This window comes from Hibiscus syriacus, unplaced genomic scaffold (genome assembly GCF_006381635.1).
Source record: "Hibiscus syriacus cultivar Baekdansim isolate YM2019G1 unplaced genomic scaffold, ASM638163v2 tig00110377_pilon, whole genome shotgun sequence".
Classification (NCBI taxonomy): domain Eukaryota; kingdom Viridiplantae; phylum Streptophyta; class Magnoliopsida; order Malvales; family Malvaceae; genus Hibiscus; species Hibiscus syriacus.
Genome location: NW_024062711.1, coordinates 2,758,131 through 2,830,219, shown reverse-complemented (window position 1 = coordinate 2,830,219; position 72,089 = coordinate 2,758,131). Strand labels below are relative to the sequence as shown.

The 72,089-nt window shown below is 34.9% G+C and overlaps 1 protein-coding gene and 2 pseudogenes across 1 annotated transcript; 2 read left to right on the top strand and 1 right to left on the bottom strand.

The window, feature by feature from the left end:
* Positions 1-34,414: 34,414 nt before the first annotated feature.
* LOC120121578 (V-type proton ATPase subunit c2-like) lies at positions 34,415-35,862 on the top strand. The gene is made up of 3 exons (XM_039140898.1): positions 34,415-34,606; positions 34,687-34,972; positions 35,471-35,862. Exons 1-3 carry the CDS (start codon positions 34,528-34,530, stop codon positions 35,601-35,603), a joined length of 498 nt encoding a protein of 165 aa, XP_038996829.1. The 5' UTR covers positions 34,415-34,527; the 3' UTR covers positions 35,604-35,862.
* A 1,320-nt stretch (positions 35,863-37,182) lies between these two features.
* LOC120121658 lies at positions 37,183-41,871 on the bottom strand (annotated as a pseudogene).
* A 4,987-nt stretch (positions 41,872-46,858) lies between these two features.
* On the top strand, positions 46,859-52,812 carry LOC120121659 (annotated as a pseudogene).
* Positions 52,813-72,089: the final 19,277 nt, after the last annotated feature.

The window sequence follows — 72,089 nt, the reverse complement described above, 5'->3', positions numbered from 1 at the left end:
CCCTATCAAGAAAGGACATAATGTCTAGTTAGAAGGAAGAAATAGAAAATCTTCTAAAAGACAACTAGATTTCTTCAACGAGAATGAGCATTATCGTTTTCAGATTTGACATCTTTAAGCAAAAGAATAAATCATTTGTCAGAACATTGAGATTGTTTCCATTCAAACAAATTCCATCTCGCTTGAGACTGTTTTCCTTGAAACACAAACTTCAAGATCATTCCACTAAAAAAAATCTCATATCACTTGAGATTGTTTCTCTTGAAACAAATTTCATCTCTCCTGAGACAATTTCCCTTTAAACGCAAACTTTGAGATTGCTTCACTTGAACCAAAAAAATTATCTCACTTAAGATTGTTTCTCTTAAAACAAAATTCCATCTTACTCGAAAGAATTTCCTTTGAAACACAAACATCAAGATCATTTCACTCAAAAAGAAAATCTCATCTCACTTATGATTATTTCCCTTGAAACAAAATTTGTCTCGCTTGAGACCGTCTCCTTTTAAACACAAACTTTGAGATTGTTTCACTTGAAACAAAAAAAATTATTTCACTTGAGATTATTTCCCTTAAAACAAAATTTCATCTCGCTAGAGATAATTTCCCTCAAAGCATTAACTTGAAGACCATTTCACTCAAAAAGAAAAATCCCATCTCACTTAAGGTCATTTCTATTGAAAAAAAATCATCCCGCTCGAGATAGTTTCCCTCAAAAACAAACTTCAAGATCATTTCCTTCAAAATGAAAAATCTTTTCTCACTTGAGATTGTTTCTCTTGAAACAAATTTTGTCTCACTTGAGACATTTCCCCTTGAAACGTAAACTTGAATATTGTTTCTCTTGAAACAAATTTTTTCTTACTCTATATAATGTTTTGAAATTTTCTTGAAATCACTTCCTTTGAAAAATCAAATTCAATCTCCTTGAGATAAAATGATCATTTTCAATCTCACATGAGATAACATCGTTTCTAAAGGGAAAATAAAGAAGAATAAAACAAAAAGGAGTAATAAATAGAAATAAACCATCAACCTACTAATCAATGACAATTGTGTCTTTTGCAGGGCCAATATTTATGAGATGAGGGCAAATCAAATTAGAAGATTTTCAAATACAATGGGAGCAAGTCATTTGAAAAAAATGGAGGAACAAATCAATAGAAGATTGAAGAAGGATATTCGTGCCAACAATATGGAATTACAATCAGATTAGATAAAATTAGGCAATTATTTGTCTTTAACATGTTTTTATTTCCACAATAATGAACAAAGAGAGACATTTGTAATGCCATAATTTTATCTAAATTGTTAAAATTAAATTTGGGGCAATCAAAATCATTTTGGAGCTATTTGATTGAAAATGTTAGATTGATTCAAGTGGCGTTGAAGTTATGGGTTAATGGACTTTGAATAAAATCTAATTAAATACCCAAAATAAAAGTCCATTACATTTTTCTTAAAACCAAATTTATGAACCTAAGTAATATAAACCATCCATAAATACAATTCAAATCCAAAATAAAAAAAAAATAATCCAAACCTTTTGAAGCCCTTTACATAACTCAAATTCTCAAGCCCAGTTACAATGTTCAGCTAAGCTCGAGCAATACATATTTTTAGTTAACACAAAGAACCCTAAATGTTCTAGCCACCAATAATATGAACCATTGAATATAACAATGATCCAATGGTTTACATGAAAACCCTAACTGCTAAAGGTAATGAGACCAGCAACATCGCCTCTGCCAAGCCTCTTCACCTTTCATGTCATTCATCATTCGATCTCTACTCTACGTCGATGCCTCATCAGCTCCTTCTCACAAAACCAAGCAGCACCCACGTGGTCCCAAACCATAAAGCATAGCCATAATCAATCAACTATTATCCCTCGTCCATGAAAACATTCTGTAGCAAGCTCTGCATTCAACCAAATGGTCCATCCTCATCAAAATCACATGCAAACAACAAAAAGAAAAGAATGTAAAATTTTTAGGATTTTTCGATTGTAGCCCTTGAAGATGGGTGATATAAATTCTACAAAACTCGACGTAAAGGGGATTCCCCGAAAAAATAAAGCAAGCAATAAAAAAATATTTCAAAGAAGACTTTTTTCAGTAGGATATAAGAACAAAAAACACAATACCATAAAACATAATATATTTTCAATTCATTCTTTCCAATTGTAACACCCCAAAAAATTGGACTAGTGACTGAAATGAAAGTTTTTGAAATTTAGTGACTCATTTAAGAAAAATTTTAAAGTTCAAGGACTTGAGTATGAATATAATAGTATGGGATTAAAAAATAATTATGGAAAAAGTGAAGGGCATTGTGGTAATTTTAGTTTAAAAGATATTTTATCTCCTTTAATAAGAGAGATACACGTGAAAAAAGGGGGAATTATTCAAAACCTTTCTTCATTATTCATTCTTCCTCTCGTTGCTCTAGCTACAAAGGTAAGTTGATTTCAGCTGGTTAATTTCTTGAATTTATAGATTGTGTTGGAGTATTTGGGTGTTATATAAGCTTATATAAGCTTAAAACAATAATATGAGTGAATTACGAAGGGATTTGTAAAATGAGTTTTAAGATGAATTGTTGATATGGTTTGGTTTTTAGAGTTTTGATGAGATTTTTGACTTGTCATAAGAAGGATTAAGAAGTATAAAGCATTAGAATTGAATTTAGAATACATGGAAAGTTTGATGAAATTCTTTGATTTAAGAGTTATAGTGATATATTGAAGATAATAGAGTGTTAGAGTGTTTAAAGAGGGTTTATATGTGTATAAATAAGTTTAAGGGCATGAGTAGAGGTAAATAATTAGAGTTTGGGGTAAAGTATTGGAAATTTTAAGGCTAAGAAGCATTTTCTGGGTAAGGGGTATCGATACCTGTTGAGTAGGTACCGATACTACAAAGTAATTTATGAGGAATTGATGTATGGGGTATCGATACCTGTATGAACATTATCGATACCATATGGAAGAGGTATCGATACCTATGTAGAGGGTATCGATACCCGGGGAACTTCAAAGCTAATTTTGGTATCGGTACCTGGGTAGGGTCTCGGTACCCTAGCATAGAGGTATTGGTACTGTGAGGGTGGTATCGATACCAATTAAGTTAGAAAGTTAAAATTGGAGTTTTAATTAGTTTATATTGATATGAATCGTATTAATTAATTCGAATCTTGTCATTCATTAAAACACATATTTGTGTAGACATTGATCGAAAGTAAAGTTCGAATAGGCTGTCAGAGTAAGATTCACGAGAGAGAAAAAGAGTTTGGTATTGGCAAGTAACCAAGGTGAGTACATGATAGTAAGTATATGTTATGTTAGGGAATTAAGACTTACGATGAGTCTAATTCCGATATTAGATTACATGAGTACAAAGATACAAGCATGGTGTGATATGATGTTTATGAGTACATGAGTATATATATATATATATATAGAAGTTAAGTGCATCTTTATATATGATTCATGTGAATGCATGTTTGTGTGATAAATTAAGTAACTGTGAGCCATGTGATAATAAGTTGTATGATTCTATGATCATAAGAGATTAGACATATGATAAGAGATATGCGAATATATGTTTATATGAATACAAGAAGTGTTATATGAAATGTGACTATGTGATATGAATGTGAACATAAGTGACTAATTGGCATGAGCTATGTAACCATATGAAAGCAAGAGCGTGTGGCATGAAATACATGATAAGAGGATATGAGACTCTATAAGAGTATTACACGATATGTAATAAAGATCTATGAGTTATATGTATATGAGATATGAATATGAGAATGCGTGAATAATATAATTAATAATTCCCATGTTATGTATTATGAGAGCTAGGGGTATAATTGACATGCCAAGAGTCGAGAGTTCTACATGGTCCTTCGGGACATATGGTTCTATGTGGTCCTTCGGGACATAGTGGTCCTTCGGGACAAATTCTACGCTCCTCGAGTGGGAATTATATGAGCTGTGGTGACAGCATATGTGCACAACCTCTATGTACTCACATACCTTAAGTTCTTATAAGTATACATGGGCTTTAAAGATAATAAATAACTTGCTATGATATTATGTGTGTTCTTTTGTGAAATGGTATCTGTGTTATATAACGTGTATAAATGATAAGTTTAGGATCATATGATAATAAGAATGAGGATAATAAGAATGAGGATAATAATATAAGTACATAGTTGTATTTTTTATATGAGATGATATGTGTTGTATATGATATGATATCGGTAATGGTTCATGCATTGTTGTGATTTAGAGTTTATATTATATGTTTATGTCAATTATATGCTCATATGATAAAAAAGAGTTATTTATAATAAAAAAAGTAATGATAAGTATGTTAATGATGGGTTTAAGTATGTATACACGTATGATATTGTGTTACATGATATGTACATGCTTTTAATAATTAGTTATAGTTTACATTATATATTTACATGTCTCATTAAGTCAAAGACTTAGCGTGTGAGCGTTTCACATGTAGGTTTCGATGAGCTTATGTATCGATGAGAAGCAAGACATGTCAGTTCTCCTTACCGAATGTCAGATCAGAAGAGAAATGAATAATATGTATTTTATTATATCAAATCTAGTTGGCATGTATTTAAAAGAGTAAATTATTTAGTATGTTTTAAATTAAGTTTGAATATTTCTCTATTTGATATAAGAAAATGGATTGAAAAGTTGATGTGACATCTTGATCTCGTATTTGGGTCAAATACGGGTTGGGGTGCTATATTTAATGGTATCAGAGCTATGGTTTAGCCTATTTTAGGCTTAAACCGAAGGTAAAAGAGTTTTAAAATGTGTACATGCCAACACAAAGTCATTTTTTTTATCTGATAGTGTAAGGAGTATGTTGTATTGCTAATAGAATAAGATTAATATGAGATAGTTATGAGAATGGTTGAAATGAATCGAGAGGTGATAAACCTAATGGTGGTAGTAATTCACCTACCCTGGCCAGGCAGGATGAAGAGCGGACACATCAGGAAGTGTCTCATAAAATCACAGGTTGATTTTAAAAAGTTGAAATCATATAAGAATAGTGATAGAATGTCTTCATTATTTTGAATCGGAAAAGTGATATGGAGTAGTTTTGTTATTACGTGGATAATATAGAATATGATGAACAAGTGTCATCATAAGAACGTTAAAAGATTAAATAATGTGGTAAGAATTTGTAGAAGAGTTCAAGAATAAGTGAATCAGTGATAAGCGTATAAGATATATAAAGCCATAGCTTATGAGTTTGAAATAGGGGAATCATAATGTGTATGGATAAAAGTGCAGTTTGATAAGTTAAGTGAATAGTTGTTAAGCTAATTTAAAGGAAAATGATGTATGTAGGTTGGTTGTGGAAGAATTGTGCTCAAATTAAAAAGGATGTTATTGGTGTTGAAATTATTCCCTTTTCAAGAAGTAGTTAATTGTGCTAAAGTTCTAGAGAGAGCTTAGAATGATTAAGAGAATTGGTATTTTATAAAGATTAGCACTATCAAAGAGAGAGAAATTTTGAGTTTCAAATATAATCATGGTTGGAATTAGTAGTATTCCATGTTAAAAGATCAAATCTGATGAAAGTCAGAAACGCTTGAGTAGTAGGATTTGATACTAAAAGATAAAGTAAAGAGTTAAGAATGAATATGAAGTTAAGTGGTGGATTGGATTAAAAAGTTCTGTTAGAAATTATGTAGAGTGAAGTAGAATAAGTATTTTAAATAGATCAAGTGATATAGATATGGTTTCGTAAGAGTTTAAGAATGGATACCTCGGTGATCCATTTATAAGACAAAAGAAGTTGGAATGTTTGAGTTGGCAAAGTAGGAATGCGGTTTTAATAAGTTAAGTAAAATATTACTGAGTTAAGTCCAAATGGAAGAATGTATATGAATGGCTTAATGAAAGTTACACTCGAGATTGGAAGTATTGATGCTAGCTAGCAAAATTATATGATAGTAAGTGCGTTAGAGTTAAAGGATTAGAAGATGACGTCAGGTTAAGCTAACAAAATATGGTGTGGATTTGGATATGGTTGGTTATGTATCCTGATCATGTAAATGTGATGTAGTGAAGGAGATAAGGATTTGTATGTGTGATGAAAGTTAAGGATTGACAGAAAAGCTAAGATGATGAAAAAGGGAATTTAAAGGAACAAGTATGACAAAGGTTATATGGATCTATAAGTATGAATATAGATGAAGACGTAAGTGAGAAGAAGGTAAGCCTTCTAGCTGTTAACAGGAAAGATTAGGTAAAAGAAGCAACATGGGAACATTAGAAAACATGTTCTTATCGATGTGAAGGATAAAAATTCGAGGACAGATTTTCTTAAAATGAGGGGAGGTTTGTAACACCCCAAAAAAATTGGACTAGTGACTGAAATGAAAGTTTTTGAAATTTAGTGACTCATTTAAGAAATATTTTGAAGTTTAAGGACTTGAGTATGAATATAATAGTATGAGATTAAATAATAATTATGGAAAGAGTGAAGGGCATTATGGTAATTTCAATTTAAAAGATATTTTATCCCCTTTAATAAGAGAGATACACATGAAAAAGGGGAAATTATCCAGAACATTTCTTCATTATTCCTCTCGTTGCTCTAGCTACAAAGGTAAGTTGATTTCAAATGGTTAATTTCTTGAATTTATAGATTGGGTTGGAGTATTTGGGTGTTATATAAGCTTAAGAAAAGCTTATATAAGCTTAAAACAATAAGATGAGTGAATTAGGAAGGGACATGTAAATTGAGTTTTAAGATCAATTGTTGATATGGTTTGGTTTTTAGAGTTTTGATGAGATTTTTGACTTGTCATAAGAAGGATTAAGAAGTATAAAGCATTAGAATTGAATTTAGAACACATGGAAAGTTTGATGAAATTCTTTAATTCAAGAGTTATAGTGAGATATTGAAGATAATAGAGTGTTAGAGTGTTTAAAGAGGGTTTATATGTGTATGAATAAGTTTAAGGGCATGAGTAGAGGTAAATAATTAGAGTTTGGGGTAAAGTGTTAAAAATTTTAGGGCTAAGAAGCATTTTCTGGGTAAGGGGTATCGGTGTCTGTTGAGTAGGTACCGATACTACAAATCAATTTATGAGGAATTAATGTATGGGGTATTGATACCTATATGAACAGTATCGATACCATATGGAAGAGGTATCGATACCTATGTGGAAGGTATTTATACCCGGGAAACTTCGAAGCTAATTTTGATATCGGTACCTGGGTAAGGTATCGGTACCGTGAGGGTGGTATCGATACCGCTTAAGTTAGAAATTTGAAATTGGAGTTTTAATTAGTTTATATTGATATGAATCGTATTAATTAATTTGAATCTCGTCATTCATTAAATCGCGTATTTGTGTAGACATCAATCGAAAAAAAAGTTCAGATAGGCTGTCAGATTAAGATTCACGAGAGAGAACAAGAGTTTGGTATTGGCAAGTAACCAAGGTGAGTACATGATAGTAAGTATATGTTATGTTAGGGAATTAAGACTTGCGAGGAGTCTAATTCCGATATTAGATTACATGAGTACAAATATACAAGCATGGTGTGATATGATGTTTATGAGTACATGAGTGTATATATATATATCTAGAAGTTAAGTGCATCTTTATATATGATTCATGTGAATGCATGTTTGTGTGATAAATTAGGTAACTATGAGCCATGTGATAATAAGTTGTATGATTCTATGATCATAAGAGATAATATATATGATAAGAGATATGTGAATATATGTTTATATGAATACATGAAGTGTTATATGAAATGTGACCATGTGATATGAATGTGATATGTGAACATAAGTGACTAATTGACATGAGCTATGTAACTATATGAAAGTAAGAGCATGTGATATGAAATACATGATAAGAGGATATGGGACTCTATAAGAGTATTACATGATATGTAATAAAGAGCTATGAGTTATATGCATATGAGATATGAATATGAGAATGTATAAATAATAGAATTAATAATGCCCATGTTATGTATTATGAGAGCTAGGGGTATAGTTGACATCCTAAGAGTCGAGGGTTCTACGTGGTCCTTCGGGACATATGTGTTCTATGTGGTCCTTCGGGACATAGTAGTCCTTTGGGACAAATTCTACGCGCCCCTAGTGGGAATTATACGAACTGTGATGATAGCATATGTGCACAACCTCTATGTACTTACATACCTTAAGTTCTCAGAAGTATACATAGGCTTTAAAGATAATAAATATCTTGCTATGATATTATGTGTGTTCTTTTATGAAATAGTATTTGTGCTATATGACATGTATAAATGATAAGTTCAGGATCATATGATAATAAGAATGAGGATAACAATATAAGTACATAGGTATATTTGTTATATGAGATTATATGTGTTGTATATGATATGAGATTGGTAATGGTTCATGCATTGTTGTGATTTAGAGTTTACATTATATCTTTATGTCAAATATATGCTCATATGATAAAAAGGAGTTATTGATAATAAAATAAGTAATGATAAGCATATTAATGATGGGTTTAAGTATGTATATACGTATGATGTTATGTTACAGATATGTACATGCTTTTATTAATTAGTTATAGTTTACATTATATATTTACATGTCTCACTAAGTCAATGGCTTAGCATGTGAGTGTTTCACACGTAGGTTTCGATGAGCTTATGGATCGATAAGAAGCAAGACAGGCCAGTTCTCCTTACCGAAGGTCAGATTAGAAGATAAATGAATAATATGTATTTTATTATATCAAATCTAGTTGGCATGCATTTAAAAGAGTAAATTGTATAAGCTCTGAACAGTTTTATAAACTTTTTGAGTAGTTATATGTAAATTATTTAGTATGTTTTAAATTGAGTTTGAATATTTCTCTATTTGATATAAGAAAATGGTTTGAAAAATTGATGTGACATCTCAGACTCGTATTCGGGTTGGATACGGGTTGGGGGTATTACACCAATAGTTTTATTATATGCATTGTTTTTAAAAAAATAACGAATAAGAAAAGAGGGGAATGATTTGTTTTATTAGTCATTTGAGTCCCACTCTGAAGCCTCTTCCATGTTGAGTGAGGCTTTATCGTAGAAAACAAAGAGGGTAATCCGATTTAGGTGTCGTTGAGTTGAGGGTTTTAGAGGCATTTAAGGGTTTATTTTCTATTCAAGATTTATGTATAGTAGAGTTTGGTTCTTAGATTTCATTATAGAGGTTCGAACAAAGAAAGAGATAGTTTTGAGTTATTTGGTTTGTCTAGGCTCGCTCGACCATCGTTGGTGGTGATCGGAGCTTGTAACGAAGTCAACTCACGATAGAATTGGGTTCACGGGGGTCTCAGTCAAAGTAAATAGGATGATTAGAAGAGAAACCAAAGCATCTTGATTTCTTTAGGTTAACCTAAGGTCTTCATTAGTCGGATTCAAGGTTATTTTACCCAAAAATCACCCTAACAATGAAATATTAGATGTCAGACATAATTTCTTCAAATATTACCGATCTAGAACTCTTTTTGACAAAGCGTGAATCATGAGGCGTGCCTTTGTAGGATTCTATCCGAGCTGGTGCCACGGTGGTAAAGTGCAGATCATGAAGTGCGCCTTTGCTGAGAACAGACACGTGGCGCAAGGCGCGAATCATAATATGCGCCTTGCATTTATTTTACAACTGTAATGTCTTAAATATCGTCCAACCCCCCGTCCCCCTCCTCATATAAATACCCTCTTATCCAACACTCATACCACACAAAAAACATTATGTTTCTTCCTTCTATATATCGTTCTATCAAATTTTAAGCAAGTATAATTATCATCTTTAGAAGCTAATTTGTTTATAATCATTTAATAGTTTATTATTTTATTTTATTTTATTGTACTAATTTTGTTATTACTTTTTGCAGTTATAAAATGGAAGGCGAGTTGTTACGTTTAGATGATAATCATATATAGATTCATTTTGTCAATACGGTAATAATTTTAAATTTTGTTATTTTATTTATTATGAATTGTTTATTAATTTGTTTTTTAGTATTAATTTATATGTTAATTTGTATACTGTAACATCCCCCATACCGGGTTAGTGATTAAATTGTAAAATTTTAAAAGTTAATGATCAAAGTAGATAAATTAAAAATTGAAGGAATTGATTGAAATATTTGGTGTAGGATCAATTAGCAAATCAAGGGGAACTAAAGGGGCAAATGAGTCTTTTGACAAGGAAAAATAATTAAATGATAGTTGAGGATATTTAAATCCACGTGGAAAGCTAATGAGAGAAACAAGGTTCTGGATATTTCTTTCTTCTTCATTCTTCTTCTCTGCCGTGAAGCCAAGCTAAAGGTGAGTTTTCTTGTGATCAAATTCTTGATGAATTTAAGGTTGCTTATTGATCCTTAGTTGATAACTAAGCTTAAGGAAAGCTTAGATTATCTTAAAACCATAAGATGAGGAGAATATGAAGAATCAAAGAAAGGAGGTAGAAAAGTGAAATCTTGGATTAGAGCTCATAATAAGAATTAGAAGTGAGTTTTGACTTGTCATAAAGCTAACTAATAAGTAGGAGGTGTTAGAATTTAAATTAGAACATGTTGGAATTTGGGTTAGATTCTTAAATTCTATATGGAGAATTGGATTTCTAAGTTTTAGAAGTATGGAATGGATAATAATGAGTTTAAGTAAGAGTATGCAAGTTAGGTATATAAAAAGAAGGGAAATATAAAGTGTTAAGTAGACTAAGAAGAGAATTTCGTGCTAAAATGGCATTTCTAAGCAATGTGCATCGATGCACATTCATTGTGCACCGATGCATCAATGATAAATCCCAAAAATTTGTGCTAGGTGTATTGATGCACATGAAGTGCATCGATGCATTAATTTAAAAGAAAGCATCGAATGTTATCCGTGTATCGATGCACAGATAGTGCATCGATACACCCCCTTAAATACAAACATCGAATGACATTTGTGTACCGATGCACAGATAGTGCATCGATGCACACATTAAGGAGTGCATCGATACACTTAGAGTGTATCGATACAAACCCTTATTTAGAGATGAAAAATGGCTTTTCTTTTATCCTAAGAAATGATAGTTTAGAATATACTAATGAGTATACTGATAAGTATCAATGAATTACTATGTAGATATCGAGCCTAAACGAGTTCTGGAACAATCGACAAGTAAGGTCGATCGAGGAAAAAGCAAGGAAATATAGGTGAGTGCATATGCATAGCATGAATATAGTATTATATTTTGTTCTAGACTTGTGATAAGTCTAGATTCAATATTTGATACATGATCACATTTCATATTATGATACTTGACATGAATACATATTATATGAATTATGTGATAAAGGTATGGAAAATGAAATGTTTATGTGATAAAGGTATGGAAATGATATGTCTATGCGATATAAATTATGTGAATTGTAAAAGCCCATGTTCTATAGATGAGAACTGTAGGTATAGTTGGCATGCCAAGGGTAGAGGGTATACGTGATCATTCGGGATATATATATATATTCTTTGGAATATTTGTGAGGTCTTTTGAGACACATAATTGATCCTTGGTATATGTATATGATTCTTAAGGAGTTTATATGTGGTCCTTTAGGACAAATTCTAAGCGGTTCTTCGGGGTAAATTTCTACGCGACACTTCGGTGCAAAACTCTACGCGGCACTTCGGTGCAAAACTCTACGCGGCACTTCTGTGCAATTTATACGAGTTGTGGTGACAACATAGTGCACAACCTCACAATACTCATATACCTTAGGTTCTCCGTATGGTAGCATGTACCAATAACTTATTAATAAAAATTCATGAATGCTAATGTAATATGCTTACGGATAAGGATCATGGTGATATAACTACATTGATTAAGTACACGATTTCATTTCATTTCATATCATTATGACATTTTCATTACAGTTCCTTGCTATTATTATTATTATTATTAAATTGCCTCACTAAGTCGTTGACTTAGCATGTGAGTGTTTCACGTGTAGGATTTGAGAAGTAGAAGAGACAGGATAAGAAGCTGACAGCATTACTCCTGCACTATCAAATCAGAATCAACTTAATCAGTAGGGCATTTTGTTATGTAAATGGATGTTGGCATGTATCTAAATTATTAAGTTGTGTATGCTCTGAGTATTTTGGTAAATGTGTATTAATATATGTATATTATCGTATTTTTCTTAATATAAGTCCAAATGTCGTTATTTTGTAATAAAGGTGTTTTAAAAAGGTAATGTGACATCTCGGACTCGTATTCGGGTACGGGTTGGGGGTGTTACATTTAATGGTATCAAAGCTGTGGTTTAGCCGATTCTAGGCATAAACCATAGTCTATAAAGTCTTTAAATGGGATACATGCCAACAAATAGTGAGAACGTCTGATCTGGTATAGTATGAGTATGATGTTTTGCTAATAGAACAATGTGTTTATTTTATTAGATGTCCGGACATAGTAGCTCTCGAAGTGAAGCGGGAGAAGATAGGCCTGCTGAAACCAGTAATTCACCTGCCCTGGCCAGGCAAGGTGAAGGATAGACATCTCAGGGAGTGCCTGTACAAGACCAAGACACGTTCTTTAGAACGTTAGACGCTATTCTGACGCGTCTTCAACCTCATGCTCCACCAACTCAATGAATGAATGTAGCCAAAGAGTTGGGAGGTTTAGGAGCTCCCGAATTTAAGGGAGAAGCCGAGGAAAGTCTGGTTGCAGCGGATCTTTGGTTAAATGATTTGAAAATCATGTTGGATGGTCTCCACTGCTCTGAAGTGGAGAAGTTAGATGGAGCTGTCTCGTTATTAAGGGGTCAGGCGAGGATATGGTGGACAAACGTCACCATAAGGATGTCCAGTAACCAATTGACTTGGTCCTTGTTCTTGGAGGAATTTATAAACAAGTATATTGGAGATCAATTTATTCGGCAGATGAAGCAGGAGTTTATGAACTTAAAACATATGAACTGTTCTGTATATGAGTATGAATGCGAGTTCAACAAGCTGAGTTGGTTCGCAGCCGAGCTTGTGCCTACTGAAAAAGATGCTTGTGAATGGTTTGTGGAGGGATTACGCCCTAGATTGAAAGAGATGCTGATAGTATTGAATTTATCCTCGTTCCAGGAGGTGATCAATCGTGCAAAAGCTCTTGAGAGGACTCAGAATGAGAGATTTAGGATTTCGATCGCAAGCTAGATCTGAATCAGTTGCATCCTCAGCTAGAGGAGCAAGTCAAGTGAGGCTTAGACAGACGTAATCAGTGGGATCTGGTGCTGGGAGATCCACTCAGAGTCAAGCGAGACAATGTCAACATTGTGGGAAGAATCATTTTAGGTCATGTTGGATGGTTTTTAGAGCTTGTTTTAGTTGTGGAGATGCTGGACATTTTATTCGGTATTGCTCGTTATTGGTTGGTGAGCCTGCTTCATCTGAGAGAGTTGGCTCTGCCTCACAGAGAGGACAAGGAAGAGGTAGATGAAGGAACCAGTCTGAATCCTCTGCTCAACCTGAAGTTCGGTCAACTGCACGGGTGTACAATTTAAAGACAAGTGAAGACCGTGATGATCCAGATATTATAGCAGGTACTTTTCAGCTGTATGATAAATTAGTATTGGTATTGATTGATCCGGGTTCTAATTATTCTTACATTACGAGTAAGTTAGTAAAGGAATTGAGGATTCCTTTAGAAGCTACGAGTAATGAAATAATAGTAACTAATCCTTTAGGCCATAGTGCTCGTATGAACAAAGTCTGTAAGGGATGTCCCATAAGGATTCAGGGAATTGAATTCCCTGCTAATCTGATGGAACTACCTTTTGATGAATTCGAAGTAATTCTGGGAATGGATTGGTTGTTCCGTTACTATGGAGATGTTAATTGCAGATCGAAAAAGGAAACCCTGAAGAGTCTAGGAGGAACAGAGATAAGTGTGAGTAGTGAAAGGTTTAATCCTTTAACAAATATAATATTAGTTATGTCAGCTAAGAAGTTGTTGCTACAAGGATGTCAAGGATTTCTTACAAATGTGATAAATTCAAGAGCTAAAGAGAAAGGGCTAGAGGAGATTCCAATTGTTCAAGAATTCCCTGATGTTTTTCCTACTGAGTTGTCAGGATTACCTCCAGATAGAGAGGTAGAATTCCAAATTGAAGTAATGCAGGAATCGCTCCAATTGCAATGGCACCTTATCGGATGGCTCCGAAAGAATTGTAAGAGTTAAAGAATCAATTGCAAGAGCTATTAGAGAAGGAATTTATTCGACCAAGTTTGTCGCCTTGGGGAGCTCCGGCGTTATTTGTTAAGAAGAAAGATGGGTCAATGCATCTCTGCATTGATTATCGACAGCTTAATAAGGTGACAATTAAAAATAAGTATCCCCTCCCGCGCATTGATGATTTGTTTGATCAGTTAAAAGGAGCTTCGATATTTTCGAAGATAGATCTACATTCAGGTTATCACCAATTGAAGATTCAGGAGAAAGATATTCTGAAGATGGCTTTCAGAACGAGATATAGTCATTATGAATTTATCGTAATGCCATTCGAAGTAACGAATGCACCTGCTTCTTTCATGGATCTCATGAACAGGATTTTTCAGCCCTATTTTGACCAGTTTGTTGTTGTCTTTATTGATGACATACTGGTTTACTCGAAGTCCATTGAAGAGCATAGCGCACATTTGCAAACAGTTTTGCAAATTCTTCAAGATAAGAGCTTTATGCCAAACTGTCCAAATGTGAATTCTGGCTAAAGGAAGTAATGTTCTTGGGGCATGTGATCTCTATTGAGGGGATTCGGGTGGACCCTCAAAAGATAAAAGCTATAATGGACTGGGAAGTTCCAAAGAATGTATCTAAAGTTCGGAATTTCCTTGGACTTGCTGGTTATTATCAAAGATTTGTTAAGAATTTTTCAATGATAGTGATGCCCTTAACGAAGTTGATGAGAAAGAACGTACCGTTTACTTGGACTCCTGAATGTCAAGATAGCTTTGAAGCTTTAAAGAAAATTTTGACAGAAGCTACTGTATTGGTTCAACCAGAATTTGGCAAGAATTTTGTAGTATTCAGTGACGCATCTCATAATGGTTTGGGTTGTGTATTAATGCAAGAAGGGAAGGTGGTAGCATGTGCATCGAGACAGTTGAAACCACATGAAAAGAATTACCCTACCCATGATTTAGAAATGGCTGCCGTGGTGTTCGCTCTCAAGATTTGGCGTCATTATCTTTATGGAGAGCGTTGTTACTTATATACGGATCATAAGAGTTTGAAGTATCTGATGACCCAAAAAGAACTGAATTTGAGGCAATGTAGAAAGACGTTTGCAGCCTTACGAGCTATGGATGCAAGATTATCTTTAACTGGAGATGGTGGTCTATGTACAGAGTTAAAACTTAAACCAGCATGGTTGAAACAAATAGGAGAATTGCAAATTAAGGATGAAATGTGTTTGAAAAGAATTGAACAAGTAAAGAGCAAAGAGATTAAAGACTTTGAGGTTAAGTCAGATGGAAATTTGTATTATAAACGAAGAATTGTAATACCCGACAATGAAGTTTTGAAGAAATAAATATTAGCAGAGGCTTATTGCAGTCCATTAACGATGCACCCAGGTGGAACCAATATGTATATGGATTTGAAGGATCGATTTTGGTGGTCAGGGATGAAACGAAGCATCACTGAATTTGTGTCTAAGTGTTTGATATATCAACAAGTCAAAGCTGAGCATCAAGTTCCGTCAGGATTATTGCAACCTCTTTACATTCCTCAATGGAAATGGGAAAATGTGACGATGAATTTTATTTCGGGGCTACCCTTGACTCTGAACAAAAGAGAATCAATCTGGGTAATTGTTGATCGATTGACTAAGTCAGCGCATTTCCTTTTGGTTAGAACATATTTCTCTATGGAAAAGTACGCGGAATTGTATATTAGAGAAATTATTAGATTGCATGGAGTGCCTGTTTCCATAGTCTCTGATCGAGACCCTCGATTCACTTCGAGATTCTAAAAATCCTTGCATGGAGCGTTGGGAACTCGTTTACACTTTAGTACAGTTTTTCATCCTCAGACTGATGGGAAATCAGAGAGAACTATTCAGATCTTGGAAGATATGTTGAGAGCATACATAATGGAATTCAAAGGATCATGGGAAAAATATTTACCTTTGGCAGAGTTCGCTTATAACAATAGTTATCAGTCCAGTATAAAGATGGCCCCGTATGAGGCATTATATGGAAGGAAATGTCGTACTCCATTAAATTGGTATGAACTCAAAGATCGAAATGTTCTTGGTCCGGATTTAATTCAGGATGTAGAAAAGAAAGTTTGAGAAATTTAGCATAACCTTAAAGTGGCCTCTGATCGGCAAAAGTCCTATTCTGATCTTAAAAGAAAAGAGATTGAGTTCGAGGTTGGAGATAAAGGTTTCCTTAAAGTATCTCCCTGGAAAAAAGTATTACGTTTTGGCTGGAAAGGAAAGTTAAGTCCTAGATTCATTGGGCCATTTGAAGTTGCTAAGAGGATGGGACCCGTGGCATATCTGTTATCCTTGCCACTAGAAATGGAGAAAATCCATAACGTCTTCCATGTGTCCATGTTACGAAGATATAGGTCCGATCCCTCGCACATCGTTACACCAGAACAAGTAGAAGTCCAATCGGATCTGACATATGAAGAAGAACCAGTGAGAATATTGGCTTTTGAAGTCAAACAGTTAAGGAATAAGACAGTTCCGTTGGTCAAGGTTCTTTGGAGAAATCACAAGGTAGAAGAAGCCACGTGGGAACATGAAGAAGATATGCGACTTCAATATCCCCATCTATTCGTACAATGAAAATTCGAGGATGAATTTTCTTAAGGGAGGGAGATTTGTAACATCCCCCATACTGGGTTAGTGATTAAATTATGAAATTTTAAAAGTTAATGATCAAATTAGATAAATTGAAAGTTGAAGGAATTGATTGAAATATTTGGTGTAGAATCAATTAGCAAAGCAAGGGGAACTAAAGGGGCAAATGAGTCTTTTGACAAGGAAAAATAATTAAATGATAGTTGAGGATATTTAAATCCACATGGAAAGCTAATGAGAGAAACAAGGTTCTGGATATTTCTTTCTTCTTCCTTCTTCTTCTCTGCCGTGAAGCCAAGCTAAAGGTGAGTTTTCTTGTGATCAAATTCTTGATGAATTTAAGGTTGCTTATTGATCCTTAGTTGATAACTAAGCTTAAGGAAAGCTTAGATTATCTTAAAACCATAAGATGAGGAGGATATGAAGAATCAAAGAAAGGAGGTAGAAAAGTGAAATCTTGTATTAGAGCTCATAATAAGAATTAGAAGTGAGTTTTGACTTGTCATAAAGCTAACTAAGAAGTAGGAGGTGTTAGAATTCAAATTAGAACATGTTGGAATTTGGGTTAGATTCTTAAATTCTATATGGGGAATTGGATTTCTAAGTTTTAGAAGTATGGAATGGATAATAATGAGTTTAAGTAAGAGTATGCAAGTTAGGTATATAAAAAGAAGGGAAATATAAAGTGTTAAGTAGACTAAGAAGAGAATTTCGTGCTAAAATGGCATTTCTGAGTAATGTGCATCGGTGCTCATTCATTGTGCACCGATGCATCCATGATAAATCCCAAAAATTTGTGCTAGGTGTATCGATGCACATCAAGTGCATCGATGCATTAATTTAAAAGAAAACATCAAATGCTATCCGTGTATCGATGCACAGGTAGTGCATCGATGCACCCCCTTAAATACAAACAGCGAATGACATTTGTGTACCGATGCACAGGTAGTGCATCGATGCACACATTAAGGAGTGCATCGATACACTATAGAGTACATCGATGCATACCCTTATTTAGAGATAAAAATGGATTTTCTTTTAGCCTAAGAAAGGATAGTTTAGAATATACTAATTAGTATACTGATAAGTATCAATGAATTACTATGTAGATATCGAGCCTAAACAAGTTCTGGAACAATCGACAAGTAAGGTCAATCGAGGAAAAAGCAAGGAAATATAGGTGAGTGCATATGCATAGCATGAATATAGTATTATATTTTGTTCTAGACTTGTGATAAGTCTAGATTCAATATTTGATACATGATCACATTTCATATTATGATATTTGACATGAATACATATTTTATGAATTATGTGATAAAGGTATGGAAAATGAAATGTTTATGTGATAAGGTATGAAAATGATATGTCTATGCGATATAAATTATGTGAATTGTAAAAGCCCATGTTCTGTAGATGAGAATTATAGGTATAGTTGGCATGCCAAGGGTAGAGGGTCTACGTGGTCCTTCGGGATATATATATATATATATTCTTTGGAACATTTATGAGGTCTTTTGAGACACATAATTGATCCTTGGTATATGTATATGATTCTTAAGGAGTTTATATGTGGTCATTCGGGATAAATTCTATGCGGTCCTTCGGGACAAATTTCTACGCGACACTTCGGTGCAAAACTCTACGTGGCACTTCAGTGCAATTTATACGAGTTGTGATGATAGCATAGTGCACAACCTCACAATACTCACATACCTTAGGTTCTCCGTATGGTAGCATGGGCCAATAACTTATTAATACAAATTTTTGAATGCTAATGTAATATGCTTACGGATAAGGATCATGGTGATATACCTACATTGATTAAGTACACGATTTCATTTCATTATGACATTTTCATTACAGTTCCTTGCTATTATTATTATTATTATTATTATTATTATTATTAAATTGCCTCACTAAGTCGTTGACTTAGCATGTGAGTGTTTCACGTGTAGGATTCGAGAAGTAGAAGAGACAAGATAAGCAGCTGACAGCATTACTCCTGCACTATCAGATCAGAAGCAATTTAATCAGTAGGGCATTTTGTTATGTAAATGGATGTTGGCATGTATCTAAAGGGTTAAGTTGTGTATGCTCTGAGTATTTTGGTAAATGTGTATTAATATATGTATATTATCATATTTTTCTTAATATAAGTCCAAATATCGTTATTTTGTAATAAAGGTGTTTTAAAAAGGTAATGTGACATCTCGGACTCGTATTTGGGTACGGGTTGGGGGTGTTACATATACTATTTATTTAATTAGGTGAATGACCGTATATCATATCCATTTATTCTTAACGCTACATTAGAGATATCGAATCATGTTTGGTAGTATTTAGCTGAGACTAGATTCAGTTACATAGAAAAATATTAAGGGCACAATAACCTTGAATCCAACCTTATTTATACATTGATTGAGAGGTAGAGACCAGAGACACACACATTCCATCTTATGTGTGGGGAGTGCATTATTATGCTGGAGGATGTTTCCTTACATTTGAGGCTTCTGGTAAATGGGGATGTTATTTCTGGTGTGGTGGATGGTGATTGGCATTCATTGTACGAGGAGTATCTTTGAGGTATCCCGCCTAATTTCAATGGTGGTAGAATATCGTTATCATGATTAGCTAGAAATTTTTTATGGTTGAGCGATGATTGTTATGAGGAACATGCTCAAATATTTGCCCGGGCTTGCATATTGTAACTTGTTGGTAATATTGACTAAAAAATCACACTGTTAGCACTTACTGGAAAATAAAATAAATAAATAGAATAAACCAAAATTGTGTCGTGGTAAAAACCACTACCTTATAAACGAATTTTCCTTGATGTTTGTAACCGCTCCAATAGATGGATCTTCTCTCGAGGTTAGCACGGTCGCTCCAAACTACATACATCCAGAACTAGAGTGGACTACTTGTGGTACTGCTCCTCTGATCGTCGAAAAGAATCAGAAGCTTAGAAAGCTTTGACAGAGTTGAGAGATGTTTGAGTGAATTGTGGGATAAGTTGAGAAGCCAAATGAGCTCTCTATTTATAGGATGCGTCCATTGTAAAAACATCCAAGAAAAATAAAAATAAAAATTCTGATTTAATTCTAGAAATGTAAACCTTTGTAACTCCTGATATTAATAATATGAAAATGCTGAAATAACACAATGAACCTGGCCCTCAGTACATCCATATTCATTCTATAAAATCCATCCCATTTGTAACTCCAGAAATAAGCTTCTATAACTCTTGTAACCGGCCTATTAACAACTTGTTCCTTATCTTGAACAAGGTTGTGAAATAGTCCAGGTTCATCCAAACGTTTCTCTGATTAATATTAAAACCTATCCATTTGAATTATTATTTCAGAAATCAATACCGGGTGTTACACTCTAAAATTATAGAATTCAAAGAGCCTCGATCTTGATCTCAAGCTCAACCTCGACAATGAGCACGAGTCAAGATGAGATAGACGGACGGCGACAGCAGTTCGCGAGAAGCCCCCTTATTCTCTATCACTCAACAAGGGAGTGGAGAATGAAAGCCTTAAATACCCAATCACAATGTATTTACTCACTCAATGTGAGATTGACCATTACTAACATCCCCCCACTAATGCAAAAGAATTCTTTTGAAACTCAAAAACAATCATTCCAGAAGAGCAATAGCGAGATTAGTTGTTTAAGAACTAGTGAACGTATCATAAACAAGTACACAATGATGATGAGCAATCATTCTTTTAGATAAGTGAAACTAGTCTTGAACTTTCTATGATAGGGGTAAACTCATAACACACAACTAACTCATTTATCCACTTGAGTCATCGATTTGTAAGATATATATACTAAAGTATATATTTGGCCATCTTAGTTTAGGATTCTAGTAAGTGTGCTAGAAAAATGGCCCAATATTTTTAATAGAAGGTGGTTAACCCTTTTCACTTGTGTAGGTTGATTCATTAGGTTTATCTTGATATAAACCACCCAAACTCGAGGATAGAAGTCATTAAAAATAAATATTCAACCTCTTTAGTTGATGAATTCAATATTTCCTTCTCACTATGACCATCCAAACTTTGGATTTGAATTCATTAAGAGATTTCCATAAAACTCAACCTTTTTTTAACAGTAAGTTCATCTTGTCCTTCTCAATTAGGACTACCCACTCAACTTTGGGTTATAAACTTATTAAGAATAGATATTCAGCCAAAATCGCTAAATCCATCAAGTCTTTCTCATTAATATCACCCAAAACTTGGGCTATGAATTTATTAAGAGCAATTAAGCTCAACCTGGGCATGTACATTATTCGTTATATGGATAAATTGATAAATGTACACTATGATTCTCTGTTGTTTCGTTTGACCACATTGAACTTAGATAACTATGTTGGGTATCTACCACAAATTCCTCAACCAATGGGCTTTAGACTCATCCCCCTCGACGAATCTAGGACCAGCTTTCGACTTAACCCTTTCGTAAACCGATCTGTTTGGTTCCTTTCTGACTTCACATACTCTAAGGACAATACTCCATTCCTAATCAAGTGTCTAACAGATTCATTCCTAACGCGAATGTGTATTTTCTTACCATTGTAAGCTTGGTTATTTGCCACACATATCATAGCTTGTGAATCACATAGTAAGGAAATAGGAGGAGTCGGTCTTCCCCACAATGAAATTTCTGGTAACAAATTTCTAAGCTACTCGACTTCTTGCCCAGCTAGATCAAGATATATAAACTTTGACCCCAAGGTAAAACGAGCAATACATGTCTGCTTTGCAGATTTTCACGAGATTGTTGCTTCGTCCAAAGTGAAAATGTACCCGCTCGTATAGCTTACCTCATCATTGTCATAAACCCAATTAGCGTCAAAATATCCTTCCAATACCGCATGATATTCAAAAAACTCAAGTTTCTAATCCATTGTACCCTTAAGATAATTGAGTAAGCATTTGAGAGAAAACCAGTGCTCACCACTTGGATTATGGGTATATCTACTAAGTTTGCTTTCATCATAGGCAAAATTAGGTGAGTATAGTTCATTAAGAACATTAGACTTCCGATCACTTTAGCATATTTGGTTTTGGAAACACTAATTCCTTTATTCTTAAAGAGATGTATACTAGGGTCATAAGGGGTTCAAACAAGTACGACGTCAAAACTGTCAAATTTCTTCAACACTTTCTCAATATAATGTGCTTGATCAAAGAAAATCGATTTTTGATTTTGGTAACATTGACTCCTAAGATTACATCGACTTATCCCAAATTTATCATCTCAAACTTAATGGACAAGAAATATTGTGTTTTGTTAATAGAGTCAATGTTTTTTTTACTGAAAATCAACATGTTATCAACATATAAACTTATGATGATGCAATCAGCACCAAACATTCTTGAATACAAGCATGTATCCGAACCATTCACAACAAAACAAAAACTAAGAATAGTTCTGTGAAATTTCTTATACCACTTTTTAAGAACTTACTTGAGGCCATAAAGAGATTTTTTAAGGCTGCCTACTTTGTTTTCCATGCTAGGCACCTTAAAACCAAGATATTACTCCATATAGATCTCATCACCTAAGTATCCATTCAGAAATACAGTCTTCACATCCATTTGATGTACTTGCAACTTGTGAATTGAGGCTAAAGTAAATAATGTATGAATCATTGTTATTTTCGTTACGGGAGAATATGTATCGAAGAAGTCTATACCAAATTTTTGAGTGAACCCTTTGACAACTAGCCTTGCGTTGTATTTTTTTAATAGAACCACCTGGCTTCAGTTTCTTCTAGAAGACCCATTTGTTGCTGATATTTCTAAACCCCTTACGCAAGTCAACCAATTCCTAATATGATTAGACATTATCGATTCTAGTTCATCATTAGTAGCACTTTTCCAGAAACTAGAAATGATAGATCGTATAACTTCATCATATGTTTTAGGATCCTCATCTAATAGAAATATTTGAGCTATAGGATTAGAAAGAGCGTCTAAATCATTTATCTCAAAAATAAATAAAGTTATGAAATCTGTTCCAAAAGAGGTTTCAGTTATTTGTCTTTTACTTCTTTTAGTTTCAAACTAAATTTCTTGAGTAGACCTATAAGGTACACTAGAAGAAACGGATAAAATGTTTTCTATTTGTGTTTCTTCATTTAGTTTAGGTTTCTTTTAGGGGAAAAATCTTCGAAGAAAATGGCATCTCTCGACTCACAAATAGATTAGTATTGTAGAAGCATAAATATGTATGTGGTGATGTTTGTAGCATACCCTATGAACACTGCATCAACAGTTTTAGGTTCAATTATGGACTTCTTAAAGTCAAACAATTCTACTTTAACCAGACACACCTATACTATCAGGTATTTTAAATTTGAAGGGTATCATTTCCACAACTCGTATGGAGTATAATCTAATTCCTTATAAATAAGAAAGAAGTTTTCAACCTCGTCTTTAGTTCAAAGGAGATAAATCTTTAATCATCTACAAAAGGTTATATAGTAGTGTTTTTCTCCTTTACTTTCAGTGTTTCTAAAGTCGGTTAGATCAATATGAATGAGTTCTAACAATTCAGTTTTTCTCTTGGAAACAGTCTTAAAGTGAGGTTTAGCATGATTGGCGTCTATACAAATTTCACATTTATTAAAGCTAGTTATGTCTAGTTTAGGCAGAACATTCATTTTCATTTTAAAGCATGAATGTTAACGTGTCCTAATATAGCTTGCCACATATCAAAAGATTTAAATATATAAGCAGAAGTGATAGCTTTATTCTCATTAAGTTGAGTTTCTATGACAAATAAACCCTCGTTTAAAAAAACATTTCCTATATAATCACCGTTTCGGGAAAGTACAAGTTTATTTGCCTAAAAATTAACTTAATGTATGCATTATTCAGAAGACCACCACTTATTAAATTTATACGCAAGGCATGTACATGCAAAACATTATTTAAGTCCAAAGTTTTATTGAAAGTCAGCTTGAGTAAAGCCTTGTCTTTGCCTAACACTTCAGAACTGTTGGAGTTCCCCATGTACACTCATTCACCTTCGTTCTTATCCTCAAACTCGGTGAAAAAATCCTTCCTTCTGCAGAAGTGCTTGGAAGTGCCAGTATCAACCACCCACTTAGAACAATTCTCCACCAGGTTTACTTCAGAAATCACTACAACAATGATGTCATCATTGTTCTCCGTAACATACATCTGTGGCTTGTTGTCATTCTAGCAGTCTAAACGGTGTTAGTATTGATAGGCTTTGTGATGGGCTAGACCGCAAACATAACACTTGAGCAATTTTCCATCAGCTTTGGCCTTTCCTAGTTTCTTGAAATTTGTGCCCTTCGGAGGTTTCATCTTTTTGTTCGGATTCCCTCATTTGACAGTCTTTTTGAACTTAGACCCTGAGTCACCACCATGTTCAACCAAGTTAGATTTAAAATACATATGAATAAAGGAAATCGTAACCTTATCCTTTAAACGGTTGGCCTCCTTGATTTTCATGTGGCCCATAATTCCTCAAGTGAAATATCTCTCTTTTTATGCTTGAGAGAATTGCGATAGTTGGACCAGGACTTGGGCAACTTTTCGATGAGGACATTGGCTTGGAGTACTTCACACAATTGTATTCCTTTAGCAACGATGTCGGCCACCAGATTCTCTTAGTCATGGACGTGATCCATTATGGGCTTATCATCCGTCATTTAGAATTTGATCCATTCTTCGACAATGTATTTCTTTATGCCCGCATCGTTAGCACCTTACTTCTTCTCCAGAGTATCCCATATCGCCTTATCATTTCTTTCTCTAAGGAAAATGTCAAACAATTTGTTAGACATGTGGTTGAGAAGATGTCCTCGCACCGTCTTATTGACCTTCTCGTATTTCTCGATAGTAGCGGTAATCGCAACAACAACAACTAAGTCGGCATAAGATTGGATCACATCAGCATTATCTCTAGTAACTGATGTGGTCGGCTGAAATGTAGGTGTTGGCTTGAGTAACACATAATCTAGGTTAAACTGCTCGAAAAATATCAGTACTCGTTGGTATCATCTTCAGTAATTATTTCCATCGAGTGCATCGAGCTTGGAAAGATCGAGAATCAACTTACTCAAAGATGATGTCATATTCGTAGTATATGAATTCGTTTCTAAATTGTTGAAAATATTGGCTGCAAAATCACACTGTTAGCACTGACTGGAAAATAAAATAAAATAAATAATTCGAATAAACCGAAACAGTGTCGTGGTAAAAACCACTGCCTTAGAAATGAAATCACCTCGATGTGTGTAATCGCTCCAATAGGCGGATCGTCCCCTGAGGTTAGCACAGTCGCTCCAAACTTCGTACACCTAGAACCGGAGTGGATTGTTGGTGGTATTTCTCCTTTGATCATTGAAAAAACTCAAAAGATTAGAAAGCTTTGAGAGAGTTGAGAGATATTGTAGTGAATTGTGGGATGAGTTGAGAAGCCAAATGAGCTCTCTATTTATAGGATGCGTCTAGGGTAAAATTGTCCAATAAAAATCAGAATTAAAATTATGATTTAATTCTAGAAATTTAAACCTTTGTAACTTCTGATATTAACCATATGAAACTGCTGAAATAACACAATGAACCTGGCCCTCTGCACATCCAGATTCATTATGTAAAATCCAGTAAATTTGTAACTCCATAAATAAATTTTTGTAACTCTTGTAACCGGCCCATTAATAGCTTGTTCCTTATCTTGAACAAGGATGTGAAATAGTCCATGTTCATCCAAACATTTCTCTAATTAATATTAAAAACTTATCGTTTTAATTATTATTTTAGAAATTAATACCTGTTGTTACCATCTGTTTATAGAATTCACAGACCTTTTGGGCACCCTGTAAATATCAGAAAAAATGTTCATTCACAATCTTTTCTTTTGTTTCGTGAAAATTCCTTACTAATTTTCTCTAAAAAGATAGAATCCATGCGGGCTTGTTGAAGACACATATTTCCATGAGGCACGAGCCTCGACCTCGAGCACGAGTCTAGACAAGAATGACAGACGGTGACGGCGGTGCGCGAGAAGCCTATTTGTTCTCTTTCACTTATTAAGGCAGTGGAAAATGAAAGCCTTAAATACCCAATCCCAATGTATTTACTCTCTCAATGTGGGACTGAGCATTACTAATACAACTCATAGGAGGAATCTTGATGCCCGATAAATATCACAACCAAGTTCATTGTATGTGGTTGCGTTATCTCGTAGATTTTTGAGTTGCCATCTCATTCAATTGGGGCTCCGCGGTTTTGGAATCTCTGTAGAGAGAAATGTGTCGAGCAAATGACTATCGAAAAAATACTATTGTTGTTTGTCTCATTCTTCCCGTTATATCCGGTCGTGAAAAACCCGTTAGTCTTTCCCTTATTGTTGAGTTAATTTTAATCCTAAGTTTTTATATAAATAATTTTGTTGAGTATATAATGTTTTTTTTACACTAAATATGTTGTCATCTATATGGAAAGATCACCGTGATATACCAGATAAATTGGAAGAAATTTGGTTGCTCATTGATCAAAAGGCTGGTACAGAGGTATGTATTTAAATTTTATTATTTACTTTTAATTATCGTTATATAATTATAATATTATTTTGATAATAATTATATTTATTTATTTCAGTTTCTATGGGCTCTTTATTCTAATGAAGAAATGAGGCATTGCATCTCACCTCACTTGAGTTGCTCATTAGATGTAAGGATGGCGGTGGTCCATCTGATATGTTATGCTATTGTCGAGTGGCATCCTATTGACCATGTTCTTTGCCAATTTGGTTTCGTACAATCTATTCCTAAAACACCTAGGAATCTCAACAATATGCATAACATCGATAGATTGAGCAAAAAAATAAGTCAATTGACTGATGAAGCATAATGAGTATGTTATCTAGGAAGATCGACGTGGACGTATTCCCTGTGGGGAGCCAATTTATGTGAATCATTATTTGGTTAGGGATGACTATTATCAGTGGTTCAAGATGAATGGGAAGTTGTTCCTATTTTATGAGGAAGCACGACCCGTGAGCATTCATCAACGTTGAGAAAAATGCCCCCATCACAACATTATCGTCCCCTGACTCATGGACAAAGAGCAGACACTTCTGGCTCGTCCTCAGCTGCAGCACCAGAACCATCACAACAACCACCAGTTTATCTTCCGCAACCATTTCATATGCCACTACCGGTGGGATGGTTAGTCATACACTTTCAGAGTCCTTATTCTTTGGAGGAGCCACATCATCATTCGTCCTTCATCAACAAAATGTAGCTGCTACTACTACTGATGATGATGATTGTGAGGAGGACAAACATCTTATATGAAGAAATCCTCATCGAAATAGACAACCACCGCTCTATAGAACACATAAAGATAAAAACATCAATAGACTTGTTTTTATTTATTTTGTTTCTTAATGTTTGTATTTAATTATGGACTTTTTATTTATTTATTTATTTTTCTTAATGTTTTTATTATTTAATTATGGACTATTTATTTATTTTTTTCTTATTTTTTATTATTTAATTGTTTGAATTATAATGTTTGTATTTAATGTTTCTTTTTAATTGTTTTTATTATTTAGTTTGTAATGTTTTTATTTAATTTTCACTTGAGTAGCCAATCACTTGAGTAACACATTAATTAAAAGTAAACAAAAATGAAAAACACAAACTGAGGCTTCATAAACAACAATTACATCATCACAACATCAACGATTACGTGATGATTAAAGAGATAAACATTTTTTCCTATTATGGCCTAGGTTTCTACAATGTCCACATCTTTTGTTTTCTTTAGACGTATCTCAAATATCTATATCACAATGAATTCGAGTAGATTTTGGACGACCTGGCTCCCTTAATAAGGATGAATCTAGTACAATCAGAAGCCAATTTTGAACCTCATCTGGGTCTTTATCATTACCTATGAGGGAACTCAAATTCATATACCTAAAATACTTTTGAAAGTCGGTATACAATATCCATAAAATGATTATAGTCTTGATGGGTATAAGAGCAAGTTGCTATGATATCGGAGCATGTATACTTCAGAGCTTGAAAAGGCCCACAGTGACACCACTTGTCTTGTAGATTAACTCTGAACGAGTTAGCTTTAATCTCTTGAAGAGGTCGTGGCATTTCCGTGACACAAAATAATTCATGGGTTCGAGATAAGCTTGTTACAGACATTCCATTTGATGCAATAATTCTTTTTTTTTGTAGATCTAAACTAATCTTGGGTGATAAGTATGGTCGTTTTGTATCCAAGTTAGAGCTTGTCCCCTGAGCTTTGTAAAAAGCACTCACAAACAAATATAAGTCGTCATTATTGGTAAATGGTACCCCCTTTAAGGTTAAATTGATAACCTCATCCAAGTTGGTCGTCATGTGTCCATATCGATATCCACCATCGTATGCATTTATCTACATTTATTTGTTGATGAGACTGATGTAATTGTACCCTTACTCATTTTTTCCTCACAAATCTTGAAGCATTGACTCAAGCGTTTGAGGCAATAGTTCATGACTCGAGCGTCAAATATAGTACTTATTGTTAATTTCCCATAAAAAATGAAAAATGATTGAGAAATGAAATTAGATATTGTGGCATACCTATGAGCACAAGTAATTGGCGATCATCATTCTTTTTGAACTTTCCATGATAATTTGCATCAATATGTCGGATACAGTACCGATGTTGAACATAGGGTGGTTGCTACATTGGACCCAAAGACTCTATTATTACTTTGATCTCAGCTCCGCTATATAAAATGACATAAATTTTTTCCCTCGTGACAACATGTAAGTGTAAGTTTTTTAAGGAAAAAGCCCAAGAATATGTATCTTCTCCTTCAACATGGGAAAAAAACAACTGGAAGAATGTTATGATTATCATCTTGGACAACTTCCACTAATAAAAATTGCTTGTATTTTCCATACAAGAATGTCCCATCAATTTAAACCACAAACTTGGAGGATTTCACAACATTAATGCATTATGGGTAAGTCCAAAAAAGTCTATAGAATTGGCATTGATCGTGAAGCACTCGATCATTGTGGTATGCATAGCAAGCTTCGAAGTCCACTATTATCCCAGGATTCAGTTTGCGCACAACCCTAAACCAACTTGGTAATTCGTTGTAAGATGAATCCCACTCACCGTGAAGTTTTTTAATGACATTCTGCTTTGCCTTCCATGCTTTCCTGTAGGAGATGATGAACCCATGTTTAGATTGTATAGCTGAAATCAGCACCGCAATAGCTATATGGGAGCTTGCTTTGACCATGGGCATGATGGATTTGTAGATAATATCAGAGTCCAAGTTGGGATGGTTCTGGTTGATCCTTCTAACACAACATGTATAAGGATCTTTGTATATTGTTAGTTCCAATATATTGTTTTTCCTCTTCCTCTTCGATACACAAATCATCCAGTTGCATCCGTTATCATTTTGGACACAGTAGCAAACATACTTTCTGGTGGTAGATCGGTCGACTCTAGAGTAAACATAATTACGAATGTTGTAATTCTTAATTGCAATCATCGCTTCTTCTTTGGATAAAAACTTCATATTGATATATAACTCACTATCATTAATTGATAAATTAAATCCGTAGTCATCAACATTAGGCATATTCGTAAAATTTGGCCTGTACATTGCACCATAGTCAACTTTATACATGTGTGTTGGAGGTTCCGTGTGTACCGTATTTTTGGGAACTTTATTTACATCATCATTATTATCATCAGATTATATGTTGAACTGCGGTGATTCTAGCTCAACGAATAGTCTAGTCTCAGCACCATCATCACCTGGCTCACGAAGAGGTTCTTCTGGTAGAGATAAGGGTTCCTCTATGATGCCGATATTTAGGTCGAACAAGCTGGTTGTTGAATGCCTTCCCCTTGAACTTAAATACATCTTCATATTAAGGTCGAAGAAGCTCGTAGTTGAATGCTTCCCGTTGGAACTTATAGGCATTATGTCAAATGGGTACTAAATAGATTATTGTGCAAAGGGAATCTCCATATTCAAGTCAAAGAAATTGACAGATGAATGTTTTCCCCTTAAACTGGAAGCGATGTTGCCATACGGATTGTTCGTGGAGCCACCTCGGTGGAGATCGTAACAAGTTGTTGATGAATGTCTCCCCATTGAACTTGATGGAATGATACCAGGATGTGGATTTCCTGTTAATGAGTTAAAATCATTACACATTACTTAAGTAGGGATGTCAACTTGATCAGCTTGTTGAGTCAACCCATAATGGGAGCATAACGACATACCACGAACTACAGACACTTCAATAAAATTGGCATACATTTGTGTATCAGCGTCCGAATTTTGATTCTGAGCATCAACCATCATAGCAACATCGTCGTCGTTGGAGAGTTCGAACGTTATATAAGTTAACGAAAATAGCGCAGTTGGAAATTTGTACTGAAGTGAGGACAATCTTCTAGTACTTCCAACATGAGCATTCATTGAAATTTTAGTGACCAGCTCCTCAAGAGTGATGTTTCTCTTGAAGGATATTCTAACTGAATGATTTTATGTGAAGATAACGTCAGTTTCATCTTCCCGAATTTCTCCAACATAGTAAACAATAACTGAAATATGCCTCATTTTGAGAGTTTGAAAGATTGAGAGTCATATATCTGCAAAAATAATAGATGAAATACACCTAATTAAATAAATAGTATACGAATTAAAATATAAACTAATGCTAAAAAATAAAAAAAAATTCATAATTATTTAAATAACATGATTTAATATTGTTATTGTATCGGTAAAATGTCTCGAGATATGATCTCGCCTTCCATTTTACAACTGTAAAAAATAATACAAAATTATTAGTACAATAAAATTTGGTCAAATAATCAAATATAAAATAAATATAATATAGTAAAAATAATTTTACCTTCTAAAAACTATAACAAAATCTACTTAGCTTGATAGAAAGAAAAATGTGAAAGTAATTTTGGTGTGGATTGATGTTTGCATTCAAGGGTATTTATAGGGGGTGGGGATGAGTGAATAACCAAGAGAGTTAAGGCTCAAGTAATAATGGAGTGCGCAATAATTCAAAGTTAATGATGGAAGGCGCACCTCATGATCTACGCCTTCCCTGCACGTGTCAGATTTCCCAGTGAATGTGCGTTTCATGATTAGCGCCTTTGCTACATGGCACCAGCTCAGACAGAACCCCATGAAGGTTCACTTCATTATCCGCGCTTTTTCACCATGGAGCCAGCTCGGACAAAACCTTGCGAAGGCACGCCTTATGATCCGCGCTTTGTTAGAAAGGGTGTTAGATTAGTAAGATTTGGAGAAAGGGTGCCTGACAGGTAATATTTCATTTTTAGGGTGTTCTTTAGGTAAAATTGCCCAGATTCAATGGTGGTTAGAGCAAGTTGGAAATCAACATGCGATGGATGGTGAAATAGGGCTTGTTTGGTTCAATAATCGGTTGTTTGGTTGTATATTTTGATTTCAAAATAAGGCAATATTAATTTATTAGTGAGTTAATAGTGTATCTTTCGCGTATACCAGGGGTGACCACTAGTAATTCTTGAAGTAAATCGACATCTTTTTCAAAATATCGCATCATAATTTCTAAACTTTTAGGCAATGTTTATTTATTGGGATTAATAGCGAAGCTTCCACTTGTTCTCGGAGGTATTCATTATTGGTCTTGATAAATTGATATCCTTTGAAATTTACATAGATAAGGGATTTTAAATTAAATAAAACTTTTAACTCAAAATTTTCAATTTTAAAACATAGGACAATCGACTAGATACCAATTTTTTTGGCATTGTGGGACGCTAATCCTTCCCCACACGTAATTAACTACTGAACCTGATTTTTTATTTCGCATACCAAAACCTCGGTGTTTTGATAAAATAAAATATTTTATTAAAATTACTCGATTTTACGTGTTCCAATATCATCTTAAAAGTAATTGGTGACAAATCTCATCATTTCATAAAAACCCTTTTCAGAATCCCTTCATCGTAACTAGTCGGCTTTCCCACCCATGAAAGAGCCGTTTACGAGAGATTTGACATCGCCACAACTGTTCAAAATGACATTTATGTTACAAGTATAACAATCTGAGATGAAAGGGAAAAATATATTTTTATTGATAAATAAATAGTACAGTTTAGAATAAAAAAAAACCTAATGTTGACAAAATAATGATATGGAAACTAGTTGAGGCATATATCTACACAATTTCCTTAAGACATATTTTCAATCACTCCTTGGTGCTCGAGATCTTCGGTCGTCTGTCTCCCAGGATATAATAATGAGATGACCGACTTACGGTAACACAACTACAAATATCACGAACTATATCTTTCTTGAGGCTAATACCGAAAATGAGATAATAATAAAAGAGGGTTTTGAGTTGTGTTTAACCTAGTAGGTTTACATGATATTTATAGAGTTTCTCATGGGAGAAGAATTGAAAAAATGTATTCTGAAAAGTAAGGTCATTAATGAGTATCCGAATAAAATTAGAAGTAGTCAATTAATATCTTATTTAATCAAATATATTCGTGAATTGTAAGATATATCATATTAACATTCAATTAAAAAAAACCATATAATATCTTTTTTAATTCAAAATACTCAAAAAGATATCAAATTTAAGGTAAATATTTAATTCATAGTGGGTAAAATATTCGCAGGCCCCAACCAATTCAAACATTCACATCATTTGTATGCCCTTAACCTCGATGGGTTCGAAAAGACATATTTTTCAGTCACTCCTTTGTGCTTGAGATCTTCGGTTATCTTTCTCCATTGATACAACAATGAGATAACCAATGTACGATAACACAACTACAAATATCACGAACTATATCTTGCCTGAGGCTAACACTGAAAAACTAGAGAAGAACAAAAGAGGTTTTTGAGTTGTGTTTAACATAGTAGGTTTACATGATATTTATAGAGTTTCTCATAGGAGAAGAATTGAAAAAATATATTCTGAAAAGTAAGGTCATTAATGAATATATGAATAAATTTGAAAGTAGTCAATTAATATCGTATTTAATTGAATATATTTGTGAACTGTAAGATATATCATATTAACATTCAATTAAAGGAAATCATATAATATCTTTTTTAATCCATAATATTCAAAAAGATATCACATTTAAGAAAAATATTTAATTCATAGTGGGTAAAATATTCTCAGGCCTCAACCGCTTCAAACATTCACATTGTTTGTGTGCCCTCACCTCGATGGGCTCAAAAAGCTTGGATTTGCACCCTTGCACCTCTGTGTGAGTCACAATCTGAAGTCATTCAATAACTAATAAGTGGATTAGTCTATATAAACCATTCTCGTGCTTATTATCCAATATGGATTTTCCCATTTTCCTTACACAACATAATTCACATGGATTTTACTTTGAGCATCAATTTCTCATTGGTCACCCGACTGTTTGGAGCTGTGGAATATCGTTGTAAAGATCTCATGGAGTAGAATATGAATCAGTAAATTTATTAGTCGAATCTTCACCTTTACCCTTAGAAAATATACCTCAAATTTCCCATTTTATCACAACTTTTCCAACACTTTATTTGTTATTGTGAATGGTTTTCTCATGCCGTTTGACTTTTGCCGGTAGTCTTTCAATAGCTTGATTTTCTTTTTTGGTTTGTTTGTCTATGTAGTGAAATCTATTCATATTATTTTTTGTTCGAGTTTATTTGGTTAGGATTTTTAACCTTTCCTTATATGGTTTTTGTGTGATTTTAAGTGATTAATTTATTGTATATTTATATTAATAATTATAAGAAAATATCCTTATTATATGTTTAGTTAATTATTAAACTACCAAATTTACTAAAATTTACTCTAAATTTACCAAATTTACTTTAAACTACCAAATTTACTCTAAATTTACTAAAAGTATATTTCGTAAGCCGGACTAGCTACTGCTGTGCTGTTGTCTGTAGTCCCTTGTTTGACGTCCCTATGTTTTGTTTGTAGTAAATGGAAAGTGGATTCTACCATTTCCCCAACCCTTAGGAAAGAGAATTGTTGTTGAGCATTATCATTGAACGGTGTATAGAAAACTGCTAGAAACGTTTCGATAATCAAATAAATTATGGAATTTGTCCAAGAGTTACCTATCTTTATTTTGTCCGATAAGTCTGTCCCAAACAAATATCCGAATCTGGTCCAGTCCGATCCAGCTTATTTTTTTTATTTATCCGAGATAAATATCAAACATTATTTTTTCATAAATAACTATCCACCATTTAATATTAAAAATTCATGTCCATACTTGAAAAGAAAATATTATTGAGGCTGTCTCTATTAGATAATGGCATTTGAGCCCATAAAATGGTCTTATTTTGCCCAAAATACGCCCATAGAAATTTAGCCCAAATCAATATCGAGACTCATATAATGGTATTGGTTACGGCACTATTACGTTCACGAGGGTCCTCTGAGAAATTTCCTGGTTCTGTCTCTCCTCTGATCTGAAAGAAATCGACCCATAGTTTCCAAAGCTGTTCTAATCGTTGGCGAAATTGTTGTAGAACTGAAAGTCTAAGATGGCCTCCACATTCAGCGGCGATGAAACTGCTCCTTTCTTTGGTTTCCTCGGCGCTGCTGCTGCCCTTGTTTTCTCCTGTAAAAACCATAACCCTAACTTTTAAATTTTTGGTTCTTCATGGGTTCACGTTTCCCCCAAGCAAATGATTTTTTTTCAGGTATGGGAGCTGCGTATGGGACGGCCAAGAGCGGTGTAGGAGTGGCCTCGATGGGAGTGATGAGGCCGGAGCTGGTTATGAAATCAATCGTCCCTGTTGTTATGGCCGGTGTTTTGGGTATTTATGGGTTGATTATTGCGGTTATTATTAGCACTGGGATTAACCCGAAGGCCAAATCTTACTACCTTTTCGATGGCTATGCTCATCTTTCCTCTGGTCTTTCTTGTGGCCTCGCTGGTCTTTCTGCCGGCATGGCTATTGGAATCGTGGGCGATGCTGGTGTTAGGTATGTCATCTAATTTGCTTGGAATCATTTGTTTTTTATGTTTTGCTTTTCAACTCTCTAGAATTGAAAGGTTGTTTGCACGAATCAATTTTCATTTGCTGCATAGATTTTTTTTCGAAGCTGGTTATAGTAGTGAAAATGTGAATGTGTAATAACTGCGATTATGTGCTTCACTTCTCACTCACATTCACAAATTCTGATAAAACTATAGTGCTAAACTTCTTGTTGAGTGGATTTAACCTTGGATCTGCTGGAATTTTACTCGGTTCACAAAATGTAAGGTATGTAGAAGTTACAAAGATTAAAAGCTTCGAAAGAGAACATTTTTATTTTCTTTTAAAATCTTGCTGATGCTTGCAGAGAAGCTGAGAATTGTTGCTATAGAATATAGACCTGTCATAATTTTTTACAAAGCCGAGAATTCCTTGGTTTCGACATTCATTGCAATTGTGAGAGTATGCTTGTTTAATATAGTTTTTTCTGTGCATTTATTTGTAGAGCCAATGCTCAGCAGCCAAAGCTCTTTGTTGGGATGATTCTTATCCTAATTTTTGCCGAGGCTTTGGCTCTGTATGGACTTATTGTCGGTATCATCCTCTCTTCTCGTGCCGGTCAATCCCGAGCAGAGTAGAGGGCAAGATTCTGAAACTTGGGGTGTTGCTAGTTGGCATTAGTTGGTTGTTTTGCATCCGATTCTTGTCACTATCCTGCAGTATGAAGCATTGGTGAAGTTGTTATTCTGAACTCGTTCATGGATCTTATTTAAGCGTTCTATGTGTGTATGATTAGAAGATAGATTCAGTTCAAAATAAATCGTGTTTACATTGCTTTTCTTATCTATTTATGGTGTCTAAAGTAAGTTCAATGTATTGAAAAGACCATTTCTATCATACTTGATCTCAGTTCTGTCTCTGTTCATCTTTCTTTTGGTATTACAATGATGAAGTTTTACTATCAGCCTCCCCACGTCATTTTTCTTTCTTAATTCGGAGACCGTTGTATGGTCGTTGTTAAGGTTATTAGGGCTGTAAATGGATTCAATTTTAGGTTAAATTATGAGCTTCATCATTTTACTTGATGAAAAACAAAAAGCTAGTATTGTGTTAATTATGAGTTTCAATTCTCTCTAAAGTAGTTCTCCTCGTCTTCTTTCAAAGTGCTGCTTTAGGCTGCTGCATTTTCTTTATTTTTTTAAGGATAAATTATACCGTTTTCACTGAATTTTGTTCTCTCTTATTTTACTTTCTGTATTTTAAATTTTTCTAATTTGCTCATTGAACTCTACAATTGAATCATTTTGCTCACTCTACCGTTAACTTTTTAACGGTATTATGACATGTCACAAGTAACAAAATGACGTTGTTTTGAAAAACTTAAATATACACTAAAACGATTAACGATGTCGTTTCGAATTCTCTACTTTCCTCATTTTCTCTCTATTTTGCAAATAGGGTGATTGATTGTCGTTGTCGGTCACCACATTATTTTTCATTTTGGCGATCGTCTATTGTTGTTGATGGTGGTGTTTTAGTCCTAAAACTTGTGGGTCGGTTCGTCTTGAAGTCTGAATTTGGTGGTTGTTTCACCGGAAAATGTCTTGAAATCGTGATTCTCGACTGAAAAGTTTCAGTTTCCTCACTTTCAATATTCAATTCTTGGACTTCGGAGCAAGTTCCGATGAAATGGAGGTCGGATTTGGACTCAAGGTATAGAGGCGAAGCGACCTATGAAATTTGGGATCGAACGACAATCATCTATGGCGGTCGACGGTGACATCCGATCACCTGTTTTTATTTTATAATTAGATGAACAAAATATGAGAGAAAATAAAGTTCAGCGATGAAAGGTATAATTTACCCTTTATGTTTTTAATTATTTTATAATAAATAATAGTAAAGAAATAACACATAATCTCAATGTTAGAGAGATAACAGATGAGTGAGTAAAATGATTCAATCTGTAAAGTTCAGTGAGCAAATTAGAAAATTGAAAGCAGGACAAGTAAAATAGGAGAGTAAAGGACAAGTAAAATAGGAGAGTAAAGTTTAGTGAGGAACAATGCAATTTATCCTTTTTAATTTAAATATAAATAAACATTCTCCTTGTATTTCTTTTTCATGTTCAAAATTATTGGGTACTGTTATCTGATAAATTTAATTTTTTAACAGGTTTACGATTTAAGTATTTAAACTGATCCTTGATGTTCGTTTTAACCGGTTTACAAACACTTCCATTGCACTAAAATTTGGAAACAGAGTTTCAAAATCGGAATCTGAAAGCAACAAAGGAGATAAATGTGGATGAAATCAAACAACTATGATGTATATATATAATTAACACCTATAGCATCGACAATACACTGCGTTTCAAAGTATTGTCTCATGGGTGTGTGTTGTCCCTCCCAGTGTAAAGTTAGGACCAAACATTTCCTTGAACGTCTTCTCCAGTTTTCAAAGCCAGCCAGCTTTGCAACAATGGCAGCACTCTCAGCAATGTGTTCCATGTCATTGCAGTCAGTCCACAAGAGGTTAACCAACTTCAACCTCCTTTGTTTCGCGTTCAACCTGATTCCCCATTTACGGAACAAATTCTCTATTTCGACCTTGGAGAGCTTCTTGCTTACCCTCTGGCACAGCATTTGCCACTCCCGTCGTAGAGCCTTCTCACTGTCTGCAAAGTTCAAAACATCAGTGGTAGGTTGATGTAATAAGCATATTAACACACAAACACATATATATACCTTGAAGCGCAAGTAAGGACTCGACCATTATCGACCGCTTTATGGCCATTGGTCAACGCATTCTTCATGAAGGACAGCCTTCTATGTTCCACCTCCATGTATATATAATCGTTTGGATCTCCCTTGAATAGCAGGAAGAAGTAAGTCCTATGGACCAGTGACACATTGCAATCATGCCAAAGTTCAATTATCTCTCTTTGAAGCCTCTTAAATTCTGAAGGCCACGCCGAAGAGCTTCCATAAGTCTCTGGTGTTGCGTTCGTTGCCTGTACCGGTCATGCATGAACATGTTTTTACTCGAACTTTCATAGTAAAGTATATCCTTTATAATATAATCAGGATAAAGGAAATCAAATACTCACTGGAGACTCACTGTGTTGGTTCTCGTACTTGCTAGACATTTCTTCGGTTCCTCATCTTGAAGTACGGAAATCGGTACTAATCTGATTCTGTGGGGTTTGGACACTCCAACCAGCGACACTTGTAAAAGAAATTTGAGATTCAAGTGGTGATCTCACGGCATTAAGCTCATTAACAGTAGCACATATTGAAGAATTTCGAGATATATTTCTAATAAACTCCTCTGCCTCGCTCTGGTGATCAAACTTCAATGCAGAAGATTTCCTGTGGAAAGTGTATGGTCTTCCAGTGAAATCTTTCGCATTTTGTACGGGAGATACGCCATGATTCTCTTGTACCTTCTCAATCCACTGAGAAACAGTCATCAGACTCGCTTTACAACTTCTACTCCTAGTAAATCTCAAGCTTCTACAGCCATAGTGTTCATCTTTCAGCTGACATAAATATGCTTTTTCAAGAGATGCAAGAACTATATTTTCATTAAGTGGGATGACTTGGATTCTTGCTTTGATGTATCTTCATTGTCAACTTCTATCACTCCTGAAATAGCTGAGCTTTCCCCAGGAGACGAGACATCATATTAATGAATCTTTGGGCGAGACTCTGAAAAACTTGAGTCCAAATATGTATTCATACTTGAATTCGGGTCAATGCAACGAACTTCCTTGCAAGGTGCCTCTGAATTTTCATCGTTATTGTCCTCCTGGCAAAGAGTACTACCGAAAAAAGCAGGAAACCTCGGTGACAACTGTGGGGAGGAGGCACTTGGACATGGTATAGTCAATTTGAAGTCGGGAAGCTGAAGGAAGTTCTCTTCGGAGCCAGTGGCGGATCCAGAAAGTTATGAATGGGGGTCCAAAATTTTAATTTTCTTTTCTTGAAAGTAATGGGTATGCAAAAATTATAATTTTTTTCTTTGTTCCTTAACACATTAAGCTAAATTTAATCACTTTTCCAAAATAATGGGATGCACTTGGCCCCTATGGAGGCTAATTGCATCCGCCACTGTTCGGAGCTGAAACTAAGTATATCTGAAGGACAGCGGGATCTAACTCCAACAGACATAACTGGTCTCACAATGATTAAATTTGCAGAGTCCAGTGAATCTCTATCTCTCACTCGCAGTTTGGGGTACCGAGAGTCTGAACTCACATGGTGAAAGAGGACATGCAGGAATTAAACTTTGGATGGTGAAGTGAGCTTAAAAGATGCATCAAATGCTTTAGTAATATCCATATACATATACTTTCACTGGTTTTTCATCTCTAGGACTTCCATTGTTAGCCGCTTGTCGTATCCCCTCGACCACAGACCAAGCAAGGTCTCTTTGCTGAATCAGAATGGCTACATCTGTCTTTAGCTGCATGAAGCATGAAGGAGAATCAAAACAATAATTCATGGATTAAAGACAAAGATGTATTCACTAAACTTATATCATCACCTTTTCAATTTCAAGGTCTTTCTCTCGCAGCAACGCATCGGAAATCAAGGAAGTTGGCTTTGTTCTTGCAATTTTCAACTCATTCTCTAATCTAGCCATTTCTCTTAGCATTTGCTTCACTAATGCTTTATCAGACAACACCAAATTGACTTGAACATTGGTAGTCACTTCTTTAGCACAACTTGCAAACAATAGGGTGTTTCTTGATTGTTCAACATGGGTCCGTGCCGGACTCATGGTACAAATTATAGCAGTTCTAGAATTGCCTCCTAGGGACGACTGAAGTATCTGGGTCAGCTTCGAATCTCTGTAAGGAATGTGTCCACTTTTTCCCTTGATGCAACAAAGTACAAATTTATAACAAGATACAACAGAGGATTTCTTGAAGTGCTACAAACATTCAGAAGTTATCTGATAAAATAACTAGCCTCAGCTTGCGGATAACAGTTCCAAGCATTACTAAACTGTTATTTATATGGCAACCTTCTTTCAACCTAGCACCGGCTGAAGATGTCTGAGACGCACGTTCGCTTCCTGCAAGATCAACAAAGTTCTAGATGAAACAGAATGAAAATGTCAGTTGCTTTCAAACATTGGTTGATCAATCAAATATTGACCGAAAAAGATATATGTTGTTTCATACCACAGAGGCCACGAGGGTGCTTGATCTGTCATTGCCTAAAAACTCCGGTGCAGAACTTTCGACTGCCTGATGAATGGCAAATAGACAGATGATATGAAAATAAATTTCAGATCATTGTTAAGCGAATAATATCTGAAAGTTTTGCAATGGAACACAAAGCATACCACTCTCAAAATTTGATGGGATCTAGAGCTTGTCTCATTGAGAGCAGTATCCCCTATTTGTCTTTGAGCTGCCAATGTGCACCAAAGCATGCATAAATATGCAGTCAATATCAAGTGAAAGGAAGACTTGTTGACATAATCTTACCTTCACAAATAGATAAAAGCTCCTTAAAGTGATTTCAGTCCCGCAGAGTTTCTTCGGTGAGTTTATTGACAACCGTCCCCCTCTATCGAAATAGATATCTGTTAGTAAAATACGTCCATAAAACTCATTCCTTATAACATAGGACATAACTCACTTCGTGATCATCTCAAAGCCGAAGGGGAGAACCCTCTACACTAATGAAGTCCCTGACTAATTCATTGTAAATCTCCATAGCAGAGAACTTCAAGATAAACTCTCTTTCCTTTTGCTACAGAAAAGGTTTCTTTTTCTCTGTCAATGAGGGAAATACAGCAGAAAGGTGTAACCACAAGGTAGCAACAAAAATCATTGTATGTCTGCATTACCCTCTGTATGTAATCATATATATCTGCCATGGCATACTCCGTAATTCCAGTCATCGTATAAGTTTTTCCGCTGCTCGTTTGCCCTAAGCAAAAACGGTTGCTGAAATATAGTTAAAAAATTGACAGTTGAGATTAGGAAGTTTCTTATGGAACCACAAAAGAGCCTTGGGAGCATCCAACAAGATATGAAAGAGATGTAACTCACAGTTTATGCCCCTGACAACTCAAAGGGCAATTTCCTTAGCTCCTTCATACACTTTCCTATTGGGACAATCAGAGCTAAAAACCCTGTCTAAAAGTCACCAGGGAGACACATGATTCCAATAGAAACAATTAATGCCAAATCCATACATGACAACATGCTTTAATTATACTACTGCATTAGAGGCCTAAAATCTAAAAGTGGCTATAAGATCATCATGGTGCACCAGTAGTAAGTAACAAAATGTATATCGGTAAAGGAATTTCGCACTCCCGCTATATAAACGGGCTTGAAGGAAAAATATTTCTATCATCTTAGGGCCTACTCAAAGGTTTCTGCAGTAAAATTTTCTATCATACTGCAGCTGTCATTAAAATTTTCTATCATGGAGGCAATTTCAAAACATAGGTAAGGATATAAACTAAGGGAAATCAATCAAATTTAGATGAACTGGATATCTAAAAGGCTAAGCACTTACCAAATGTATAAGCAGAAGAGTACATGGATTTCTCAGAAACCAAAAGGTTGTTTCGGTATATGATATTGTTATAACTGATGCATTCCCAGTCAGAAACATCATGCCTATTGATCTCCTTGTCATTGAGAGGCCGCAATCGAAACTAAACAAAAATTCTCTCCTCACAACCTATTGGCTCATGCATTTCCTTCTCTCTACCATCCATTACCACCATCTCTCAGCTTCCCTCTTTAAAAAAATGCTAATGGAAACTATAACATGAATAGAAAATTCAATTCAATGAGGTTGTAGCCTATTCTCTTCAGCTTCCTATCACCTATACGCTTCTCTATTCAATCAAGGGGATCAGTTTTCAAATACTCAGACAATGAAGTCTCGTTGGCACCTATAAAAACACCCAACTTTTAGACATTTGCAATCATTGTCTGCAATCAACAAGTAATCATGTGTTAGTGCTAAATTCACTCAAAATTTTGTTCTTTACTCGTAAATTTCAAAGCCAGATTCTCATGTTACAATATTTCATCACAGGAAAAAGAAATTGAAGTTTTTGAGAATCAAGATGTTTTCTTTTTTACCTTGGGATTTAGGATTTGGAATACACCTTGCATTCCCTTTTGTCCAAGGAAATGCCTGGTTTTTCCCCAGATTTACATTTGGGACGACAACAATCACACTGTTGGGAAATAAATAGAGTATGAGTAATTTTCCTATAACCAGATTAGTGAGAATGCGAAATAAAAGCGGAAAAATAATACCCGAAATTGATAACGGAGTTCAACCAATTTTGCCTACGTCTCCGGACTGCTGTAGATCTTTTACTAAGAGAGAAAATTTACAGGCACTACTCACAAGAAAACTCTCTAGTATTGGGAGAAAGAAACGATTTGGGATTTTGGAATGATTTTGAAGCTAAATGAGCTAGGGTATTTATAGTTGAAGCTTAGGGACTAATCTTTGAAAATACCCTAAATTACAATGACTAAAGTACATTTTACCCATTACCTAAATTCAAAATCCTTGCCAAACTTTGACAAAAATGTTAGCAGTCGGCTGCTGCCACTTTTCTTGACTAACGTTTCAACAATCTCCCACTTGAAGACTGATTTTAATCTGTCTTCACACCTTGATCAATACAGCAGTATTTATACTCTTATTACTGTAGCATGCCAACTGAAGTTGAACACAACTTCAGTTTGTCCGTAGTCACCGCCCTGTAAACCCACTTGTTATTGGGCAGTTTCTCCGTGGTTATCTTGTCCCTTAATGTCTTGGCACCCTTCGACTCTTGTCCACTAGTCTTTGAAGGATTGTTCCTCACTTGAACATCCTCGGCAAGACCTTGCTTCGACTCTTCTCTTATGATGGTCTCTGAAGCCATGTTCTCTGCTCGAACATGCTCGACAACTTCCTTGGACGTGGCCAACTTCTCTTGCACTTGGCTTCTATTCGCCTTGGAAGAAATAAACCTTATTGAGTCAAGTCTCAACGCCTCCTCGATCCTAGGTTCGTCATCTTCTTTGGACAACTCGATCCTGGTCTCATCCATCACCTTGGATGACTCGGCTCCCCTCGGGTAATCTCGCAACACTTCTGGCATCTTAAGTTTGCGCCCCCTCGTTTGCTCGACTCTTACCCTCAACTTAGCATCTTTGACACTTGAACTTGTGCCAAGACTGCACACATCTTCACCAGATCAACCATCTGGTTCATCTTTGAGTGGACTTTCTCTACTATTCGAGGAACAACCTTCCTCATCCTCTGACTGGCCTTCATCGCGGAATCTCTTGTCGCTACCCTCGGCTATTGGCTTTGCTTTGGAAGTCTTGTTCTTCTTAACTCCAAATTCCTTGATAGACGTGGCAGTTGTCAAGGCTTCAAACAACCCCTTGACTTCTCTTCGCTCCAACACTTTCTTTGCCCACGGCTTTAATCCGAACATGAAAGTGAAGAATCAATATTCTTTAGTCAAACTTGGGACTTTGAGCATGAGTTTTCTGAATTGACTCACATACTCCTTAAGTGTCCCTTTATGCCTGAGACGCCTCAACTTGGACCACGCCTCTATTTTGGCATACTGTGAGCATACTTGCTCACTTTGTACCCTCGGCTTGACAGCTTTATCTCTTACTATCGTACTGGGTCCCTTCTTATGCTCGACTGCTTTGACACCCGCAGTCTCGTCACGTTTTCTTCCAGGTTTGGCTACTTCAACATCAACAGTCTTGCCTCGTCTCGATCCTTGCTTGGCCGCATTGATCCCATTAATCGGGCCAAGTCTTTTTCCTGGCTTAGTAGCTTTAACACTTGCGACAGCGCCAATTCCCATTACTTTTCCTTCTTCCATCCTCTTCAAGATGGCTATAAGGCGACGCTTCTCGGGACATCTTCTAATCAAATGAAGACCATCACAAAAGTAGCACTTCAATTTTTCCTTGCTCTCCTTCTTCTTTACACCGGACTTAGCTTTGTCATTCTTTCCCGATGGCTTTCCTTGGCTACGAACAGTCGATGGCTCACCTTGGCCATTCGAAGAGCTTTCTCTACCATATCCCTGTTGTACCTTTTTTCGGTCTCCACCACTGTCGCCACTATCTCTAGGCATGTGCTTGGAGGACACATCGCTACTTCGCTTGTCACCTGCAAGCTTAGTCAGCTTTCTGGCTACATTTATGGCCTCCGAAAGTCTCTGGGCATCACTTTGCTATCTTCCGAGCATCGCCCCTGGTCTAAGTCCTTCCAAGAAGGTCTTGAGCGCATCCCATTCACTCATTGTTCCCTTGCATATGAGCAGCTCCCTCTTGAGCTCATCAACTTCGTTTCTCAAAGCCATCGCTCCAACTCGAATCTGACTTCTTTTGGATCGTTTCTGATAATTCTTGCGAACCACCGTGTATTAGAACACCTCCGTCGACAAATTCGTATCGCCGACCAAATTTTACTATTCACGAAATTCACTATTCATGTGAATAGTAACCTCACAGAAAAATTGACAAAATTCACAATCAAAAGCTCTGAAACCAGTTGTTGGGAAATAAACAGAGTACGAGTAATTTCTCTATAGCCAGATTAGTGAGAATGCAAAATAAAAGCGAAAAAATAATACCCGAAATTGATAACGGAGTTCAGCCAATTTTGCTTACATCTCCGGACTAGTGTAAATCTTTTACTAAGAGAGAAAATTTACAGGTGTTTACAAAACACTCACTACTCACAAGAAAACTCTCTAGTATTGGGAGAAAGAAATGATTTGGGATTTTGGGATGATTTTGAAGCTAAATGAGCGAGGGTATTTATAGTTGAAGCTTAGGGACTAATCTTTGAAAATACCCTAAAGTGCAATGAGTAAAGTACATTTTACCCATTACCTAAATTCAAAATCCTTGCCAAACTTTGACAAAAATGTTAACAGCCGGCTGCTGCCACTTTCCTTGACTAACTTTTAAACACACACTGATTTTCCCCCTTTCTCTTATTAGTTTTATCTGTATTTAGACCTGTAAAAAACCAACAAAATCCAATAATAATTCATCAGAAATTCCAATTCCCAAATATAGACACTCACATGAAAGAAAATCGATATCCTCTCCGCAATTGTAGAATTACAATAAAAGAAATACTTCTTTTTTGTGCCATATTTTTACCACAATCATTACATCAACACCAAACTTCAAATTCTTCAGCTTTGATAGCCTCAAAGTTGACATCTTTTCATTTTCATGCTTATGAAAGTGAGATATTGAAGTGGTTATAGTGTCTATTTCTTTTGTTTAATTGTTAGTTCGTTTTTTAGAGGTTCTCTTTGAAAAACAAAACTAGCTTTTGAATTAAAACAAAAAAAGAATAAGGTTTTTTGATAACAGAGATTGAAAAGAGGCCCTTGCATGTGAATGAAAATTTTGTTTGTGATCATCTATGTTTTATTTGAATAAGAAAAAGATATATAATTTGAGATATTTCTTCATAAGAAAAAGATGGACATGTAATTATGCAAATACCTGATTTGAAGATTTGTCCAATACTTTGGAATATGCATTATGAGGACAAGGCATGTATTTTTAAAAAAAAAAAGTATGAGTAACTACGCATGTATATCCTACATACAGATGTAATTGTTCGAACCTAAGATTTCTAGGAAGATTAACACTTTCTTTTACTACTCACTCAAAGGTTCCGTGTAGGGCATATTCGTTTCCAAGATTGGTACAAATCACTGTGTTTTCCTTTCAAGAGTTTTTGTTTGTCCAGCAAAGCCCTTAAAATCAAGAAGGTGAACTGGGTTCCTAGGGGAATTCGCTGCATATCAAGTTAACCTTCAGGCCCTCGACTATTTGATTACAAGGTAGTGGACGAATAGTGGGATGACAATGGAGCCTCAACTTCATAGCATAAATAAAAAAAAGATGGGGGAAAAACTACTAAATATAATTGCTTATAGGTTGGGTTCATGTATAGTATATCAATATATTGGATAAACTACCTTGTAGGTCACTAAACCATTGAAGTTGTTCTATTTTAAAATAAAGGAAATATATTTAAAACAAACTCTCTAAATCAATCTTGTCGATTGCAAATGAATATCTCAACACTTGAATCTCAAAATAAACAATAAAGTAATCAACAAAATCTTACTCGAAACATATAAAATCCCACGAACAAAATACTCTAAAAAATCAACTTTCTTCCCACGACCTCAAGGTTTTATTTATAGGATAATGGACATTCGAAGTTAGACTAGTACACAGTCCATCCCATTACCTATATAGTAATAATATTATTAGTATTGCCAGAAAATTAATGCATTTATCAGCAACCGTGTCTAGCCATCACGACGAATGCATGGGCAATTATGTAGAGCTCGAAATGATTCAAACAAGGATCTGTCAACTGTCAAACTCGTGCATTCGTTTGAGTGAGACATCAGGGAAACATCAAAGAAATTTCCCAATTTTTTTGGAACTTTGGCACTTTCTATCTTTCGGATACCTCGAAGGGCTCTGTTTTTGCTTGATGTTTGTTTGATTATATAGCTTTCGAAATCACCATTTTTAGTAACCAATGAACCATATAGTTGTATTCAACATGAACATATTTTACTCAAACGGGTTTAGGCAACAAATTCAAGCTGTCAACTTTGTTTCTTCTTGTAACTTGTTTCATGGCTCTCATCTTTTGAGAAGAAAACGCGCTTTAAAGCAATATGCAGTATGCATCTGATTGTTAATAAAAGAATTTTGTAGGAAAGTTCCTCATAAATTCAGGAAATTAGGTGCTTGCTTCCCCAAATATTTTTCTTTATAAAAGGACCAAGGCAGTAACCTAGCCATGCAAAGTGTTTGATGAGAAAACAAAGTGTAAAAGAGTGAAAATTGCATGATGGAGATCGAGGAAGTACACAACTACGACGCATTGCCACTTCTCTCATTGAATCATGTCTCATTGTTGTATCGATCGATTTCCCAATCCGCGAGGTTCTACCAAGAAGTCTTGGGCTTTGTTCTCATCAAACGACCCTCTTCTTTCAAGTTCAATGGAGCTTGGTATGCCTGTTGTTTTAAACTGAAAAGCCAGTTTTTAATGAAACAAGATATTAATTGTCTGATCTCCTTTGTTTCTTGCAGGTTGTGTTGAAAGTCAAATAAAAAAAAGAGATTTGCAAGTGGGGCGGCTGAACTAAATCAACATGGGCGGCTAGATAATTCAACAAAAATTAGGTTGCCTAATTTTGTTGAATTTTGTAATAGGGTTAATTATTTTTAGTCATTAGACTTTAGTGTATTTTCAAAGATTAGTCCCTAAGCTTCAACTATAAATACCCTAGCTCATTTAGCTTCAAAATAATCCCAAAATACCAAATCATTTCTTTCTCCCAATACTAGAGAGTTTTCTTGTGAGTAGTGAGTGTTTTGTAAACACCTGTAAATTTTCTCTCTTAGTAAAAGATATGCAGCAGTCCGGAGACATAGGCACAATTGGCTGAACTCCGTTATCAATTTTTCGGGTATTATTTTTCCGTTTTTATTTCGCATTCTCACTAATCTGGTTATAGGGAAATTACTTGTTACTTGTTTATTTCCCAACAAATGGTAATCAGAGCTTTTGGTTGTGAATTTTGTCAATTTTTTGCGAGGTTACTATTTATTACTATTCATATGAATAGTTAATTTCGTAAATAGTAAAAATTTTGTCGTCGATACGAATTTGTCGATAGAGGTGTTCTAATACAAGGTGGTTCGCAAGAATTGTCAGAAACGATCCAAACGAAGCCAAATTCGAGTGGGAACAATGGCTGCAGACGAAGGGAATGTGAAAATTGAAAAGTTCGATGGTACGGACTTTAGCTTTTGGAAGATGCAAATTGAAGATTTTTTGTACCAAAAAAATTTATATTAACCTCTCTCAGGAAAGCAACCAGAGGGCATGAAGAATGAAGACTGGGCTCTTCTCGACAGACAAGCCCTCGGAGTCATCCGACTGACGCTGTCTTAAAATTTTGCTTTCAACATAGCAAAGGAAAATATCACGACAGGTCTTATGGCGGTTCTCTCCAGTATGTATGAGAAGCCATCGGCCTCAAACAAAGTTCACTTGATGAGGCGATTATTCAATTTGCGGATGGTGAAAGGGGCATCAGTGGCTCAACACCTAAATGAACTCAACACTATCACAACCCAGTTGAGTTCCGTGGAAATTGAATTCGATGATGAAGTTCGAGCTTTAATTCTCTTATCATCTCTACCAGACAGTTGGAATGTTAGTGTTACAACAGTTAGTAGCTTGTCGGGAAATAGTAAATTGAAATTCGATGATGTTCGGGATCTGGTATTGAGCGAAGAAATTCGATGAAGAGAATCGGGTGAAGCATCAACCTCCTCAGCCTTGCACACGGAGTCTAGAGGGAGAACTTCAGAAAGAAATTCAAATCGTGGCAGATCCAAATTCATAAGGGGAAAATCAAGAACGAGAAAGAAAGATTTTACCTGTTATAATTGTGGCAAGAAGGGTCACTTTAAAAGAGATTGTCAAGCACTGAAGAAAGATACCGGCGCACAGGATTCTGCCAATGTGATAGAGGAGACAGGTGATGCCATGATTCTAAGCGTCAACAATCTGATTGAATCATGGATCTTGGATTCAGGGGCATCTTTCCACTCCACCCCATGCCGAGAAATCATGGAGAACTATGTCAGTGGTGATTTTGGGAGGGTTCATCTAGCTGATGATGAAACCTTGAAGATCGTCGAAAAAGGAGACATCCGATTAAAGTTACCAAACTAGACCACCTGGACGCTAAAAGGAGTGAGACATATTCCTAGCCTCAAAAGAAATTTAATTTCTGTAGGACAGTTTGATGGAGAATGATATATCACAACCTTTTCAAGCTGTGAATAGAAGATTACCAAAGGAGCACTCATCATTGATCGTGGTAAGAAGACTGGAACTCTCTATATAACCTCAAATTTAGCGAATATCATTGCAGTAGCAGATGCTGATGGAAAATCAAACCTATGGCACCAAAGTCTTGGCCATATGAGCGAGAAAGGGATGAAGACACTTTTGTCAAAAGGGAAGCTGTCGGATCTAAAGAATGTAGATGTCAGACTATGTGAGGATTGCATCTTTGGCAAACAAAAGAAAGTCAGTTTTGCAAAGATTGGCAAGACACCCAAGGCAAAAAAGTTAGAGTTGGTTCATATTGATTTATGGGGACCATCTCCAGTTCCATCCCTTGCAGGCTCACTATATTATGTCACCTTCATCGATGATTCAACAAGGAAGATGTGGGTTTATTTTCTGAAGAAGAAATCAGAAGTCTTTGATACCTTCAGAAAATGGAAGGTCATGGTGGAAAACGAGACTGGTTTAAAAGTCAAGCGGTTGAGGTCTGACAATGGAGAAGAGTACATAAATCGTAGATTCAGAGATTTCTGCACAAATAATAGGATCAAGATGGAGACAACAGTTCCCATGACACCGCAGCAGAATGACGTAGCAGAGCGCATGAACAGAACTCTGAATAAATGTGCCAGAAGCATGAGGATACATGTCGGATTACCCAAATTTCTATAGGTTGAAGCTACCAACACTGCAGCTTACCTGATAAACCTTGGGCCCTCAGTTCCTTTGGATGGCAGAATACCAGAGGAAGTTTGGAGTAAGAAAGAAATAAACCTTTCACACTTAAGAGTATTTTGTTGTATTTCTTATGTACACATAGATTATGCTGAAAGAAGTAAACTTGATGCCAAGTCCAACAAATGTGTCTTTGTTGGTTATGGTGGTGATGAGTTCGACTACCGTTTTTGGGACTATGAAAATTGGAAGATCATCAGAAGCAGAGATGTCATTTTCAATGAAAATGTGATGTACAAAGACAGGGCAACCGTAGAATCAAGTAGCTCCAATACCAAAGCTGAAATAAAGGAATTTGCTGAGTTCGAGAAAATTTCTAGAAATGATGTTCAGATCAATCCTGAAGTAGTTCAAGAAGAACCACGCAAATCGGAACTGAGACGCTCCTCTAGAATTCCTAAACCAACCCAGTGTTATTTGCCTTCTTTGCACTACTTATTGCTAACTGACAATGGTGAACCAGAGTGCTATGATGAAACAATGCAAATGGAGGATTCAGTCAAGTGGAAGTCTTCCATGAAAGATGATATGGACTCACTTATGTCAAATCAGACGTGGGAATTAGCTGAATTACCACCAGATAAGAAAGCGCTCCATAACAAGTGGATTTACAGGATCAAAGAAGAGCACGATGGGAGCAAACGCTACAAAGCAAGATTGGTTGTCAAAGGCTTTCAACAAAAAGAAGGTATTGACTACAATGAAATTTTCTCTATATTCGTAAAAATGTCTACAATCAGACTGGTGTTGAAAATTATAGCTGCAAAGAATTTACATCTTAAGCAGTTAGATGTAAAGGCAGATTTCCTTTATTGTGATTTGGAGGAATAAATCTATATGAGGCAGCCATAAGGCTTCATAGAAGAAGACAAGAAAAACCTGGTATGCAGGTTGAAGAAGAGCATGTATGGTTTAAAACAAGCTCCTAGACAGTGGTACAAGAAGTTTGATAGTTTCATGAGTAGCAGTGGTTTTACCAGATGCCAAGCAGATCATTGTTGCTACATCAAGAGGTTCGACAATAGCTTCATTATTTTATTGTTGTATGTTGATGACATGCTCGTTGCAGGCTCAGACATGCAAGAGATTATAAACTTGAAGCAAAAATTGTTGAAGCAGTTTGCTATGAAGGATATGGGCACTGCAAAGCAGATTCTTGGGATGAGGATTAAGAGTGACACAAAGTCGGTGACTTTGATGTAATCATAGGCTGATTACATCAACAAAGTACTCTCTAGGTTCAACATGCAAGATGCTAAACCAGTAAGTACACCTTTAGGTGTTCATTTTAGACTCTCCAAAGAACAATCACCAAAGACGGAGGAAGAGCGTGCATACATGGTGAAGGTGCTATATGCCTCAACAATTGGAAGTCTGATGTATGTCATGGTTTGTATTAGACCAGATATTGCTCAAGAAGGTACATGAATAAGCCGGGCAAGGTACACTGGGAAACAGTCAAATGGATCCTCAGATATCTGCGAGGTATTACAAATAAATCACTTTGTTTCAAAGGTGGATATATGATACTGACAGGCTATGTAGATGCTGACTTAGCCGGGAATGTTGACATCAGAATGAGCACTATAGGGTATGCCTATACTCTAGGAGGAACCGCAGTGAGTTGGGTTTCTCAACTATAGAAGATAGTTGCTCTCTCCACAACTGAAGCAGAATATGTCGTTGTTACGGAAGCCAGCAAGGAGATGGTTTGGCTCCAAAGTTTCTTGGAAGAGTTAGGCAAGAAACAAGAAAACAATGTCTTGTATTGCGATAGTCAAAGTGCTATCCATCTAGCGAAGAATCCATCTTTTCATTCCAAGATGAAGCACATACAATTGCGATATCATTTTATCCGGTCTCTTCTGGAAGATGGGATTTTGAAACTTGAAAAGATTAGATGGGATTTTGAAACTTGAAAAGATTAGTGGAGCTCAAAATCCGACAGACATGTTGACAAAGACGGTGACTACGGACAAACTGAAGTTGTGTTCAGCTTCAGTTGGCATGCTAGAATAACAAGACGAGAAATGCTGCTGCACTGATCGAGGTGTGAAGATAGATTAAAATCAGTCTTCAAGTGGGAGATTGTTGAAAGTCAAATAAAAAAAAGATTTGCAAGTGGGGCGGCTGAACTAAATCAACATGGGCGGCTAGATAATTCAACAAAAATTAGGCTGCCTAATTTTGTTGAATTTTGTAATAGGGTTAATTATTTTTAGTCATTAAACTTTAGGGTATTTTCAAAGATTAGTCCCTAAGCTTCAACTATAAATACCCTAGCTCATTTAGCTTCAAAATCATCCCAAAATCCCAAATCATTTCTTTCTCCCAATACTAGAGAGTTTTCTTGTGAGTAGTGAGTGTTTTGTAAACACCTGTAAATTTTCTCTCTTAGTAAAAGATCTGCAGCAGTTCGGAGACATAGACACAATTGGTTGAACTCCGTTATCAATTTTTCGAGTATTATTTTTCCATTTTTATTTCGCATTCTCATTAATCTGGTTATAGGGAATTTACTTGTTACTTGTTTATTTCCCAACAGGTTGTATAATTATGGCATTGGGATACACTTAATTTAGAATTCATCAATGGATGACTTCGATAAAATTGTTGAGCACCGGCCGATTAATCCCAAGGACAGCCACATATCCTTTCAGGTATAATATATGACTTCGAATCAAATCTATCAGAAACTAAGCCGCTGCAGCTTTGGTTATAACAAGTTCTTTGTTCTGTGAATGTGATGATAGTGTATCGATGCTGGCCTTGTCAAGGGGAGACTCGAAGGCATGGGAATGAAGTATGTCACGGTGGTGGTCGAAGACGAAGGGAATAGTGTCGACCAGGTGTTCTTCCATGACCTGGATGGGTACATGATTGAGCTCTGCAACTGTGAGAACATCCCAATCACTCATCTTCCTTCTTTTTCGTTCAAGCTGAGGCTAAGCAATGTCATCAAGGCTGAACCGGCTAAATGCGAATTCATGGAAAACGTGATGCTGGAGAGCTTAAGCATGGAGATACTGAACATTGCATTTTGAAGTGCACCCGAAGTTCAAAACAAGAAAATGGTGAACAACTTCACTTTCTTTTTTCTAGCTATTGTATGCTGCAATTGTTTTTTTACAGGTCTTATAATGGTGTCTATTTATTTTCATGAAGAAATTGTATTATTTATAGTATATTGTAATAAGTGTCACAGCCAGATTTTTTTAAAAATAATTTTAAAATAATTATAACTTTATTATAGAAAATTTAAATTTTTGATAAAATTCATTTAATTATAAATTTAGAGTCGTCATCGACATTTAAGTTAGGTAGGTCGAATATATAAAAATGTATTTTAAAACAATTTTAAGAAAATTATTTTTAAGACAAAAATTGGTCAGCGTTTGTCAATGATTCAATTTAAATTGTTTGGAGTCGATTATGTGTGGAAAATTATAAATACCCCGATAGCATCCAAAATTGATACATAATTGCTTATACGTTGTTGTAATGGAATTTGTAAATCAAAGTCAAAAATTAAAATATGATCCTTTTTATCGAGCATTGATTAATTATTTTAAATCACAAAATTGCAAAAATGGACTCGATCTATTTCAAGTTCATTTTTCATTTGAATATCATATCGAATAATGATACTTTTATCAAATTCTACTTTTCAAGCACATTCTACGAAAATATTCGAGTAAGTGACATTTAATGTACATTCGTGTACAGATAAAAAATCATGATATATACATTCAAGTTTTCAATAACAAATATGTAATAAATACAATGACTAAATCTTATAAGAAATAAAACCATAAGGACTAAATATATAAATAATCCATAAATAACATTAATATTAAAATAGTGATCGAAATGTAACGTGCGTGAAGTTTATAGGTCAAATTAAAATAAATAAAAGTAACAATTGAGGATTAAATTGAGATAAATTAAAGCTGTACAGATCCCTTACACAATTAACCCCTATAGCCCAAACTTGGTTGCCTTAACTCAAACTACATCGTTTTGATGTTGCTATAAAAGTGTCATTATATGATTATGAAACCTAATCTTTTATTTTCTTTTCATTTCTGCCGCCTAAAAAATTATGAGAATGAACTCTTTGTAATTTTCCCTCATGGTGAGAATGGTCACTTTTCATTGTCATGCTCCGTCGCCGCTCACGGCGGTCGAAGCTCAAAATATCTATCCTAAAATAACCCATTTCTTTCATAAATCCTCAAAAATGGCCACAAATTGAAAATCACTCCCTATGTCTTAGATCTAAGGATTTTTTTGGGTTATCTTCGTCTCTTTTAGACAAGGCTTCTCCTTCGGTGGCGATCACACTTCACAGGAGAAAAGACAGGTATTTTCTTTGTTTTATTTGATTATCTTATATTATCTTTTTGTTTTTTTAATCCTCTTTTTTTTATTTTTATTCTTTCTCTTTTTTCGTTCGAACTCCTCCTTTTTCATTACAGTTGTTGCCTGTTATAAAATGATGGTGGTTTCTCGTTTGGTGAGGCTATGGTGATGGGGAAAAGAAGTAATGGTTTAATGATGGTTATGTCTATGGTAAATCCAGATTGGTGGGGATACCAAATTTTCCAAGATCGATTTAGTTTTTTAGGTTTTATTTATTTTTTGTTTGATTTGATTATTTTTTATTTGGGTTGATTTGGTTGTAGGGACGACGATGACACAGTGATCAGTGGCGGGAATTGGTTTGTAAAAGCCTCAAATCCCAGGTTAGAAGTATTGTGCTAACCCGAGATGGCACTTGGTTTAATCCCTTAGCTTGTAGGAATCTTTAACTCAAATTAAAGGGGATTTGGGCTTGAGGTAAGCCCAATAGAGATTAAAAAGTGTGTTTTTAGTTCGCAACCAAAATCAAGAGGACCAAAAGAGCAATTACACCATTGAGGATTTCAAAAGTTGAAAACCATTTATGAACAGTGATCTCACGTATGATTTCTTCGCCTCCCTATTTTCTTCATCTTTGTCTTCTGTCCCAAACTCCCTATCTCTTATTTATCTTATTCCTTAACTCTCTAAGTAAGGTGAGAGATTTAGTTCCCTTCAGGAATTTTCTAGGAACATCAAGGTAAGAAACTAATTCAGCACTCCCTGATCTTTCTTTCAAGCTCTCAAACCACTCATTTCACTATAGTTCTAAAAAATGAGTTTTAGAAGGTTTAAGAAATTAGATGGTTCCAATCCATTTTTTAGATATTTATAACCTTAGGAAGTGTTTTAAAACCCTTCTTAACCCCTAACAACAATTAGTAATCCTTGCAATTGGTTTTGTTTAGTGCAAGAGGTTGGAGAAGGCTCCAAAGCTAGAGGGAAGGAAAAGCTTACTTTGGGTTGAGTCTTTGACGTTTCCAATAGCTTAGCAACAAAGGTAACTCACTATTGAGTCAACTATACCATATGTAATTCATTTAGATGAAATGTAGTAGGTTGTATAAGCTTGAAGCATTCATATGGTAGATTTCATGTTTTAGAGTTATAAACATGTTTAAAGCCCTATTTATGCTCTTTTGTATCTTCATAAAACATTAATAATGTTTGGAGACCTCATTAAGGTCTTTGGGATAGTAAAATAAGAGTTTTTGCACCTATTATATGCTCTCTGTAGGTTGAGTTTCGATACTAGAGGGATAATATCGAAACTTGTTCTTCTTCTCAGGCAAACTCGTGAGTTTCTAGGCAAGAGTATCGATACTCTTTCAAGAGTATCGATACTTTGGGCCATAGTTTCGAAACTCCCAGAAAGTATCGAAACTAAGTGGTTCAAAATGTTTAAAAGTATTGATACTTGTAGAAAGTATCGAAACTTTTGTATGAGTATCAATACTCTATGGATAGTATCAATACTTTCGGTCTGTTTTAGACAAAAGGCCAGTTTTTAAGGGAATTAGACTCAAGGTACCCCAACACTTTAATATATCCTCAAATAAGACTTCAAGCAAAAACAATAATTAATATCAGAATAATAGAAACAGAAATAGCTAGGTTTACATAAAACTAGCCTTGGTTGACGCTTGGTAAACAATCAGAATACCCGATTTCCATTAACAAAAATATGATAGTCAGTGGATCTAAGTTAGTGTAGCGGCACTACAGTAGTCTAATGGGCTCCAGATGCTCTAAGACTCGACGAAGTAAGTCGGTGGGTATACGTTCCGATGCAAAATTTTGGATCTCAACCAAGAGTACTCGATGGTGCTTCGGCAGTGCTAGAGGGGTGTGCGAGCTCTGAGATACAGAATCCCTCAAATGTACCATGATGCTAGCCACATATTAGCAGTCCAGTAGTTGTATACTCAGACCTATCTATTGAATTATGTTTCGATATAACAAATTTAAGGCAAAATGTTTTTGGACTTGAATTGAATTTATTCAAAGTTTTAAAAAGGTTTTAAAAATAATTCAAAGTCCATTAAATCTGAATTTGAGCAAAAATGCAAATGTGTATCGATGCCCCTATGAGTGTATCCATACACTGGTGTACTGATACACCCTGTAGATGTATCCATGCACCTATGACTGCTCAAACATCGAATGCAAAAAGGGTATTGATATCCCTTTGAGTGTATCCATACACTATTGTATCGATACACCATGCAGTGTATCGATACCCCCTGGCTGCAACGGCTAGTTTAATTTGAATTTAATGAAGGTGTACTGATACTCTATGAAGGGGTACCGATACCCCCTGTTATGGGTAGCCTATTTTTGTAGAAAAATTATTCCCAAACGGCTCCAAAACATCCCCAACGGCTAGATATGACTTCAAATACATTCCAAGCTATAAATACAAGCTGAGGACACTTGAAGAAGGAAGAGAACAACTATCCAAGAAATCAAACACAAGAGAAGGGTTTTTCATTCTTATTTCATCCTTCCCTTGTAAATATTTATGTTCTTGTGATGTTAATTCTTGTAAACACCTACCTTAGATAGGTTTTCTTGTTTATATTTCCTTTCATTGTAAAGGGGTTTTGGTTTTAGTTTAGCCTACTAAAAGCTAGGGAAAGGTTCTAGTTTATCCCGTGAAAAACTAGGGAAGTAAAGGTTATCTCTTTGTCATTGAAAAAGAAAGAACAAAATAGTGAATTTGTTAGAAAATCCTTGGTGAGGAGCTAAGGTAGTGGATGTAGACTTGGTTGAGAAGTCAAACCACTATAAATTGATGTGCAATTCTTTATCTTTCAATCTCCTTACTCCCTAAACACAAAAACCATTTCGACCCCTCTTTGCAAACTCTTTCAGTTATTGATTCGAGCTTTCGTAAATCCCAACAATTGGTATCAAAGCTTGACTCTTTAGAAGGCTTAACATCCTTGAGACGATCCTCGAAGAAGCTTTACCGATTCCTGACGCAATCAACAAAAAGATGGCTTCAACCTCCGGTGCTTATTACATTAAAGATTTACCTATTATGGATTCACAATCGGTCAACAAGCCACCTTTCTTCAATGGAGAAAATTATTCTCATTGGAAGAATAAGATGGTGTACTTTATTTGAGCCTACTATTTAAGAGCTTGTAAATCAATCATGAATAGTTACTTCACTCCACCCGGTGAATACGAAGATTAGAGTAATGAGGAGAAGAAAAAGTTTCAGCTCAATTCTAAGGCTATACATATTCTCTTTTATACTTTAGGCCTAGATGAATATGGAAGAATATCCTCTTGTTCTACTGCCAAGGTGATTTGGGATAAGCTCCAAGTCACTCATGAAAGAACCGACGAAGTGAGAGAATCAAAGATAAGTCTTCTCGACCATAGCTACGAGAACTTCAAGATGAAACCTGATGAAGACATCAAAGCTATTACAGATAGATTTTCCGTGATTGTCAATGATCTCAAGGGATTTGGAGAAGTAATCCCTAATGAGAAGCTTGTAAGGAAGATAATATACTCTCTTCCAAGTTCGTGGCAATCGAAGAAGACCGCCATTATCGATGCTAGAGACCTAAAGTCTCTCACTCTCGATGAATTGATTGGTTCTCTTCTCACTCATGAGATGATGGTGAAGGAAGAGGAAGAAAACGAAGAGAAGAAAAACAAAAAGAAGAAGAATGAGGTAGGCATTGCCTTCAAATCCACCAAAGGAAACTATCAAGATTCAAATGATGAGGTGGATGAAGAAGACGATAGACAAGAAGATGAGATGGTCAAGATCTTAAAAGAGTTAAAGAGATTCATGACTTCCAAGGAAGTAAAGAATGAATCAACCAGGAAGAAGAGTCCCCCAGTGTTCTTCAATTGTCAAAGAATAGGCCATGTCAAGTATGATTATCCCCTTCTAAGAAAGAATGGATCTTCCAAGAAGAAGGCATATGTGGCAGCTTAGAGTGATGAAGATGACTCCAATGATGATTAAGTAGTCAACCTATGCCTAATGGCCACTCATGAAGAATTCGAGGTATCTTCTAACTCAAATGAATTTAATTCATTTACTTTTGATGAGTTACAAGATGCTTATAATATGTTGTAATTGGGATTTGAGACCATGAATTCCATATATACGAAATTAATTTCAAAACTCAAAATTAAAAATAATTCGATTTTGAAAGCTATAATTGATTTTGAAAACCGAAATGAAATTTTGAAAAATGATTTAGAGCTTTCAAAAATCAAAATAAATGATTTAGAAAAAGTAAATTTTTATTTAAAAGTTAAGTTTGAAAGCTTAACAAAAGAAAAAGAATTAATTTCTAAAAACAACCTATTATGTTTAGAAATGACAAAATGCTCACATTGTCATTTTCATGGTCACAAGGAATATACTTGTCCTTTGAAGAAATGAAAACGTTTTAAAATTAGACAAGTATGAGTTCCGAAAGGAACGAGGGACATTGAAACTAATGTTCAAGGATCCAAAGCAATTTGGATACCAAAATCTACATAAATGTCTCTTGTAGGTGTGTGAGAGCAATGGTTATGAAAGTGATGATATTCAAGATGCTCTAGCCACACATGAAAAGGAATAGATAACCTCTAAGCTTAATGCTTTTAATTTTGGTTATTTGGTTGCTCATTTTATTTTAATCATGAATGAGTTTTTGTTTTAAATGATTATGCATTATTGTTTTAATCTCCTTTATGTTAAAAAGGTTTTATGATGAACATTTTAAAGTTTTAATGATTTTTCAGAATTTTTAGTTCATCATAATAAAATTTTGGTCAAAATTGTTTTTAATGCAAATGATATCTCTCTGAGAATTTATATCAATTTTTCTAATACTTTGATTTTACAAATTTTAAATTTTTGACCTAAATTTGAATGTTTATGTATGTGGTTTAAATGAAAATGATATCTCTCTAACAATTGATATCAAAATTTTCAAATGCATAAAATTTTTGGAAGACTTTATGCATATGCACTTAATTTCAATAATTGATTTTGCATAAAATATTTTAGACTTGGATACATTGAATTTCATGTATTATTAACATGTTTGTTATTCTTTGTTGAAATTCAATTTTAAGTGTCAAGATGTTAAAAACTTAATTTTGTTTGGAATGCATTTATTGAGGGGGAACTTCGATTTTTCAAATGATTTTTTAATGTCAAATTTACTACTTACTCTTCAAAGTTATTTTGAACTACACAGATTGAATTATTTTTTATATAACAAAAAGGGGGAGAAGTTTAGTTTGAAAAATTTAATTTCTTAATAAAAAAGGGGGAGCTTAACATTTTCATATATTTTCCAACAATTGGTTTTTTTTACTATTGATATCCTTTTGTTAACAATTGATATTTTTTTCATTAAACATTTTATTAAGAGGGAGTTTTTCCAAAAACAATTTTTTCAAATGTTTTGTTATATCAAAAAGGGGGAGATTGCTGAATTATGTTTCGATATAACAAATTTAAGAAAAAATGTTTTTGGACTTGAATTGAATTTATTCAAAGTTTTAAAAATGTTTCAAAAATAATTCAAAGTCCATTAAATTCGAATTTGAGCAAAAATGCAAATGTGTATCGATACCCCTATGAGTGTATCCATACACCTATGATTGCTCAAACACAAAAAGGGTACTGATATCCCTATGAGAGTATCCATACACTAGTGTATCGATACACCCTGTAGTGTATCCATACCCCTGGCAGCAACGGCTAGTTTAATTTGAATTTAATGAATGTGTACTGATACCCTATGAAGGGGCAACCTATTTTTGCAGAAAAATCATTCCCAAACGGCTCCAAAACATCCCCAACGGCTAGATATTATTTTAAACACATTCCAAGCTATAAATACAAGCTGAGAACACTTGAAGAAAGAAGAGAACAACTATCCAAGAAATCAAACACGAGTTTTTCATTCTTATTTCATCTTTCTCTTGTAAATATTTATGTTCTTATGAGCTTAATTCTTGTAAACACCTACCTTAGAGAGGTTTTCTTGTTTACATTTCCTTTCATTGTAAAGGGGTTTTGGTTTTAGCTTAGCCTACTAAAAGCTAAGGAAAGGTTCTAGTATATCCCGTGAAAAACTAGGGAGTTGTAAAGGTTTTCTCTTTGTCCTTGAAAATTAAAGAACAAATTAGTGAATTTGTTGGAAAATCCTTGGTGAGAAGCTAAGGTAGTGGATGTAGACTTGGTTGAGAAGTCGAACCACTATAAATCGTGGTGCAATTCTTTATCTTTCAATCCCAACACTATCCCACTTGTCATTTCATTTAGTGAATGCATATAGTATAATACAGTTTTTAGTGAGGCAATGAGCTCATAAGCTCAGCGTTCGGAATGTGTTTTCATGCGCAGGTTTTTAAGAAGCAGATCGTAGGGAGCTATCATCATCAAATATTCCAGTCAATTAATTCACATTTCCATTGACCTTTCAGTGTACGTCTTGAGTCATTTTTAGAGGGCATTTATTGTTATGGACTTGTATTATGTTTTTAGTTTTAACTCTTTTTGGAACTCAATATTTTGTATTACTTTTTTGGATGTATTTTGGGAGCTCCCCATTATTTGTAAAACCGGTTTATTATTATGTTTTTATATTACATTATAAATGTCTAAATTTTAGAGACTTACAAGCAGTTTTAAAAGACAATTTTGGGTCACTATTTTAGTAGTCCCGTGTAATATTGTAATCCATGGATCTTCGGGTCTAACTGGATTATGGTGTTATAGGCTTCATCGGCGATGGGAAACTGATGAAGGCTTAGGTTATCGGGTAGGTTTGTACTTGGGTCAATTGGGTTATAATTTGGGCCTACAAAAAAGAAAATTGAATATATTTAATATTTAATATATAATAAAAATAAAAAATGACTACAAACCATACAAAAATGAGTATCTACAGCTGACCTTTTTCGTCCATTCTTATGTTTACAAGAATATGACAAATATAAAAAGACAACGAGTTTTTGTCCGGTTCCACCTTTTGCACTGAAATTTGAAATTTTATCAAGGGAGACTAAAACGATCTTTATCTCAAGGTAGATGTTTTCAAAATTCAGTTCAAGAGAAAAATTCTCAAAATAATTGAATTTTAAAACGTTAAAAGTTGTACTTTCAAGCTAAAGAAATTTCAAATGTTAAAAGTTGCACTTTCAAGAGAAAGAAATTTTAAGCAAGACATAACTTGCTTCAAGAGAAACAATGTTAATGCTTTGGGTTTCAAAATAAAGTTTTCTCGAGCGAGACAAAATTAACTTTTCAAAGAAATTATCTCATGTGAGATAAGGTTTTTTCTTTTAAAAAATTATCTCAAATAAGAAAATTTGTTTGAGTTTGTGTTTCCAGAGGAATTATCTCGAGCGAGATAAAAATGCTTCAAGAAAGATAATGTTTGTTCTTGTTTTGAGGGAAAACTGTTTTGAACAAGATGAATATTTTGTTTCAAGGGAAACAATATCAAAGGATACAACCGTTGTTTTTTTACGGTGTTGTTTCTTTTGTGATGAGGACTACTAGCCGTATTTAAATGACTGGACATCTAAAGGCAACACTGCTTATTTACGATAAGAAAATATAATTGTATGAAGATAATTTAATTTTGGAAATGACACTTCTCTTGGCATTGAAGAGATTTGGTTGCCTTTTGGGTGATTTACTCGATGTAAATTTGATGATGACATTGTTCCTTCGCGTTGAGAATGTCTTATCAGTGGATGACATTGTTCCTACATGATGAGAACATCTAGTCATATTTGGGTAACTGCATTTGAAGACAACATTGTTCATTCACTTTGAGGAAGTCGGGTTGCCTGGAGAAAACTTGACTAAGAAAATGTCGTTGCTCATTCGTGCTGAAAAGATCTGGTCTCTTTTAGGTAACTTGCTCGACAAAGACGACATGCATTACTCCTTCTTGATGAAGAGACCCAGTTGTCATAATTTTTTCTGAAAGATTTAAAAAATATATGTATGTATGAATGCAACTATCTTGACTGTTTTATGGTTGTCAGGATGAAATTCATCTGATGTTTTAAGCTTTTTTGAAAATGAGCTTTCAAAATTTTCATCATGAGATGAGAAAATAGTCTTACATAAAACAAAATTTCAAGAGAAATTTTAAAGGCATCATCGTGAGAGGGAAATAAAAAATTATTATATTGTATACAATGATGAATGTTTAATGAAAAGATGAAAATTCATGTAACATTAGGTCTATGTGCAATTCATGTTTTCCTATTAAATGGTCAGGAAAGGTTGCACAAGCAGTCTTTATTTTCTTCTCAGTTTGGTTGCCTTTATTCTTTATCACAAAAGAGTGTACCTTTTCAATTCTTGACTTGTGTCAACTTTTCTTCTTGCCCCCAAAATTGCATCTTTTCTTACCCTAACTTTGGCTATAAGCTTCTATGTATGAGAGACATTTACCAATTTCTAAGATCTACTCTAAGAGATTATCTTGTTTGAATATGTTTTTCCTCCTCTTTAATTTTCAAAAGGTGAAAATTTTTGATGAAAATGTTTTGAAAAATGATGCCCATTACTTTGGATTCACAATTGAAACAAATTATAAAACAGGAGTTCATTGGATATCAAAGAATCAACTGCTCTTTTGATCTTTCAAAATTATATCTCTTTGACAAGTGTCAATTAAGCGAGTTAATTTTAGGTTATCTTCCTAAATTTTCTATGGTTTATGTAATCAAGTTGTCTCTCTCTTCTCTATCTATGTGAACATTTTGACATGCCCCTCTTTCTCAGTTTGGCATTTCAATGGGATGCATACAAAATGATACAACTAGCATACTCAACTACTAAACCATTTAGAACATTTATGTTTCTGTTCTTTGAAATCTTCCATTTGTTCAAGCTTCATAGACTCCTTTAGAAGAGGTAGTACAGAAATAGCAATCTAAAGATAGAATTCTTGAGTGTCTATGTGAAGTTGACTATAGTAGGTGTTTCTTAACTGCTTTAGTCCATGTTCAATGAAACTCCTTTTTCATTCAAACCTCAAACTTTGCCAAATTATATTTAATTAATGTTGGTCTCATTTGACCTTATTTGGCTTAACTGAATGATTAATGTCATCACAAAGTCTTTGACTTGACAACTACAGTGGAGAAAACACTGAATTATCAAGTGTTCGATCAATGTCATGGTTTGAATGTAATATATTCAAAAAAGCCAGGGCTTTTGAGTTACCTCTATAATCAATTGTTTTAGTGGAATAGCTCAACTTTATTACACATACCTTATAATAATATTTTATTAATTTTCTGGGTATAGGGATTCAATTTCTTAAGCCCATTAAGAAGAACTTGTTATATTCAGGGTGCCATTGAAGGTAAAAAAAATCTCATCTTTAGATTTTAATTCCCAAGAAACTAACATAAACTAAATTCATTTACTCCATTATTTCATCTGTGAAGATTATGATCATCATCGAATGTCCTTAATAGAAACATAATCTAATCAGCTTTGCAATATCATACACAAGAGATGCCTTATTTTGTCCGCTCTTTTACATACTTGAATGCCAAGTCCTTTGATCGTCTCTTTGTGGGAGGAGAAGTCTATCTTGATCTTTACAAAAGAATGGTGTGATATTTTAGTGTATCTTATGAAGTAGGATCAAGGGTTATTATTTTATAAGGGTTTGATCTTATCCCTTGCCAAAGAGGTTATAGCTTTGATTCTCAAGAGAATATTTAATTCAACTGATATTTAAAGAACTTTAAGGTTAAAACTTGTTTCAAATGGCTAGTAACTTACAAACTTGTAAATAGAGGAAAATGACAGAAAAAAAAACTCAGACAAGATGATATAATTTTTCATGCAAGTACAACAAAGCTTCATGGTAGATTCAATGACTCATTATCAATTCACATATGGATGCCCTACTAGTCATTAAATGTACATGCCCCTAAATTGATCAAATTTTGGACCTTACGCTTTAATGCCCCATAGTTCTCAGTGGTGTGCCCTAAGCTTCCTAAGTGGTAGCAGCATATGGCATCAATATCGTACCCTCAAGATATGACGACTATTTTGGCTCGGATTAGACTAGATTCACAACGTTCTTCTTAACAAGTTTCGAAAGCAATTCCTCATAGGTAATTTGAATTATCAATGGTAGTATTTTTTCGATCGCCTTATGAGGCCTAGTCCCCTGACTAACTAAATATTATCCCACCATATTGATCTCAATTTCTTTCTTAGTGTTAATACTACATGCTCTCCTTAGCTTAACATTTTTTATAGCTCTTTCAATCATCTTTCCACATATGACAATGTCAGAGAATTTCTTTGTGGCAACCATTAGCATATGGCTTATATAGGGAAATTTTAATGTATCGATGAACATAATGATAGACTCTCTTTCAGTCATTAGGGGATGGACTTGAGATGCAACATCTCTCCATAAATGTGCATAATGTTGGAAACTCTCGTTACGCTTCACCTCCATATTTTGCAATGTTGTTCGACCAGGGGTCATATATGTCATGTGTTTGTATTGACCTAAAAAAGCATGAGTCTTAGAATAAACATCATGAGATGAGTCTTAGAGCAACTAGTTTCACTGTATTTTTCAAAATCTTGAATTTTAAATTTGAGCGAGAATACCAGCCAAGAACCAAAACTAACTCTCTTTCATCCATTTCATCTTGGGAGCTTTGTCCTCTCATTCCTTTGAGATACTCTTTGCACCAGCTCTTCAAGTTCTCTAGGATCTCATTCTCACCTTTCTTTATTTGATCAGAATTAGGAATACTATAATCAGTGAGGCTACACTGAGTATTTGTCATGATTATTTGAGTCTTAGGAGTCGATAAGCTTGCTTAGTGGATTTGAAGCCTCTCGGGTTGATTAACTGTGGAGAAAAATGTGGCACTACACACTCAAGGGTCCCCTACATTTGAGGAAACATTTTCTTTGCCTTTTTTCTGGTTGAGCCTAGTTAATTTTTCCACAATTTGGTCAACCATGTTGGCTTGGGTTTACAAGATGGAATCCATAGTGGTATTTGATATTGTTCTAATTAGTCTTCATAGTATGCTTGCATTCTCTACAAATTCTCTTGCACTTCTTTCTTCAGTTGCTCAAATCATGTTTCCATTTTTAATGTCATGTCACGTGATTAGGACCATTGTCATCGAATCCTCCACGAATTAATTCCATGTTTTCATGGATGATGCATGCAATGATTCTTAAATAAATGCAATGAAAAATGCAAAGATGCAAATACAATTGTAAATGCAAAAAGTGTTGATCTCAATGATGAATATCATAGAATAGTTTTCATTGGAGATAAAAGTCTTCACAATTACAAGCCAGTCCATTTTACATACATGTTTTTCTTGGACGTTGGGTTTAAAGTGGGTCTATGCTTCGTTTCAAAGCTTTATCCTCAAAAACTATGCCCCTCAAATGCTCTATGACCCATCTCGATTAATTCCCCTGCGGTGCTGGAGTCATGCATCATTTCTTGATGATTAAAGGTGGAACGGTCGTAGGTAAGATTTTGCCACTACATTACTTCTCGAATCTAGAGATCACCTTTCAAGTCTTTGATGTTGTTCTCTCAGTCAATTTTGATGTATTATCTTCAAGCGAGCTTCATCCTCGTTCTCTATGCTCTCCTTAGCCATTAGTGCATGTTTGTGTATGCGGTTACTTGATTGAAAACTTTTTCTCCCCTTATGAAAATATTCACTTAGATAGTCACTTGTGGATCAACACATTTGCATTATGTCATGATGATGCAATGTAAAAAATGAGAAAATTAACACAAAAAAATAAGAAGATAGTACGGGTAAGATAATCGACAAAGATAAAAATGTTATTTATATATGAATATAGCACCTATCCCATCATGGTATCTACCCAACATGTTTTATTAAATAGTAATCCTACCTGGACATGCCTTCTACCCGACATGCTTTAATTTCAAAAATATAATCTTAACCGCATGGTATCTAGTTCACATGTTTTTTATTCATAAAGAAGTTTATTCTATAAATTCAAAGAAGAATGTAAAGGTTCAGAGTCATTCCTCCTATTTGAACATTTATTTTGATACCTACTAACGGACAAAGGTTCGATATGGCTCTACCTAAGGTGATCATTCTATGGTTCACTATATTCATAGTTTCAACTCTAAGGGAAAGGGTACTCAAATTGTCCTTGATGTTGGTGTCCCATTTGGATGCCAAACCCTCGATCCTCACCTGTAACACCCCGAAATAACCCCAAATCAAAAACCCTAAAATTTAGGAATTTTGACCCAAATCCCTAATTTATTATTAGAAATCAAACTGAAAGGATAATGAAAGTTGCAGTTGTTGTTGTAAACTTTATAAAGTTTGGGTACAAACTCTTTGGTTTAACCAATTTCTAATTGAAACAAATTCTAATTCCTTTCCTGTTTTAACTGCACGACGCTATCTTCAGTTTTTTTCCTTTTATTTTTCGCCAAACCCTATCAGTCGTCGCTTACTTATCTCATTGTTCACTGCCATTGCACCATCCCTCGCCGCCGTTAGTCGAACCAAGACATCGGGCAGACCAAAGAATCGTTGCTCCCCTCCCTTGTCATCGTCATCATCGGATTGTGTTCTCGATAAGGAAATCTGATAACCCTGTCACCCTCACAGCCTTTCGCGACCTCCGTGGTTGCTATTCTTGGTCGATCGATGTTCAAAACCTTTCGTGGATACACCTGGTCGATTGGTTTTGGGTCGTACTCATCACTGCCGGCTATGGATGGAGTTTGCTATCACCCTTCGATCGTTTTACCTACCCTTGGCTACTAACGGGTTGACATGCTAGTGGTCGTGGACAGTGGACTCCGATAACTCTTTTATTCAAGGTTGGGCAACCCTTGGTTGGCTCGACACATGTCAGATCCAAATAAAAATAAATATCAGGGCATGAACCCATTGTAGTTACCCAATTTAATATATCCAAAGCAATCAAGGATTATAGGCGTAATTGAATTCTTAAGGATTTTATATATTTGTTTTTCTTGTATATGCAAAAGATAGTGAATTGGCTGCCTATGTGTTTGGTCATCTCGACAAACATGAATTACATTCAAAATCTTTTCAGTTTTAAATCTTACGCGGTGTAATTCATTGTGTCAAGTGCAATCGAAGAAAGCCACTTCCTTGTTTCAATATTATATTGGAGATGTTGATCAGGAGACGGAATTATTGGTTGCCTTCAATCGAATCGATACCTTGTTGTCCAGTTCCCTTTTGGTTCGAATATGGTTTATTTTACCTATAGCGGCGTTTTGAAACGCTGCAAAAAACAAATGTGGTATTTTTTTGCGGCGTTTTTAAGCACCGCAAAAAACAAATGCGGCGTTATAACAAACGCCGCAAAAAGTGCCGCTGAAAATAGCGCTGCTAAAGTTCACGGCGTTTGTTAACAAAAAATGCCGCAATAGGTAACGATATATAGCGGCGTTTGTCTTAAAAATGCCGCAATATGTTTTGATATTTAGTGGCGTTTTTTATGAAAATGTCACGATAGGTCTGGTATATAGCGGCGTTTTTAGGATACAAACACCGCTAAAGGTCTTGTATATAGCGGCGTTTCTTAGAAACAAACGCCGCTGAATGTTTGTATATAGCGGCATTTTTTATATAAACGTCGCAATATGTGTTACTATTTTGCAGCGTTTTTTTAAAACAAACGCCGTTAAATGTATGATATATTGTGACGTTTTTGTTACAAATGCCGCTAAATAACACACTATTTAAACAATTAAAAATTTATTGTTGATTACCCCAAATCTATTTTTTCAACATGTTCCATTATCCAACAAAAACGCCAGCAATAACATCAAACTCTATATCAATAACAAGCAACATCAAATCCAATATAATAAATAAAAGTTTTCATTAACGTAATATAAGTTCAGTTAAACACGGTTCAGTAACATTAACAGAATGTTGATAGCATAAACAAGACTATGATGGTGGATTTTGAGGTTGAGTTTTCTGTATCATCTGCATCATATCATTGAGTCGTTTTTCAAATTCTTTACATCTCTGCTGATATGTTGCTTCTCTCTATGCTATCGTCGCTTCCCTTGCTTCATTTTTTGTTTTCATGTTAGCCATTTGTTGATCCATATCAGCCAACTTTTGTTTTAAACGACTAACTTCTAATTGGGAATATTGAGACTGTGATGACATGTACTGTGATGAACTGCATCCAAAATATTTGGTGAGAGTAACAAATGATCCTTGACAGCACACCCGACCATATCTTTCAGGACCCAAAACGTCATTAATAGCTCAGTTTTCAATGTCATCATCATTAACAAGACCTTGACTCGAACTAGTAGCGTGATACTCCGCCCATTTCTCCCTCAATTTTTCCTAATAATAAGGTGAATGAATAATTAAAATAAAAAATGTCATGGTACAAATATAAATAAAGTCAAGTAAATTTAAAACATTTACCCAATAAACGTACCATAATTTATGCAGCTTCAGCAGTCATAGGGGTGTCATCCTTCTTTGTATGTGTCATGTCGAATAGTTGGATTCGGCTAACTTTAGAACCGGATGTATTTTCCTACAATACACCATAATATAATTACTCTGAGTTAGTATGTACATGGAATACAAAAAACAATGTCAATAATCTATAATACCTCCTCATTAGCTATACAAGCAAAGCTTTTCGATCCAGCCGTGTGCGTAAACTTTTGTTGTTGCCTGCTAGCAACACCAACATGCTCTCGGTCCTACAATGTCAAACAAACACTTTTAATGATGATTTATAATTCGTTACAATTATTAATGAAAAATACATCATACTTGTCCTTTTTGTGAATTCCAAAATATGACTGCATCTTCCCATTGGTACCTGAGCATTCCAGGTGGAACTGTTTGCAGCTTTTCTTCTAGGCTGAGATCATTCTTGAAGTATTTATTCTTTAAAAAGCTCTTGTGGTCCCTCCATCTCTTCCCTAACGCTTGCTTCACATAATCGTCAGAGACCTCTAAAGAAAATGATCAAGTTACCAGCTAGTGTAGGTTAATAAAACTACTTGTGTGGTTTTTATGGTTACATTGAACTTGAAATTCCTTAATTTTTGATTGATTCATTACCTACAGTGAATGCTCCATTTAATATGATTTGTTTTCTTTTGTTTTCTGCTGATGCTGTTTCTTTTTCAATTTTTAATGTTTTCTTCTCTTCGCGATTTAACATGTGTTATTTTTTAATATATATATATATATATTAACATTGGGCATTTCAAAAGTTATCAACATTCATGGGATTAGTAAAGGTTTTTGAATTCAACTTATAAACTTATAAACTTATATATATATATATATATATATATACTTATAAACTTTGTTTCTTAGAGTCAAAATACCTATACCGGACACTTCAAACAATGCCATTTTAAAATGAAATTTGTTCAAGTGTATATGAACTGAATGATTCTCTCTATGATGATTAAACTACCTACTTTTGATTTACACATAGTGTACAACTTTTGAATCTTTCTTCTTAGCAAGAATTAAGTCTAAAACCCCTCAATAATATCTTTCAATAGCTGATCATGAGCAAAAACAAGCAGCAAATTTAACTATGGCAGACTATTGTAAATGAGTAAAACCAACATTTTGCTCAGTATTAGTAAAACCAATATTTTGCTATCATTTTTCAACAAAAACAAGTTATTCAGCTGAACAGTGGAGAAAAAGGAACCTCTTTTCTTCTTCCAATAACTCAAAACCATCAAATGACACAACACATGCATGCATTTATACAAGCACTTCATGAACGAAGCAAACAAATATTTCAACCCCAGAAAAGCAAATATAACTACAGCTTCATTAAGAACAAGAAACCATCATGTGAAACTACTTTTTGTCTTTGAAATTCCCATGGAATAACACATTGGAAAAGGTGGGTATTCTTACTTACCAAATGGAGTCTGAATAGCGCAAAAGAAGTGGAGGTCCCTGCGGAGAAAACAAATCTGGCGATTAGCTTTTATTTACTACAGTGTACATGACCAAGTTAAAAGCTAATTTGGTGCAGCAGAAGGTTAAGCTAATTTGGTCCCTATAAATTACCCTTTTTCTCTTCTCTTTATCAACTCTTGTTCGAATTCTTAGTCCCGTTTTAAACCGTAGAGCTAATTTTAGCATGGTAGCATTCGAATAAGATCAAATCAAAGACAAATTCTAAAATAAAGTAGCTAAGACCAAGCTTACGCTCTCGTGGAATTCCATTTGATAAAGCAACAAAAAAACATAGCTTTGAGATAGAAATAATAATTACCTGGTGTTGAGGTTGAAGATGAATTAAGAGTAGAGTTTCAACAGAGTTAAAATTTTGCAGGGCAGCGACGGTGTAGGTGATGACAAGCAGCAGCAGGAAAGGACCCTTCAAGCAACGACGAGCAGAAGCAGTTGAGTATCGGGCAGCGACGGTGTAGGTGGTGATGGATTCGAATGGTAACGAGGAGCATTTGTTTTCGATGAAATTAGGTTTAGAATGAGATTTTAAGGGAGGAAATGCTCTCGCAGGATTTAAGTACCAATTGTGGCGTTTGTAATCCAAAAGCAGCTATAGTTATACTCTATTACGGCGTTTTTTAATAAACGCAACTAATGTCCATATATATTGCGACGTTTGTGTCTAGAAAAGCCATAACAATTCAAATATATTACGGCGTTTGGTAAAAAAATGCCACTATATAGTACACCTATTGCGGTGTTTGTTATAAACGCCATTAATATCTACTTTTTTGTGGCGTTTTTATTTAAAAACGCCACTAAAATATAAATATGTTACGGTTTTTGTTAGAAAAATGCCACTATATATTACACCTATTGCGGCGTTTGTAAAAAACGTCGCTATTTTACTACTCATTAGCGGCATTTTTAGATATAAATGCCGCAACAGGTGTAATATATAGCGGCGTTTTTGGATACAAACACCGCTAAATACCTTTATTTATATAAGATTAACATATTTTAAATATTTCATTTCTTTTATACATAACCTAAAGTTACAACCATACATTTTAATTAAGACAGAAGTAGTTATGCATAAAACTACTTAACAACAAAATACATTATAATTTAGAAACATTAAAGTACTTATGCATAAACAGTCTTCACCATATTGTTCAGTACAATTTAGTCTTCATTTCTCATTCGTGGGGAAATGACGTAGGAAAGTTTTTTTCCTTGTTTGACGACGTATCGTTAAGCTTTTCCTCCGTGTAAACTCTATATGGAGAAAATCTTCATCCATTTCACCAAATAAATCTCCTACCTCCGGTTCACCAAGAAGACTCCTTGCGCGCTTCAGTGCTTCACTTGAAACAGATAACGACCCTCCACCTACAGTATAAAACTTGATTAGAGATGGCTTGGGAATTGAATCAAACATTAAAATAAATTTAAATAGATGATATAAATGTTTACTTGGAGTAACAGTAGAGGCAACATCGTCTTCATTGAGGATCGATACTGCTTTTGCAATTGAAGATTCTTTCAACGCCACAGAGTTACCAAATATGGTTCTAAACATAGGGTATTTATCCATTTCTCTATCATCGTTCTCAATAAGCTTCGAAGATCCTACATGCGTACGATCTATGAAATTTGAGTGAGCGAACAAAAAGGGAAATATAGCGGCATAAAGATTCATAAATTATTACCTTCAATTAGGAGATCGACCATGGAATGGTATGGAGCAATATGAGTTCTTTTCGAGTCATCATCGAGTTTCGATGGCGAAATTGGACCGACAACCTCCCAATGATAATTTGATCCATCGTCAAAGCAAAGACGCCACGTAGACATTCCGACGATAATTTCTCTTACTCAAGGCAAGACCTGCTCTTTTTTTTCTCTCAAATATGTTAGCTTTATGGGTTTTCCCCATTTTTAGAATACCAACCAAAACAAAAATGAAAAAGATCATTAGTGATAAGAGGGATCAAACCGTGGAATTGTGTTATAGTTCAT

Excerpts from the sequence above, each read along its gene's own strand:
- LOC120121578 (XM_039140898.1), top strand. The coding sequence starts at position 34,528 with ATGGCCTCCACATTCAGCGGCGATGAAACTGCTCCTTTCTTTGGTTTC. Across the intron at positions 34,607-34,686 it reads TGCTGCCCTTGTTTTCTCCT|GTATGGGAGCTGCGTATGGG; the intron begins GTAAAAACCATA and ends ATTTTTTTTCAG. Across the intron at positions 34,973-35,470 it reads GTGGGCGATGCTGGTGTTAG|AGCCAATGCTCAGCAGCCAA; the intron begins GTATGTCATCTA and ends ATTTATTTGTAG.